We start from the raw sequence: 60,395 nt of genomic DNA on the forward strand, positions 1-60,395 counted from the left end.
GGCAGACCCCCTACCCGACCCCGGGGTAGAGTCGCCAGATTCAGCAAATGAAAATATAGGACGCCCAGTTAAATATGAATTTCAGATAAGCAGCCAATCCTTTTTAAGTCTAAGTGTATCCTGCTAAATTTGCATTTCAGATACGGGACACACTTAGATTTAGAGACAATTCGCCGCTTCTGGGAAATTCACATTGAACTGGGTGTCCTGTGTTTCATCTGGCAACCCCACCTGGAGCTTCAGAGGATCTGCCACCTGACCTTGACTTTTTAATTGGAGATTTTAACTCTTGGAAAATGTAGCAAAACATGCGTGCAAACTCAGATGTGTTAGGTGCTAAATTTTAGGACTTTTAAGTTGACCAGAGCTGATTTCTCTGCAAACCTAGGAAATAAAGGTTCACAAGACTTTTTTGCTAAGTCAACAGGAAACTTGGTTCTTAAATTACTCTTCCTAATCGTTAGGCATATCAAGATTTTCTCTGAACTGTGTGGCCAAAACAAAAAAGGAAGGAAGTGGATTCCAGAGCGATATGAGTCAGCAAGGGTCACCCTGGAAGTTCTGGAAGTTCAAATTCTTACATTCCAGGGCATGGGGAGCCCCCTCGCTCCTGTGGAGGATTAACTTTTAAATAAGTAGATGATATGATTTAAACTTAAACTAATTTACAGTACTTCCCCCATATCCGCAGAGGACGCGACCCCCAGTGGATACGTGAAACCGCGGATAGTACCTAACTCCATGTATACTGTTTTTTCCTGTACATACATACCTACGATAAAGTTTAACTTATAACTAGGCACGGGTAGAGATTAACAGCAATAATAGTAAAATAGCAATTATAACAATGTACTGTCATAAAAGTTCTGTAAATGTGGTCTCTCTAAGTAGCTTACTGTGCTGTGCTCACCTTTCTTCTTCCTGTGATGATGTGAGAAGACACAGTGCTCGTGCGAGGAGATGAAGTGAGTGAATGACTCTCGTTTTCTAACTGAGGTTGAACACAGATAACAGAAACGGCGGAAAGTGAAGGTGAGGATAAGGGGGCCTGCTGTATACCAATGCACTCTTCTCTCAAAATCTTAGATCTGCTAAGATTGTTTGAGAAGAGGGTTTTGTTGCTGATAAAAGTTAGAAAACCCTGGATCAGAGGATCCAAACCGAAGCGCCCCTGGCTGAGGCCTTGTGCCCTCCCTGTGTCCCGCCTCCCCCCATTCACTGTTCCTGCCTTCCTTCACTAACATTCACTGGACCTCTGCTCCGTGCCAAGCCCTGGAGACTAAGCAGGAGCAAAACCAAGTCCTGGTGCCACTGGGTCTGCATTCCAGGAGAGAGACCCCAAAATAAGTAAATAAGTGAGACGGAGATAAATGCTAGAAAAAGCAGTAAAGCAGGGCAGGGGGAGGGGCTGTTGTACCCAGGGCGGGTAGGGAGGCCTCTCTGAGAAGGTGACCATGGGTGGAGAAGGAGGTGAGAAAAAAGGCAAGCAGACCAGGCTGAGGAACTGCAGGTGCAAAGGTCCTGAGGTAGAAAGGGGTGAGCACATTGGAAGAACAGCTGGAACAGAACGAGCCAAGGCAAGAGAAGAAGGTAGAGAAGCAGCCAAGAGCAAGCTCAGCCCATGGAGGGCCTCACCAGCCAGGCTGCAGACTAGGGCCTTGACTCTGAATGGGATGGTGGCCACGGGAGGATTCTGAGCAGGGATATGGTTATGCCCAGCTGGCTGCCGTGTAGAAGGGGCAGAGGGGAAGCAGGAGACCCTCCAAGAGATGGTGGGACTCAGGTGAGGGGCGGATGGCAGTGCAGGTGAGGAGGATCAGACTCCAGGTACATTTTGAAGGTAGGACACGTGGTGGATCAAATCCAGGATGTGAGACAAAGGGGTCAGAGCTGCCTGCGGGTTGTGGCCAGAGCCGCTGGACACTGAAGCTGCCCTGGGCGGAGACGCAAGGCTGCAGGGAGGGCAGGAGAGCAATTTTAGGGCTGAGGGTGGAAACTGAGAGTGTGTTTTGGACCTGATGAAGTCCGGAGAGCTTTTCAACATCTGCGGGACGTGTCAGGCCACTGGTTGGCTGTGTGAGTCTGGGGCTCAGAGGGTAAGTTGGGGCTGGTCGAGCTCCCCATGGGAGGCAGCGAGGACAGGAGAAGGCCAGCCATACACTGAGCCCCGGGCCTGGGCTGAGGCAGACGAGAGGACCAGAAGGAGCAGTAGTGAGGTGAGAGGGGAACAGAGTGTGGAGAGGGGAGTCCAGGGAGAATGTGTGAGACAAGACCAAGAATCAAGCAAGAGAACCAACTGACTCCTGGATCCGGGAACGGGCTTGGCTTGCCTGGGGGACAGCAACGTCCTGGGTGGGTGCAGGAGACGCAGTGCGACTGGGAGTGTTTCAGAAAGAATGGAGGAGAGGAAGAGGAGGCAGTGGGACCTGTGACTCTTGCCAGGAGTTCTGCTGAAAAGGGAGCAAAGAGACCCGGTGGGCGATGCAGGCTCAGGGCTTGGGGGGGGGGGGCGGCGGAGGACTGCGAGAGGGGGGTTGGGGATGGCAGGAGAAAGAGGGAAGAGGAAATCCAGCCTGTGGGCAGGACCTGAGGCCGGAAAGCCTGAGGGACAGAGAGGGGCCCCCACGGCCCCACACGGGCCCAGCCCAGCCCCGCTCCATCTCTCTCCTGGGGAGCCCCCACCTCCAGCCCACCCTTCCGAACCCTACAGCATGCTGCTTCCCAATGCCCCTCCTGCCGCCCTTGGGGTGGAGGCCAGGCTCGTCTTGGTCACACGTGCCCCCTGCCCCCCCAAACCACTGACCACAGGTAGACTGTTGGCCTCAGCCTGTGGGGCACGGCCACAAAGTCACATGATGATTGTTGAGCAAACAGACCAGCATCTGGTCGTCCAGTTGGCAAAGATGGTCAAGGCCGGGCTGATGGGAAGGGTTCCTTTAGGCCAAGCACACACACCCGCTTCGCTCCTCAGGGGGACCTGCCCTTCAGAACACTGTCGCAGTCTGCTCAGGCCGCCAGGGCAAAACACCGCAGCGCCAGTGGCTTGAACAGCACATGCTTACTTCTCACGGCTCTGGAGGCTGGACAGCTGAGATCAGGGCACCAGCACGGTCGGTTTCTGGCGAGGGCCCTCTTCCTGGCCCTCTGATGGCCGGCTGCTGTCTGGCTGCCTGCTCCCACAGCCTCCCCTCCGGGCAAGCTCACAGGGAGGGGCAGAGGGAGCTCTCCGGTGTCTCTTCTCCTAAAAGTACTACTCCTGTCACGGCGCCCCATCTCATGACCTCATCAAACCCTAAGCACTCCTCAAAGGGTGATCTGAACACCATCACATCAGGGACTACGGCTTCAACATATGACTTCTGGGGACACAATTCAGTCCCCCAAGCCTCTTGGAGGGACCATGCCCCACCCCCGCAACCCCACGTTCAAGTCCCACTGTCACTCCCAGCTCATCTGGGCGTGAGGGGGTGGGAGAGGAGGTCTCTGGGACCCCTGCTCTTGAGGCAGCAGGTGAGTGTGTGTGCTGGCCCCACTGAACAGCAGGCCAATCGAGTTCTCCTGGCTCCTCCTCAGCTGTCAGGTGGCTGGTCACCTGCTCGCTGGCAATGGTCCCAGGGAGTGCTGGTTGAGTGCAAATTCCCTCCCCTCACCAGGTCTCCTCAGGGGCCAAAGGGACTGCAAGCAGTGGCACGGTGTCCCTCTTAGTCTCGGGGACCCACCCCCCCACACACACAGGCGGAAGGAAGCCCAACACGGGGTGGGGTGCATTCAGCACGGTGGGGTAATACTTCGCCCCAAACCTGCTCCGTGAAATTGAACCACCAGCAGAACCAAGCTTAGCCCAGCACGAGAGGCTGCACCCTAAAAACAATGCCACAGTTGCTCAAATCCAAATGCCACTGGCCCCACCAGACGCCATCGGTGTAATAAAAAGTTCTTAGGAAAAGCACCGATTGTAAAATGCAGCCGGTTCAGACACATTGAAACGGAAGTGGGCGCTATCTCAGAATCCGAGACACAAGGCCGCAATATTTTCTTCCATTGATCAGCCAGACCCTGCTGGAAGCCCCGTGCCCCGACCCCGGGACCTCCTTCCATCTGCTCCTCCACCCTGCCAGGGAGGTGCCTGCACTTTGTGGGCACGAAGACCTGGGCGATTGTAAGACAAACCTTCGTGTACATGCTACTGAGAAAGAAAACATGTTGCCAAAGATAATCTGCAGATTCCTCAGCTAGAAAGACATACTCTGATTCCAAAGGGATTAGAATGTGGGCGAGACCTGCATCTCAGAGCTGATGAAATGAAGCTTTGGTATTCCTGCTTTACAGAGGGGAAACTGAGGCTCTGAGGTCTGGTACTGTGGTTACTGGAGCATGGCATGTGTGTGACAGAGGGGTCTCAAACCTGGGTGCCCCTAATACCCAGGCGGCCCGTTCTCATGCCCTCTCCCAGCCCTGGGCTCCTGCCTTTTGGCATGCAGTGGTCCCTGGCCATGGCAGCTTGTGCCGGCCAGATGGACGTGCACCCTGGAGGTCAGGGCCAGCTGTCCTTTCTCTGAGGGCACCCAGATGGGGCAGGTTCTGCTGGGGAGAGGGAAGATGGGGGCAGACAAACTCGAGCTGCAGCCCTGGCTCCAGGACTGGCACTGCCTTCCATGTCACACCCTTCAGTTGGCAGTTGGCGTACCACATTCGGGCTCAGCTGCTTAAGAACCTGTCCATTCTCTGGAAGGCTAACAAGGAGGATAATTCCTGAGTGCTCACCATGTGCCAGAGACAGAGCCTGGCAGGGACAACGCTCTGTGTCCTCACAATGATTGTGACATGAGCCATGGGGACGGGGGCCCTGCCATACCCCCACTAAGAGCAGGACTTAGGATGCAGGCTCTTAGCATCGCTAAGTGCCTGTGCTGTGTCTTGTGACAACCTGGACAGACATGGCCTAAGGGAAAAGGTCCCCTACAGGTGAGCAGCAAGCAGGGGGAGGGCCACAGGGAGCCCCAGCACAGGGCCAGGGGTGCAGGGGGTATGTGCATGTGTAAGATCCAGTCCTGTTCCCGCAGCCTGCAGTCAGGTTTTGAAACACCACCCCCTGCTCCACGTGCTCATGGGGCATCGGTGGGGGGGGCCTTTGCTGGGGGTACAGGAGGCACTGGGTAGGGCACACATGCAGAGAATGGCGTTTTGGTGTTTGATGGAGAGCACAGGGTGGGTAGATAGGACAAGGGGCCACGGGGACAGATGTGCATGGGACTTGCAGCCATTCTTCTGGGACCTCGATGCTGCCTGGGGAGCCAGCGTGGAACAGGGCTGACTTCCTGAGCCTGGTTTTGTTTGGACTCTCACCGGACAGCCCTGTCCCCAGTGGCAGGAGACCCTGGGCCGGCGGGAATCCAGCTTCACCTGGAGGGCCAGCGCACCCACTCGCCTCCGCCCCACGGGAGCCAGGCGCCCCAGCATGGAGGGTGCCGTCCCAACGGATGCCGCCATGTTCCTGGGAGCGTGTGGCCGTCACCCCTCCGTAACCGTGACCGAGCCTCCTGGCCTTCATTTGTATTTTTATGAGAGTGGCTGTCAAAGGCGTCTAAGCTCGTCTGACAGTTGGGGATTTAAAGCGCTGGAGGTGCCTTCATGGGCATTCTATGCAGGATGGGGCGGTTGAGCGGAGAAGCTGAAAGAGACAGATCACAGGAAAATTAAATGTGGGGTTTAACTGAGAAATACTCATTTTCCATGAAAGATAATGACTTCTCTGGAGGCTGGTGTCAAGATTTATTGGCCCCAGAGGTTACTAGGGATTGGAGCTGAGGCAAATGTGCTGAGACCTGGGAGGGCGTCATCTTGATACTGAAGTCTGGCCCCGGGTGAACGTATCTGAACGCCGCAGCCCTCGGCTCTGCACACGAACGGCGGCTGCGATTAAACGAGTCTGACACCTTCGGTGGACGTGCTTCTTCTCCTCCAGCAGGTCATCTTACAACCTCAGCCTCGCTTGGATCCAGCTGTCATCAGAAGGTGTGGCCAGGATTTTCATTAGTTCTCGTCCACCAGCCTCCTTTCACGGGCGCCGGGCCACAGGCCGGAAAATGATTCCGGCAACCCCACGTGCCTGCCGGGCATCTGGGGAAGGTCATTTCGGGGGGCCCTCATTCCGGCTGTGAGAGCAGCCACAGCATCATGCTGAGCCATCAGCACCCAGCCCACAGCACCAGATGGAAGACTATTGAATCGGAGGCAAACCCGCAGGGTTTCGAGGTGGGAGATTTATTACTGTGCCAAACCTGTGCGTGTAAAATACATAATTCCTCTCACTCGGCCTCATAAATCCAAAAGGGTCAGCAATAAATAGAAAAAAATAAAAAATTACAGACTAATTTGTTCAGAAAACTAGAAAGGAATCAATAAGAAAACTGTAGCTCAAAATTTGTTTTGAAATTATGTGCACAGAGGATGAACACATTCTCCCCCACAGATCCAAACCTCTTCTGCACTAAAGGCGGGCTTGGGAATGGCGGGTGAATTATCTTAGCTGGTGCTTCCCTGAACCATGAAACCCATCCAAGATAAGCCAGCACGTGACCAAGTTCAGCCTGGCAAGCTGGTCCACCTGGACCTGAGTGGCTGCCGTAGGGGCTGGGGCCTGATGAAGGGCTGTCTGGAGGGGGCTCCCACCTCCGTGCAGGGGGCCCTGCAGTGTTCTAAGGGGCCTGAGGGGTCCTGCACTAGAGCTACAGGGTAGAGGGCACAGGCAGCACCTTGGGCCTTTGCCAGGCCAGCTTGGGAGACATCACCCGCTGTAAACCACAGGTGCATGGGAGTCTGTCTCCCCAAAGGGCCATCATTGCGGTTAAGTGAACGAGCTCCCCTCTTTAAGCTGGGGAGCCTGAGGCCCTGGATGGGAGAAGCAAGTCCTGGAGGGATCAGCACCAGGACACAGATGTTTCTGAGGCCAACCAGCTGCTTTGTTGATTCTGAACTCCCCATCAAGTAGGGATTTTCCAATTCAAGAAAGGAATTGGAACAAGATGGATGGATAGATATATGGTAGATGATTGATAGATTATAGAGAGAGAAATGGATGGATAGATAGATGATAGGTGGATGATGATAGATGATATAGACAGATGTTTAATAGATGGGTAGATGATAGCTAATAGATGATACAGATGACAGACAGTAGGGAGAGGCTGCGGCCGGACACGGACAGTCACTTGTGAGAGGCCCAATCACGGTGTAAGCGAGCCCATCTCCAGAAATGCTGACCATGTTAGAAGTTAGATTTGAAAGCTGCTTCCCTTTACAAAACTGACTGCTTGGCTCATTTAAAAGCCACTTCCCCAAGTGCACAGATGATACGATTCAGGACAAAAATATTGGAAATATTGAGATGAAACACTCCTCACAGGACACTGTGCTGTGCAAAGCAAGGCGCGATGAGAAGAGTGTTACGACAGCTTCTCGTGAATTCCTCTGAGCCCGAGCTCACCAGGGTTCTCATGAACACACACTCTCTGGTGTTCTGATCATACTGGGGCAGACATAGCTCAGGCCTCCACTGTGGCCCCAAGACAAAGCCCCGGGGACCTGCAGACAGGACTCGAGGCTCTGCCGTTGGCCAAAGGTGGGCACTGGTGTCCGCCCAGGTACCCACCAGGACAGTGGCTACGGCTGCAGCAGGGCCCTGGGGGAGAGTGGGCTGCAGGGACCGTCAGAGCCCATCAGTGCCTTTCAGTGCTGGCTCCTATGGGTTGAGGTCACTGCTGCGGTGGCCTGTCCTTCAGGCCCATGAAGGTCGGCTGCCTTCATCCTTATGCGTGCACCCAGGCCGTTCTACTGCGCCGGCCCCAGGGCACCCTCCTCTAGCCTGCTGAGACCCTGTCCCCAAGGGCCTGCACACTGGCAGGTCTCGTTTCCTTCTCACGGTTCATCTTCCGACTGCTTTCCCCACAGGAAACCCTCTTTATGCTTGAGTCAACATTAATTTCCTGGACTCTCGCCTGAGCAGTGGCGCTGAGAAAAGCAGACACTCTGGGGAAGAGGGAATCCTGGAGGGCCTGTGGGGTCCCCAGGACTTCCCTGCAGAAACATATCACCTCAAGAGCCCACCCACCCATGCCTCTGAAAACCACTGGGTCGAGGGGCTGGCCTGATGTCGCAGCAGTTAAGTTCACGTGCTCCGCTTCGGCCGCCCATATATAAAGTAGAGGAAGATGGCACGGATGTTAGGTCAGGGCCAGTCTTCCTCAGCAAAAAGAGGAGGATGGGAGGTGAATGTTAACTCAGGGCTAATCTTCCTCAAAAAAATAAAAATCAAAACCACTGGGTCCACACTGTCACGGGGCTCATTCAATAAAGGACAGCCCACCAGGACATGGGCTGTTCCCTCCAGGAGTCCTGAGCACATTCTGGGAGGCCTTGGCCCACCTACCCACAGAGGACAGGCCTGAAGGTGGGCTGGCCACAGGTGAAGTCACCTTTGGCCTTGAGTTGCCACTTCCTCTAATCTACAGCTCAAGCACACACACCCATCACTCAGCCACAAGTAGGGGGGCTGGACACAGGGAAGGCCTCCAGGCCCTCGGCCCTGAGAAGTCAGAAGTGGCAGATACCTCCATGAACGATCTCCTGATGAAAGCTGAGAGGTGGGCGTCAGTGGTCAGTGTGGATGCAACCCCCAGCCCACCTCAGCCCCTTGCTTCCGCATCTCCCCACAGCCGCTCTTTCTTCCACTCTTGGCCTTTGCTGATGGCGCCTGTCCTGGTACGTTGTCTCCATGGCTAGGGGCCAAGTTTGTCCTCGGGAGCCACTCCTCCTCCTGGCTCCTCTGGACTGTTCTCCTTCAAGTCCACGACCTCCACACCTTTTCCAGCCGGCCTCCGGACATGCCCCACACAACCCTCTACCTTCCTGCCTCAATCTCTTCAGGTCAGGGGCCTCTTCAGGAGCCTGATAGAAGCATGGACTCAACGTCCCGAGAAACGCAGACAGAGCCAATGTGCAGTGACATCAAGGAGTCACCGTCCCGTCTTTGGCCCTGTGTCAGATGACCATCCGCATGGCCAGCCGCGGGGTGGCTACTCTGCATGGCAGCTCCGCCCTGGGAGAGTCCAGACTTCCAGAAGCCTCCTGTACTCACAATCAGACAGCCACATCACAGGTATCCGTGCATCACTGTAGGCCCTCCCCCATCTTCTCAGAAGTCCCCTCTTCCCTAAGACTGCCCAGTGGCTGCTGTGTGAGCCTCAGGGACACGGCTGGCACCCGCCAGCTCCTCTGTCAGTGGGCTGCCCGGCGGGGCCAGCTCTGACAGCACAGCTAGTGTATCGCACAGGATCCTCCTGGTGAGCTGGGTGGAGACCAAATCCACCACCTCGGCTCTCTCCAGGCCTGGGCGATCTGTGTATCTCCAGCCCGTGCCCAAAGCAGGAGCTGGATCCCCCCGCCCAGCGCCAGACAGCCCTGTGTCACCTGCCGCCAACAGCATTGGCAGCCCCTCTCTGGCCATCCAGGCCACTCTGGACAGGGTTGAGGGCTGCGCCGACAGCCTTGGGAGCCCCACTGGGGCATCGCCTGTCTCCCCGCACAAGGGGGACCCTGGCCAGCTGACCAGCTCAGGCCACTGGCCGCCCACAGCCTGGTCCCCCGCAACAGAGCTTGAGTCACCCAGTTCATCTCCAAGGCTTCTGCCCTGTCCAGCCGCCCCCAGACAGAGCCCTGACTCCTGGGGCCCCGGGGGCAGTGCCTCAGGCAGGCCTTCCTCAGGCAAGGAGGGCAGCTCGCCAGTGTGGATGGAAGCGTCCTCCCCGGGGGTGCCCAGCGAGCCCCCTGAACACATGGCATCTTCGGGCGGCGAAGGGAAGTCTTCTGAGTGGAGGCTGGCAGTGTCGGCCTCACTCTCTGCTAGGAAGATGGGAGGTGGAGGAGGGAGATGCGAGTCCCAGTGGGTGGAGGACGACAGGTTGGCACTGCCGTAGGACAGCACCTCATCAACAGGGGACAGGATCTCAGGCAAGACACGGCTGGCCAGGAGGGGGTGGGCTTCCTCCAGGACAGGGGGTGCTCCACTCCCCCCACGCCCAGGCACCTGGCTCTTAGCTGCCGAGGCTGCTGGTCCACCGGGGTTCCCAGGAGGAGCCTGTGGGCTCACGGGGACCTCAGGCTCAGGTGAGGCCTGTTGGGGTTTCCTGCCGGTAGATGAACTCAGGTCAGCATCCGGGGGCCCCTCTGGGCAGCCAGCCGAGGCCTGTGGAGGCCCCATCTCTCCTCCTTTGCCGAAATCCACCCCTTCAGATGCCAAGGTCCCCAAGGGAAAGGAGAGGGAGGGGTCTAAGTCGCTGGAGGAAGAGGTCTGGGACGGAAATGCCGTGTAGGCAGCCTTCGGGGATGTCCATTTGGTTTCTGTATTTGATCCACTGGTCAGGCTCCCACTGGTTCCAGAAGCTTCCTGCCCCTCCCCAGGGCCCAAGGAAGGAAGTGCCCCTTCAGGTGCCTCGCCACTTTCCAGGTCAGAGGAGCCCCCTGTGGGCGCAGAGCACCCTGAGGCTGCCTGGGCACCAGTGCCAGGATCTGGGAGGTTCTCTTCGTCCCACACCTCACTGGACGCCTCTGAGAGCTCTGACCCCGACCTGGGAGAGGGGGCACTGGGGAGAGGCAGCCGCCAGCCCGCTCGCAGGAGGCCTGGCACTGGCTCTGGGCCTCCCGACACAGGGGAGGAGCCGCAGAGGGAACCAGCCTCGCTGCCCTCCGGCCTCTCCAAGGTCACCTGCTGCCCCTGGTGGAGCCCCCAGGAGTCTCCATCAGATAACTCCCCAAACCAGCCAAGGTCTGCATCTGGGGCGTCCCCGGCTTCCCAGTCCGACAGGGAGACGGAGCTCTGGGAAAGCTGGACCAGGACGGCAGAGGCTTTCTGAAACTCCTGGAGAGAGGGGCAGGACAGGTCGCTCACAGAGGACGAGGCATGGGAATGCGCTGAAGGCCCAGAGCAGGTCCCGGGAGCAGACTCGGACTCGGAGCCCGGGTCCGAGGGGGCGGTGAGCCGGGGCAGGGGGCTGCCCTCGTGCTGGCCAGGGGCCATCATATCCTCAGCTGCTGCCGGAGCTGTAGAGAGAGGGGAGTTTGGGGGTGACACCAACAGTTCTCACACTCTGCAGTCCCTGAGGATGTCCCCCCAGTGCTGGGAGGAGCAGCAGCCTAAGCCAGTGGATCAAAACCCCGGACAGCGGCAGAAGACCCACCCACGGGCCAGGGGGGACCCCTTCGATTCTACACCGGTTAGCTGGGCCCCATCCGCCCCACACAGAAGTGAATCTCGCTGGGCGGAGATTTCCGCGCCTCAGGGACCGGCCTCAGAAGTGCAGCTGTTGTTCAAAGACTGAGCGGTGGCCTGGGCCCTGCCTTCTTTTCATTAGACGTGGTGGTTCCAGGCAGGGAGTCTGCCTCTGTCATTCACCTGCTGCTGGGGACTCTGTGACATGAGGGGGCGCGGAGCAGCTGTGGGCGAAGGCTGGCCCTGATTTAGAAGCTGGTCTTGGATGACCCTTACGTGGGGACTCCATGATCCTTGTGCAAAGCAGGGGGCCCTTGAGGGAGGCAGGCATCACCTGGAGAGGTGGTCAGCTGGGCAGCTTCCTGCCAGGAGAAGGGGTCGCCGGGGTCCTCCTGCCAACAGGTCTCTATCCTGCGAACATATTCATGGTGAAGTTCGGGGGTGCTCCCAGGAGGGCCCCCCGTCCTCCCGGCCTCCTCGGCATGACTCAGGGTCTCCGCAGGGGGCCTTCAACTACTCCATAAGCTTGAAAACATGCCTGCCAGTCATCTGCTCCCAAAGGGAGGTGACCGCAGAGCACAGGGCTCCATGGGTGGGAGTGAGGGGGCCTGCCTTTAGGGGGTCCCCACTGAATCAGGTAACCTGGGGGGACCACCATCCGAGAGGCTCAGAGGCCCGTGCTCCCTGGAGGGGCCCCTCCTGCTGCCCCCACCACTGATCTTGGGCCAATTCACCAGGTGACGTCTTTGCTTCCAAAGGGGGGGCAGCCTCAGGCCAGGACGAGGGGCACCAGGAGGGAGTGAGGCTCCCACAGGGAGAGGTCAGGGTGTGCTGGTCTAACCATCTCCACGCCCCAGGGCCCCACCCCTGCCCGAGGGTCCCACCGCCCAGGTAGCTTCCCAGGCCCCACACCTCTGCTCCCCTGACCAGCTTTCCATTTCGTGGGGCTCCCCCATGGGGCTGCCAGCAAAACCCAGGCCCAAGTCCGACCCCGCTTGGCTCGTGCTGCCTTCAACCACCTGCTGGAAACACGGTGGAGAAATGTCACAGTCAGGGTGTGGCCCCCTCGGCCGGGGCATCGGTGCATGGCCCTTAGCTGTGGCTGAAGCCCCTGTGCTCCATGACCATGGTAACAAAGAGCAGCCCCGTAAAGAGGGCCATGGAGACCTCCACTCACCCACCTCCCAGGCAGCTCCCCAGGCCCATCAACAGATGAATCCAAGAGGCCCCATCCCATCAGCACCCCCATCTGATGGACGAGGGGACCTCCTACCCAGAGCCACATGGCAGGGCCAGACAAGGCAAGGCCAGGCCCCCACTCGCACTGCAGAGGGTGCAGGGCCAAGCCCACTCACACTGGCTTCCCTGGGGCCGCAGGGACCCTCTCCACCCAGGGAGGGGTGGCTCTGGCCCTGGAAGCTCCGTGCATGGCTTTCCGTCAAAACTCGGGTCTTCTCCTCTGCTGACGAGGGGCCGGGGTTGGTGTGGGGGTCTCCTGTGAAGAAAGGGGCTGTCAGAGTCAACAGGCGCAGGACACAGGACACAGAGAGGACAGCGCCCAGGAATTCTGAAGCCATGTGAAAAAAACCTTAAAATTCAAACCAGCTGCAACACTTATTTGCAGTATTTGGTTAGCGTGAGGACAGAAAAATATGTGGTTATCTGCTCCTAGAATTACCCTATCATTGGATAGTCACTGTTACGAAGTCCCAGAAAAAACTTTTAGAAAAATCATTTAAAATTTAGAGACCTCCTTATTTTAGTTTTTGGGAAAAACCACCACGTGTGACTTGCAAACCTTTTGCCACAACTGTTCTCCTCCCCCGCGGCCGCTCTCCAGGGGCTGTGCTGAGGAGCGCCAGGCCCCGCCCACTTGGATGCTGGCAGGGAGGCGAGGAAGGGGGGCAGGCGCAGGCCTTGGATATGTCAAGGTCACCCACAGCACAGCTGGAAGATCAGCAAAGCGGGGACAAGGAGGGGACAAGGGGGCGACAGCAGGGCCTCCGCTGAGAAGCGCCCGGGGACCTCCACGTCCACCTGTCATCTTCCTACCCCTTCATTGCACCCTGGGACCTGGCAGGCGTTGGGACAGCCAGACCCCGGGGTCTAGGATGGTCCTAAGGCCACTGGCCTGAGGGGATTGGAGCTATTTGGCTAAAGCCCAGATTTGTGGAACCTCTGCCAATGTGGGCTCTCGTGCACGGCCTGTAGTAGGTCACGCAGAAGGACCCCTGGCTTTCTGATGACTGTGATAGGACGTCACCCTGGGAGCCTCTGCAGGCACAGTGTCCTGAGTGGGGAGCAGCCAGTGCTGGCGAACCCTGGACCGCCCGGTCACAAGCTCTCCCGGGAGCAGCTCTAAGCCCTCATCGACACCACCGGTTGGCACCACCGAGGGCACTGAGACAAGGTGGGGGCCACGTGACCCCCTGGCTGACAGCCTGCTGTCCCCGCAGTGAATGAGTCTCCTCCCGCCCCGGAATTCAGGATGTGCAACAACCCCTCGTTAGCTAATGAAGACCCCTCTGACGACGCTGGTTCCCACGTCACTTGAAGATCCGTTCCAGATCAACAAAGTCATGACCGGAGCAGTCAAAGCAGTTACGGCCTTTCCTTTCGCCAGAAGAGCCGCCGTGTCGCCCCGTGAGACACGGAGCAGGAAGATCTGCCCCTGTGCCGGGGTCTGCAGCAGGGGTTTGTGTGGTTTTCCTCCTGGGCCTCCCTGTTCCGGTCCGGCGGCTGGCACAGCCTAGGAGGGGACCCGTAGGCGGGGGGAGCTTCTGGCAAGCCCCACACATGGGAGCCCTCTACTGTTCCCAGGGGACTCACCCGGGGATGGCTCCCTCGCCTCCTGGAGCCGGAGCTGAGCTGCAGAGACATATCCCTCTGCCTCGCCCGCATGCGTCTATGAGATGAAAGATGCCCATCCTGCAGGAGGCACCAGGGAGAGGGCGCCAAGGACAGGTGGGGACTGAAGGGGACCCCCGACCAGGGCAACAGAGGGCATGCTAGTGCTGGGGTCCCAAACAAGATCAGGCACAGATGGCAGAACAGGGGGAGGAGGCCCCCAAATGGGCAAACGGGGGAAAGGTCTTTCTGGGGGTTTGCATACAGGTGAGGCTGGGCCCAGGGGCCGTCCGGTGTCCAGGGAGGTCACCCGCTGAAGGCCGGGTCGAGGGTCAGGAGGCTGCTCCCCAGGCTCTGAAAGACACACAGACCCGAGGATTGCGGCTTCTACTGGTCCTCAGGAAGAGCACTCCAGAGCTGGAGGACAGCCTCCAGAGCTCGGGGGGGCCCCCAGAACTCAAGGAGAGGCCCCCAGAGCTCGGGGAGCCCCCAGAACTGCAGAGGAAGCAGAGCTGGTCTCTGAGGAAGGTTCTCGCAGATGCTCCTGTCCTCCTGCCACTCCTTCCTCAGAACCCAGTCCTCCGTGCACCCCAGGCCCCCCACTCCCCGGGACCCCAACGCCCCACTCCAAACCCCTCCTCTATAGCATCCTCTCCTTCCAGTCGTAAAACACACCTGTGCCCTCCCCCCAACTCTTCCGCCCCCTCTACCCTTAGATACCGGTGCCCAGAGACGCGGCTGCAGGCCCAGAGGGTCTGTCGCCACAGACCCCTCAATACGCCACCCAGTGCTTCCTAGACTGTGTTCCAGGGCACCCTTGGGTTCCGAGACATGTCCCAGGGGTGACACTGGGGGCTGGAGGAGTTCATGAGCACAGCCCTAGAGCCCCTGTGCGGCTCATCACCATGACACGTCCATTCTTATCTGCTTACAGATAAGCTGTGCAGGTGCCCTCCTGCAGGTGGGCCCAGTGCACAGTCAGACACAGGGACAGAGAGGCCAGGGACGCCCCAGTCACACAGCTCAGGCGCAGCTCACCAGGACGCAGGTCTGTCTGACCCTGAGCATGAAGCTGCCCCAAGTTGCCCCTGGCTCAGCCACGGGGCAGGGCCAGGCTGAACAGAAAGGAATGGGAGGCTTCACCTCACGCCCCTCCCCAAACCCTCCTGCACCCAGGGGCCACGGAGGGAGGGACCGTCTGTCCTCGGGCCACCACTGCCGCTGCCTTGCCTGGTTACCTTGGCCCATAGGGCTGTGGATCTCTGCCAGCAGGCCCCTGGCATCAGGCCGGCCACCGGCCTCAGGTGTGTCCTCTCCCCACACCTGCCTCGGAGGCTGTAGGTGACTGTTGGCTGCCAAAGTTGCCTGCGGGGGTGTCTCATCCTGCTGTTCAGTGAGAAGGCTGTAAGGCAGCGCAGAGGAGCAGTGACTGCCTGCCCGGGCCTTGCCCCCCAGGGTCACCAGCCCTGACTAGAACACTCAACAAGTGGAACCACACGTGTCACATCCAGGGGATGGCCGAGGTCAGCGGCCAAGCAGTCAACACACGGGCGAACGAAGACAAAGCCTGTCCCTCCCCGCCCAGCAGCTCCCCAAGAAGGGCCCAGTGCCCCCAAATCGGGCCACTGCTGCGGGGCGACTAGGCACGGGCACAGAGCTGGGGCATGGTGGGAGGGAGATGTCCGCCTGTGCCCCAGTGCAGAGCAGGGCAGAGCACGGGCTCCATCAAGACTTCCGCATGGAGACTGACCACCAGTTTGTAGGGTGGCACCTGTGTGCGTGCAGGACCCACCTGAGCTCCAGGAGGCATGTAGGTCAGACGCCTGGACACCACACACCCAGACCCGCTGCCCTGCTCTGGGCACACAGCCGAGCAGCAAGAAACCACCCCTATCGCAGCCTCAAGGCAGCGGCTAGTGGAGTAAGGCTGGCGGGTCTCCTGACTCCTTCTGGGTTTAAGGTCAACGCCTGTAGGGAGGCCTGCTCTAGCACATTCCACCACTTTCTCCCCTGCAGCTTGGCACTACTTCTGTTCCCTCCCCCCCCAGGAACTTGCTACAACTGGGCACAGCTTGCTGCTGCCCCCAGGCTGGCCGTGAGTGCCTCCCCCTAATTCACACTCACATAAGAGGTGTGGACAGGGAGTGGAGTCAGAGGACCATCCTCAGAGCCTAGAAACCTCCGAAGGAGAAGGTGACTCAGGGGCTGGAGCTCCCACCTCGCTGGGGCAGGACCTGGTAGGTGCCTTTCCGCACCAGTGGGTCCTAGATGCAGGGCCCCACCTGGCCCCTGGAGCAAGGATGTGAGGACAGAGCAAGCGGGCTGAGCCCCAAGCCTGTCACTCCCCCTGGGAGCTGCCACGGGGCAGAACCAGGCTGAACAGAAAGGAATGGGAGGCTTCACTTCACGGCCCTGGAAAGGCATTTCACCCCTCCCCAAACCCTCCTGCACCCAGGTCTCAGGCCAGGAGCCCACAGCACCCTGGGGAGCAGAGCTTGGGGAGCAGCCCACAGGCACACGTTCCGGATGCACCGGGTCCCTGACCCACTCGGAGCTCCACAGAGCTTCTCTAGAACGAATGCAAGAACGAAGTTTACCTATTTCTCTGGGTGGCATCACCTCCAGCAAAACATTACAAGTCATCCTCTCAGGGGCGGGGTTACAGGAAATCTGGGGTCTCCCCTTGTATGTACACAGCTTTTCTGTTTTCTAACTTTCCAACAGTGACTATGCACCACTGGAGTGACGAGAAAAGCAAAGGAGACCCCTCCCAGCCATGTACCCCCAGGAGGATGGCTGACCCTCCAGCCGACCATGGGGTCCAGGCCTGCCACCTGCTTGGGGCGAGGTCCCCGCCCACCCCAGCCCTATAAATAAACAAGAGGGGGAGACAGCCTGGAAGTCTTTGCAAAGACCTGGGACCGGCAATCAATAGAGACGTGAATTATGGATCGGTCCGTTGCCGAGGTTTATTGGCAAAGCACTCAAGGAGGGAAGCTGAGTGGAGCTCAGGGCCCAGTGGGCGGGTGGGCGGCGACTCCCTTTCCTCGGGGAGGCGTGAACACGGGCCCCACGCGCTGGAAGAGGGCTGCTGGATGGTGATGGAGCCCCCAGGGGCAGGCCAGGGTCCCTGAGAAGGCTGCTCCTGGGGGGGTGAGCCCCTTCCCAGGGGTGGGCGTGCCTCCCGCATCCTCACCTCCCCAGGTTCCTGCTTCTGGGGTGCTGCGATTAGAGTCTGGCAGGCAGCCCGCCCTGGGGGATGAAGCTGGCCACAGGGGTGGGGGTGGGGGCATTTATGAAGACGGAAGGGAAGGAGGCCCTCCCAGCACAAGAACGTCAGGAAGCTCTTGATGGGAAAAGCAGCGCGGCTGGTTCCCACAGTGAGGCTCCGGGTCCGGCGGTGCTGGCTGTCCTTCCACCCCCCGCCCCCAGGACTTGGCCTGGGCAGGGCCCTCATCCGCCACAAAAGGCCCCTTTTGCTGCAAACCAAGGCCAGTGGCCACGTGGCCAGGCCTGCAAGAGAAGGCCGAGCTGCCAGGGCTGGCAGAACAGCCCCATGCCAGCCTCGGAAAAGGGCACCTAAGCTGGGTGTGATGCACTGGCTGTCTCGCTGCCCTCGAGCCTGGCCCATCTACCCACTCTGTCTCATGGCACCCCACAGCAGCCCAGGGATGGTGGCACTCCTGTCCCCATTGAGCAGATGAGAAAATGGGCTCAGAGAGGGGAGGATCCCTAGCCACACGCCAGCCAGCAGCCCAGCTGGGGATGTGCCAGCACCTGCCTGTGCTCCTCCCCCTAGGCCAGGGCAGCTCTGGTCTCTGCCCATACCCCACGGGCCAGCGAGCCTGAGAAGGGTCCCCCCAGTGCCCCCAAACCCCCGCTTGGCAGGGCCAGGTGATGTAGGGCCCAGCGGCCACAGGCACCCTGGCTGCCCAGTGCAGGACAGGCTTCAAGGTGAGCACCAGCCAGGGCTGCCCCACGACCACTCACTGTGGGCCTTGTGGGCTCTCGGGGCTTCTCCAGGCGGGATGGCTGGGGTGGCTGCCAGGCCTGTGTGGCGTCGGGGGCCATGAGGAGCCCTTTGCAGGCCCCTCCAGCTGCTGGCTTGTCTCAGAGCCCTCTGTCCAGGCAGCTTTGACTTCGGGGCCGGAACCCTATGAGAAACAGCGCAGGGTGAGCAGGCGTGGGCACCTCCTGTCCATCTCCTCTCAGGAAAAGGGGGTGGCGGGCTTTACGTGGCAGCCACTGCACGGCGGTGGGTGGCAGGGTGTACAGTGTGCTCCCGCAAGTGGGCACCGGGCTGAATCAAGCGGTCCTAGTCTCACAGGAGCCTTGAACCCTGGTGCTAACAGTCCCCTGACAGGTGTAGACATGAGGCCAGAGCGGAGGAATCGCTGGCCGGCACCCAAGGCCGTGCTCTGGGACCGGGCAGTGTGGGTTCCCTCTCCTGCAGGCTGGCCTGGGGCAGGCAGCACACACCCTGGCGGTCATCCCGCAGAGCGACTGCTCACCTACAGCGGGTGCTTCATAGAACCCCGGTCATTCCCGCCAGGTGAGACTGTCGGCACCCCAACTTACAGAGGAGATGCTCAGGCTGGGGACAGCTGCCCCACCCCACGTCCACAGAGCCTCCTTCATGTGATAGCGGGCGGGACGGGGAACCGGAGCAAGGACGCCCTTGCTGCTCGGGGTCCCCCAAGGGCTGGCCTCTCTGGGAGCCCCAGGCCATGCTCTCCTTCCTGCTCCAGCCCCCACCAGCCCTGCAGGGCCCCCTCCTCCACCACTGCGCCCACCTGCTGAGTAAGGCCCTGGCCCCCCACTCTAGCCTCACTGCCCTCCTTCTTGCTGGGCTCCCCACCTCCACCTCCAGGCCCGGCGCCCCTGCCACCCCCACAGGGGTCTGGCTCCTCCCCCAGGGCCGCCTTGTCCAGGAAACCTCCTTGGCCCCCAGCAGGTGGCTGCCCCTCCATCTGCACCCCTCCAGAGTCCCTTTCCACCCTGGGTCACAGGTGTTTTTACAAGGGACTTGCACATTCCCACGAAGCAGCCAGGTGACAGTGTTGCCTGGCCGCTGCCCAAGCCTCCAGCCCATGTGGCAGTGCCCACCTGAGGCAGCCCGGTCCGGGCCAGAAGCTCCTGCTGCAGGCTGGCCACGGACCTCTGCATGGAGAGGAGGTCCCTCTGATGCTGCAGGGGCCGCTTGCTCTCCTGGTGGGAGAACGGGTGAATGGCCCACAGGTATGGGCTTTCCCACCGAAGCAGCCACAGGAGAAAACGGCAGCAGGACCCCCACCCCCGCACAGAGGCAAACGGTGGGGGTGTCTTGGGGGACAGTGGCTCTGGCACTGTGGGGGGCCTCCCTCTGTCCCTCCAGATGCCCCTGTGCTTCTCACCCTGCTCGCCCACGATGCCCCCATGCACTTTGGCTCCACTTGGGTTTGCCAACAGGAGGCTCCAGCAGGAGGGAAGGTGGGGTACTCATCCCCCAGGCCCCCTGGCACAGGCTGGCCACACCCCTGCCCTCTCCACGCAGCCCTCCCTCTCTCTGGGTTCCAGGCATGGTCCTAAGCCCCTGGAACTCGTCCCTTTGTTAAACTGTCCCCGACTGTCCTTTGTTCACTGCTGCGTCTCTGACAGCACAGCCCTTGGCAGAGCCACCTTGCCCAGAGCACACGTTCCCCTCGGGTCTTGGCCCCCCACTCTGGGAGGTGGCAGCCTTTATGGGTCAGCTGAGGACACCGAGGCTCGGCAGAGCTGCGTCTCTCACCCCTGCCCCAATCTCCACCACAGGGTCTCCACCTACAACAAAGGACCCCGGGTTCAGGCAGTCCTTCCTGCCACTGGCCGGCTCCAGACCCTCTAGCCAGGGCTGGCTGTCAGGTGGGAGCCTGGGGCAGGCCCCCGCAGAGCCTGTTTCCTTGGCCACCTTCATAGCTTTTGATAACTGGGCCTGCTTCCAAGCCCTGTTCACAGTTCACTGGTCTGGGTGTGCCCTGCAGACAGTGTCATTTGTATTTTTCTGTTTCTCCACGCCCTGGAGAACACTTGGATCTTGGCCTGGGTCTTGTCCCATTGCCCCCTCTGCCTGGAATGCCCCAGGCCCTCCACTCACCTCCTGGTCCACACAGTCCATCCAGGGCCGAGGTTAGAAGCCTGGACTTTCCGTCAACCCAGAGTCTAGCACTGCCCCTAACTCCCCGGCCGAGGGTTCCCAAGCAAGCCAAGCCCCCCATTCCCCGAGCCTCAGTTTCTTCCTCTGTACAAAGGGTGTTAACACTAGCCTCCACACTACAGCATGTTGGGAGACTGAAATGAGAGGACACCAGCACAGTGGCCCCCGACCCCCTTTTCCAGATGAGGAAATTGGGCTCAGAGAGGCTGGGAATCCCCTCCGAGGTTATGCACCCCAACCCTGGCCAGTGCTGGCTGTGCTAAATCCTCCTGCAACCCCGAGAAACACACACTGCTGTTATTCTCCCTTCAATGAAGCCCCGAGAGGCCGAACCGCTCTGCGGAAGCCACAGGAGCCAGGACGGCAGGGCCGCGCTCCATCCAACCACACTGCCCCCTTGGGCCCCAGGATGCTCCCATGTACTGCAGGGTCCTGAGCGGCCCTAAAGGGTGGTGAGGGCTCGAGCATTCTCAAGCTGTGGTGTGGGATGTTCACATTCCCAGCAAGAGGGCGGCAGGACCACCTCAGGGTCGGCTGCTCACCCACCCACCAGGGTCAAGCCAGCCCTTACCTGCTCCTGCTCAAGGGTGCTGAGGGCCTGCTGCTGCTTCTCTGCCAAGGCCACCAGCACAGCATCGTTTCCTTTGCTGCCCAGCCACCTGGGGGAGGGGGCAGGATCAAGGTCGACCCGAGTCCGGTAAGTGGATGTGAAAAACCACAGACATCTGTCTGGCTGGCCAGTGGACCCAGGATGCCCTCTCCCACAGCAGGCTCTGGGAGGAGGAGGCCACGTGTAGGCAGGCTGGGGGAGTCCAGGGGGACCAGTGGCCCCAGCCCAGACTGTCACTCTTTCTACCTGCGCCCCGCACCCCCGTCACAACCACTTTTGGGCCTGAGAGAGGAAGGGAGGGCAGTGCCCCCGACCCTGGAGCCCCAGCTGGGCCTGAGGGCCCTTTGGGGAAGGAGGCTGGGGCCATGATGGAGCAAAACACCCACAGCCCAGCATGCTGGTAAACCGCAGGTGAGGATCTTAACCAGAATCATCATTTTGGAGGCCGATGCGGGAACATCAAGCAGCTTTAAAACAATGCATTCTCACTGACACGGCAATTCCACCTCTAGGAATTACCTTAAGAAGTTAGGTCACGGAGGGTCAGGTCTAATGACACAAAGCTGGAAGCAATGGGAGGGCCCAGCTATGGGGCTGGCTAAAGGATCTGGATGGGTCTGCGCTGGGGCCCTGGATGCTGCAGCGGTGACGGAGGAACGCGGAAAGGCTCTCTTGACGTTTAAGCGAGAACTCGTTACAAACAGTTTGCGTGCGTGTCTATTTCGAACGTTGTTTAAACAGCCACATGTGTTCCTCCCTCGACACGAGCTGGCCAGACAGACTGGCAAGCGGCCGAGACTATCTCGGAGAGCTGGGACTGCAGGTGGCTTTAATGGATTTATTTTTGGTACTTCACTGCCTTATCTAACTTTCTGCAAACACCCATCATTACTTGGGTCAGTACAATGTGTTCCCAGCGATGCTGTCAGAAGCGGGATCCCGTTGCAGGACGGCCCAGGGGCGGGGCCTGAGCGGGGCGGCTCCCCCCCTCCCCGCCCCCGCCGGCGCGGTGCGCATGCGCTCACCCTCGCTGACGCTCCAGCCAGTCCAGCTGGGCCCTCATCGCCTCGAGCGCCTTCTGGCGCAGGCGCAGCTGCCTGATGTGGCGCTGCGCGCGCAGCTCCTCCTCCCGCAGGCTCTGCTGGAGCATCTGGAGTGTGAAGCGGCTGAAGGCCCCGGGCGTGGTCCTCTGGGGCCCCTCCGGGCTCCTCTGGGGCGGGGCAGACCAACCGGGCCGCGTCACCACCGCTGAGCTTCCAGGCTGCTCCTGGGACCGGCCTCCCTCCATAGGAGGAGCACCCAGTCGGAGGTGGGGGCGGCGCGGGAGGAGGCCACCGCCTCTAGGAAGCCCTCCTGGACTGCCCATCCCACTCATCCCTTTGTCGTGTCCCCCTTTCCCCCAGCGGGGTACCCCCCTCCGACTGTGAGGTCCAGAAGGCAGGGCGAGGTCCTTATCATCTTGGCCTCGTGCCCAGCCCTGGGATCCCGGCCAGGCACCTGCTTGTGCTCTAGAGGGTCCGGGAAAGGGTGGGCTACCCGCCTTGAAATGCGTAACCTGGGCGGCGGAAGCTAACCCTGCCCGAAGCAGCCTCTTGAAATGCCTGCCCTCACCTACCACCGGGGGTGGGAGGAAGGGGCTTGGGCAAATGTTAATTGGAAAAATGGGTGATGCCCATGGCAGGGAGAGCCTCCCCCAGCTCAGGACCCACAGCAGAGACCCCCTGGGTGCAGGCTCCCAGAGAGGTAGGTCCCAGCACCTGATGGCCTCCAGCAGCTGAGGGGGAATTTAGGTCTAATCTGCTGTGGGTGCCTCCCCTGGACCCCACTCCTATAGGGGACCTCTCTCTGTACCTGGTGGGTGGAGTTGTCCCAAGGGTAGAGCCTGGCGGGGGTCAGCTGGGTGGTGGCTTGGTCTGGCCTCCCTTCCTGCATGAGCTCTGAGGACAGAAAGCAGGCCATGGTTGGGGCACATAGGGGTTCTGAGCAGCCTCAGGTCACACAGGGGTTCCATGGGCCTTTTCTCCAGGAGGGCCTCACAAAGGTAGGATGTCTGGGGCGGTTTAATGCCCCCCACATACACACAGCTTCACACCAAATCTTCCCAAGGCGGAGGCAGAAGGAACCATCTGTCCTTTTCCTGGTATGAAATCCCAGGTGTGAACCCCCTGACCAGGCAAATACCAGACCCAAGGCAGAGGGACTCAGGAATGACTTAGTCCTGTTGCTTCACTTCCACAAAAGGAGAAACTGAGGCCCAGAGAGAGAGAAGGATCTGTTCAAGGTCCAGCACCAAGCAGGCGGGGTGACAGCAGAGCCCGAATTCCCAGCTTAAGCAGCTCCCTTGCCGCTGACCTCTGCTGGCCACCCTGCAGTGCTGAGTGTGATGGAAAAGGGACCCTATACTTTTAAAAATGTCATTTGAGGACTTACACTTCTCCCCAAGAGAGAGTAAAGGGATTGGATTGTGGATTTACTGTCCCACTGAAACAAAAACTTAAAAAAACAACTAAACAAAAAAGTACGAATGTATATGTATACCTACATACACAAATATTCACACAGACACATATATGAAAGAATGGTTTTCCAGACACTGGACCTCAGGCACCATAGCACAGCGATGCACAGCGATCCCTGAGAGATGGAAAACAAATGAGGTGAGACCTCTGATTTCCACAGCTTGCTGCCTGGAGAGAGTTTCTAGGCTGCAGTGCAGGGAGGGGGAGCTGAGGCAGAGGCTGGCAGACCCCCTGGGTAAAGAAGATGGAGCTGAGAGTCTGGAGAGACCAAGGCAGCTAGAGCTCGTGGGATGGAGCAGCAGAGAGGAGAGAGCCACACAGAGAGAACCCAGGAGATCTGTGGGATGTCTCCCTTAAGCCTCCGCGATCAGTGATCACATGTAGGTGATAGGGTAAAAAGCATCCAGAAGGAACAGGAGGGTGGGACTTATGCTGGTCTCCACTAGCCCGGCTGCGAAATCTCATGATTCACGGGTCTTAGGGCAGAGTGCACATAAGGTCCTGCTTTGGTCCCAGCCAGAGCCCTGCTCTGAATCCGCCTAACAGATCAAAAGCAGGACCTGGAAGGATCAGCCAGCTTCCGAGTAACTGCTTCCCAGAACAAAGCTTCTGACTGTGCATGTGGGAACCTGCACATCTAGCGCCCAACAAGGGGAGCTTCGCAGCATCCAGCAGGTGTGTGGAAAGCAGGAAACATGACCCACAGTGAGAATAATCGATCAACTAGCAGAGAAAGACATTTAGAGTTTTTATAGCGTATTCCATATGTTTGAAAAGTTAAGCAGAATCATGGAGGATATAAAAAATGTCCAAATGGAACTTTTAGAGATGAAAACTAAAACATCTGAGATGAAAGACACTTGATGGGATTAACAGCAGATTAGACGTTGCAGAAGAAAAGATTAATGAACTTGAAGACATAGCAATAGAAACTATGTGAAAGAAACACAGAGACGGAAAAAGCATCCCCCCCAAAAAAGGTCAGAGCTTTTTGAGTTCACAGCTGCAAGTGGCCCAATGTTCAGGCCTAACATACATATATGTATGTGTCTCCATATGTGTGTGTATACATACAGTTAAAAGATCTTTGAGTCTTTAACAACAATGTATCGTGGAATTTATAAAATACAAAAAGTAAAATGCATGACAACAGCATGGAAGTCCAGAAAAGGAGAAACTGGGGTGTTGGAAGAGCCGTCTGGAGGCGAAGTGGCAGACCGTCCCTGGAAGGTAGACCGCATGTACCATGAATCCAGGCGACCACCAGATACCAGTTACGGCACAGAAGCCAACCACAGAGATAGAATCATAAAAGAAAACTTGTTTAACAAAAGGAGGCAGAAAAAGAGAAAGAAGGGAACAAAAGACAGATGAGACAAAGGAAAACACAGAGCAAGATGATCGACTCAAACCTGCCCATCGGGATAATCGTGTTAAACGCACACGGCGCAAGGCTCCGATGGAAACGCAGAGATCGCCAGATCGGATAAGGGAAAACATAGCCAGACCCAGCTCTCCGCCGCCTACAGGAGCGCGTTTGAAATACGAAGACACAACTAAGTTAGGAGGAGGAGAGGGGAGGACACGCCACATGAACACCAGTTACAAGAAAGCTGGAGCAGCCAGATTAGTGTCACACAGTGGATTTCAGAGCAGAGCGTATTGCCGGGGTAGAGAGGGTTATTCATAATGACATATGAGAAAGGGGCAACGCATCAGCACAGAATAATCCTGAATGTTTATGTGCTGATGTCAGAGCCTCAGAAGAAGGAAGAAGAGCTAAGAACTGCAAGGGGAAATAGACAAATCCACAGTTACGGTGGCTGCTTCAGCACCCTGTCTCAAGAATTGACAGGAAAATCCAGAGGATACGGTAGGTTTGAACAACACTCCATCCAACGGCAGCAGCAAACCCAGCAAACCCATTCTTTTTAAGAGCACCTGGAACATCCACCAAGATAGGCCAGATTCTGGGAAAAACCCCAGTTTCACGCAGAGTCATATGAAAATGCTTTATGAGCATGATGAAATTAAACTAGGAGTTCATGACAGGAGCAGCTCACAGCCTGCCAACACCAGCTCTGCCGAGGGCTGGAGGCTCTGGGAGGGTTTAAGGCCATCCCTGCAGGGCCCCTATTTGCCAACACGGGACACACAATCAGGGGAGTTGGCCCGGATATTTACGGGCCAGGCACTTGAGAGGCCTCAGGGAAAACCACTCAGGGAGGGAGCAGGCCCACTGGTGGGCCTGGAAGAGCGGAGGATCCCCTGCTCCAGGAAGGGGCTGAGACAGGCTGTAACCAGAGCTTCAGGGAGATGGGGACGGCCACCCTGGGGGTCTGCTAGGAGCAGGGCTGGAGGCGCTGAGGCCGCCTCTGCCCCAGACTGGGGTGCGCAGGGCTGGAGGACACCCCCATGCTCTTCTCTACTCGGCCACGGCCCCTGGGATTGGGCTGTTACACGGAGCATGTCACTGAAAGCTTTCTTGCTGAGATCCAGGCTCACTGTCCCCCAGGTCAGTGTGGGTGGGGACGGTGGCTGTGTGTCCACTTGCTGGCTCAGTGGGTGCCCACCCTGCCCTTACAAGCAGGAGGCAGTGTTCCCGAAGGTCAGTCACACGGTTCTGGCATCAGATAGACTTAGTTTCAAATCCCGGTTCTGCCCTCACCGTGTGGCCTTGGGCAAGTCACCCCTCACTGGGGGCCTCTCTGTTGTGAGCCTGACTCAGGTACCCCCTCGGGGTCCGTGCAGGGAGGTGCTCCAGGCACAGGTGAAGCGCCTGGGGTGGCGTGAGGACGCTCACCTGCAGAAGCTGACTTGCCTGCGGGACTCTCCCGCCCTTCCTCGGGGCCCCGGGAGGGCACAGCGTCGTCTCCGCCCAGGGGGGGGTGTGATCTGCCGGGTGAGAAAGCGCCGAAGACTCCCAGCTCCCGCCGCACCAGCCCTGACGCCTGTCCGAGACCCCCACCGGCTCCCTTCTACGTTGGGAGGGGCCGTGGGCCCCCGCCCTGGACCCAACCTGGGTCTAGCTGTCATGCTGCTCCGAGGGGTCGTCAGCTCCGGGTCCCCAGACTCCCGTGGCCGCTCAGGCTCTGACGCCGTTTCCAGCCGGGCCTGGGTGGAGTGTTTCTCCATCAGCGGCTGTGAGCACAGGAAGGCGGCATGCTTGTGGAGGACGAACGAGGCAGCCTCACAACCAGGGGGCCAGGCCGGGTCCCTGGGAGGAGCCCGAGGCCAGGCAGGTCTCCAACTTAAGGGACCTCGTTTGTCCAACCTCCACGGGGGGCCAACAGCCCCCTCCCCGGCCACCAGAGAGAGCCAAGCATGGCAGTGGGGGGAGAGTGGCAGGTGCCCAGCAGATCAAGGACACAAAACAGAGTCACTTCTCAGAAGGCTTGTCACATCCAAGCAGACCACAGACAGCGGCCTCCTGGTCCTCACCCACTAGCCCTAGGCTTGGTGCTGTCTTCCCCTTTGTGGAGCGGTGCTGCCCCACTGCCTGACCAGCAAGTGCTGCCTATCTGATGGACTCAACGATGCCAGCACAAGGGGCTGGGCAGAGGCGGGCTCAGACGTGGGTCCCCTTCCCTTCCGATCAGCACCCACACACCTTGGCTGTGAGCTCCAGTGGAGAGCCTGCAGCTCAGATGCCAACAGCCCGGGACACGGGACACTCAGACAGTCATCTGTGCCCCCAGCCAGGTGCCCCCAGGACATAAGCAGGCCAAAACATCCTGTTTCTGCTTTGAAATGAGTGTCCTTGCGTAGCCTGTTGAGACGGCCCCTAGCAGGCAGAGCACTCTGCTCTTCGGCGGGGGGTGGGGGGAGGCAGAGCCCCCCTTCAGTCGGCGGCACATCTGCAGCCTCCCCAGCTTCACCCTCCTCAAAGGCAGGCGGCCCCCATGCCGCGAGGCGGGCCTTAGGCTCAGCGGGCGGGAGGGGCTGCGCTGGCCCTTGGCGGGGAGCGGCGCCTGCTCGGGAGGGCCCTCGGAGGGCCTCTGACCTGCAGCCGGTGTTTGAAGAGCAGCTCATCCAGGGCCTTCTGCGTCTCTTGGACTTCCAGCTTCGCCCGCTGCCGCAGCAGGGCCAGTGCCCGCTCCTGCTTCTGCTGCTCCAGCTGCAGGGGGGGCCTGAGCCTCAGGATTCTTGGAGGCCCAGGCGGGCTGCCCCCCATGACTCCCCGGCAAGCCCTCAGCTGGAGAGGGCAGGTGGGTGCCCTCCCAAGGACCCCACACATGGCGGGCCCTCCCTCCAGCCCGCCGACTTGCTCCCCGCTCTCGCCAGCCTCCCCCACCTCTAATTCGACAACTCCCTGCGTTGGAGCCTCTTCTGCTCAGCCTCAGGGGGACAAGGGCTGCTCCCAGCTCACCCAAAACAGAAGAGGCCTAAAGGGACACAGCTGTCATCAGCCGGACAGGACAGGGGTGGACACACCTTCAGTGACTCGAGAAAGTGCAGGAACTTCTGCTGGATGTCGGCAAGGTGACCGGAACGCAGCCCGCCAGGCTCCCACTCTCCTGCAGAAACCATGGAGAAGCGGGCAGTGAGCGGCCTGGGGCCCCCTCGGGCCCCCCTTGCTGGGCACAGAGGGAGGAGTCCAGGGGCTGGGGCTGGGCTGGCCTCCAACCACAGCCAGCCCTCTGTGGAGGGGCCGCAGAGGCAGAAGGAGACAGATGGCTGCGGCATCACCTCGACCTCCCCCAGGGGCTCGTTCTGCCAGACCCTTGGCCACACTCCCCCCCAGGAGCCACGGCCGAGTGTGCAGAGACGACGGCGGCTGAGAACAAGGACTTTGCCACCAGACAGACCTCAGCTAGGCCTGCATTCACTGGGTGGGCTAGGCCTGCGTTTACTGGGTGGCCTGGAGCAGGTCACTAGCTCACCGGAGCCTCGGCGGGGGGTCATTGGGGGGGAGCTAGGGGTAACATGCGCAGAGAGGTGCAGGCTGAGGGCTCCTTGGGGTCTCTGGGATTGTTCCAGAGAGTCACTGTGGAAACCTCACCCCCCAGGATGGGGAAGTCCCCAAGGGCAGCCCAGAGACTTCTTCCCTTTGGTGGCCCCGAGGGCCCAGCTTGCACTCTGCACACAGCTGATGCTCCTTGGCCCCATGGAGGCTGCCTCTAGGGGTGACGCCATGGTGGGGGCGGGGGGGGGGTGGCCAGTGTGCTCCTGCTCCTTTCTCACCCCACCCTCCAGCTTCTCTGCCTGGGTCCTGGTGAGAGCAGGCAGAGGAGGGCACGGAGCATGGTGGGCTCACTCTCAGGGCCCAGCTCCCAGTCTGAATGGCGAAGCCCTCTTGAGGACCCCTTGGATAGGCTGGTGAGTATGCAGAGAGAACAGCGTTCTCTCCCTGCACTCTCCTTCCCAGAACAGAGCAGTTCAGCTCTCCATGCTAAAGCAGTTAAAGAGCTGTGAACAACAGCTAAACCAGTTCCTGGGCACTTCCCTGGCAGCTGAGAGAACACTAGCACCGAGCCAGGGGAGAAGCCAGGCTCCGGATGCCTGGGGTGTACTGAACGCTCAGTGATGTGAGCAGTGCTCCCTCCCTCCCTCCTCCCAGCTACCTGGCCCCCACAGGAAATGACAGCACTTTTAGGAACTGGTTTCAAGTGTCTGTTCTGAGCTGAAGTTTCCTCGAGAAGGGAAAAACCCTCCCTTGCTTTTGTTTTGTGGCCCTCGAGAGAGGCTGGAGCCAGAGAAGGTGCCCAGTCCGCCACCAGCCCCGCCAGCCTGAGTTCCCACTCATTAGGCTCTCAAGAGCTCCAGAGGCCCGAGGCCCCAGCCCTCGGCTGAGGAAGGGCATTCCTGGTCATCTCTGGCCGTGCCAGCACCCCGACAGGTCTCCAGGGAGACACAGCTGCGTGCCTCTGAGCACTGACCGTGACCCAGGAGAAAGCAGGCTGACCCCAAGATAGGCCCGGCCCTGGCCTGCCAAGCTGCTGGCAGCCCCCAGAGACTGCCGGAGTCACCCGCTGAGCAGAGGACAGCACTGGTCTCGCTCCAAACTCCTCTAATGACAACTGGGGAGGAGCCCCAAGAATCCAGCACCATAGCCGCCCGAAAGCACCCAGCAGCTCAGGAGCCAATGGGGTGAGGTAATGAGTGCTCAGCAGGTGGAAGTTGTTATTGTTGCCAATGCTGCTGCTGCTGCTGCTGAGGATGATGATGACAACCGCGTACGTTCTCAGTTATAGGGCTGAGGCCGGAAGAATCACGGCCTCAAGTCCGAATGAAGCTGACAGACACCCGCCCTGGCAGGAGAGCCTTGTCTCAGGCGAGGGCTTCGCCATCCCACACGGCAGCCGGCAGACACACGTCCCGTTTACGTCTAAGCTTACAAGGAGAGGAAATGTAAAATTCCACTCTTCGGTCACATCAGCCATGTTTCAATGGCTAGACAGCCACGTGTAGTTGGTGCTACCATACTGGATAGCCCGGAATTTAGAACATCCCTCTCATCACAGAAAGTCCAGTTAGACAATAATGCTAGATGTTGGAGTCTAGAAAGTTCTATCGGACAACTCTGTGCGAGATGTTGGAGTCTAGAAGATTCTGTTGGACAGCACTGGTCTAGGTGTTTGAGTCTAGAAAGTTCTATTAGACAATCTTGTGCTACATGTTTGAGACTAGAAAGTTCTATAGGACAGCGCTGGTCTAGATGTTTGAGTCTAAAAAGTAAGTTCTGTAGGACAGCGCTGGTCTAGATGTTTCAGCCTAGAAAGCTCTACTGGACAGCAGACCCAAGCACAGGGAAGGCGGGTGGAGGGACTTGGCACAGCCAGCCAGCAGTGGTAGCAGTTAATGGCACCACAGAGGCTGTCCTCACAGCCGACTGGCTCTGTCTTAACTCCCTGGGTCCTCACATCACCCCATTTGACAGATGGGGGAAGCCAATGGTCAAGAGGGGCTGGGGCTGCCTGGGCTCTCCCAGCTTTCAGGAACATACAGCTGTGCCCAGGTTCCTGGCAGCTGCTCCAGCTGCCATCAGACCAGCCCTGGAGAAGGTCTTCAGGCAGCCAAGGGCCCAGGTGTGGACACAGTGGAGAGAGGGGCTGTCCCCACTGTCCCCTGAAGCTGCCAAAGCAGGTGGCTCCCGGGACCGCACCCCTACCTTGCTGCAGGGTGCCCCTGGCGGAGCCTCCACGGGGGCTCTGGCATCGTGGCCCCCACAGTAGGCAGGCCACCCAAGATGGAGGAGCCACCGCTGCTGCTCGTCTCCGCAGGGATGTCGGTGGGGTTGCAGGTAGGGAGAGGGCTGCCCCCTGCGAGGGGAGGGCCAGAGCCTGACCCCTCTGCAGGATCCTGGCCAGGAGGCGGCCACCCAGCTGTGGTCAGCAATTGCCCTGGACCCTCCCAGCGGCTGGCTGGCCCCCTGCTCAGGCAGCCTTCCAGAAGCACAGAGTTGGGGGGGACAGAGCACTGGCATCCAGGTCTGAGCCCTGGTCCCAGCCCGTCCCTGGGTGCCCCCAGGCACATCACTGCCCATCTCTGGGCCGCACTTCCTCAGGCGAGGGGGAGCTGGAAGCTCCAGCTGGGCATCTACCCGCTTCCGGTGGATTCTCTTCCTTGGCACTGATCGCTGTGGACCTGAGGTGCTGTGCATTGTCACTTGTGCATCTTCTGACCACCCGCCCCACCCCCCCATAAAGGCAGGCACCTTGAGGGTGGGGTCTGGTCTCGGGTTAGTGCCAGGCACAACAGGTGCCCGGCAAGTATGTGTCAAATGAGGGAGGGAGGAGTGAGTGTCCTGGGGGGCTGCTGAGGCTCCTGGCCCCTTGGGAGACTGGGAGAGGCAGAGCCCAGGCCGGGCTCCCACTGCAGCCCCACCGCAGGCTGGGAGAGTCCCCCAGAGTGAGAGGCAAGGGAGGGAGAGAGACTAGGTGTGGGATGGGGGTGACTCAGACCCCTCCTCCCTCAGAGGCCTGGGTGAGCCCGACAGGCCCCTTCCACACACGCACACACATGCACGTATGTCCACAGCTCACCCACACCCCCGGGGTGGACTCAAGGAGGCCTGCGGGAGTGTTTTTGCAGCCCACAGAGGGCTCTTGCCGCCAGCCCTGAAACAGGCCCCTCTGCCCTGCCTGGCCTGGGGCCCTGCGTCTGCCAGGGAAGCCTCTCCTCCGGGAAGGGCCCGCCATACTCCAGCTGCCCCGTGGTGGAACGGCTATGAACCCAGGTCTGTGGCACTCCAGAGCCCAGGGCTGAAATTCCCACCTGCCCTCCTCCGCGGGCACCAGGGTAAAACTGGGGCTGCTAACTCCCCCTGGGCTTTCACAGCCCACAGGCCCCACAGGCCTCGCTGCCCCTGGGGGATGGGCAGCCCCCACCTGGCCCATAAGGAAGTACAGGTTTTATGTGGGGCTGCCCCACGGGGTGGGGCAGGGTCAGTGGTTCACTCAGAACGCACCTGCACTGCTCGATTCTCTTACAGCAAGACATGAGCATGTTTTACTCCCATTTTTAAAACTTCAGAAGAAACTCAACCGAAAAACAGCAATTAACCAGCAAACGCGCATCCCAGGCCTTTCAGAGTCAGTGCTCAGTTCCCAGCTGCTGTGACTGCCCCTCCAGCCACGCCTCGCTGAGCCCGCACTGGGCGGAAATGTCCCCACATCCAGCCCACATCCCACTGAGCAGGCCCTGGGGCCCCGGGCCCAGCCTGCTGACAGGACGAAGCCCCAAACCCAGGAAGGAGTGGATGCCGGGCAGGGGCACCACTCCCATGCCCCCTGCCATGCTCCAGCTCTGTGGCCCTGAGCAAGTCCCCTCAGCTGTAACCCAGGAACACACATCCTTCAGCAGCACAGAAGGCAGAAGCCTTGCCGACGGGGTCTGAGAAGGCGTCTGCAGGGTGGCGTCTGCAGAGTGGCCCCAGGAGCCGCTGGTAAGGAGAGAAGCTATTGGCCCCCTCGGAGGAACTATCAATCAAGGCAGAGGCGTGGCAACAGCACAGAGCAAACAGCTGGGTACCACAAGCCTCCCAAAAACTTTAATACTGATGCGTAGACGCTTTCCACATAGAAAAGTCTCTTTCTACATCCACAGGACGTCACTGCAGCGTCGGGCGGTGGAGGGGGTCCCTGGTGGACCACTCTGGCCACCCTACCAGCCAGCCCAGGCCCTGTCTGCAGGCTCGCCCTTACCACAGCTCCGGATGGTCCAGGGCATGACCAAGCCCGCCCCTCTGGCCGATGGCATCTCCTCCAGCCGCAGGGAGCCGCAGGTGGGGTCCGGTGTGGTTGGCACCCCTCGTGAGCTGGGGACACACAAACACACATGTGAGCAGGGTCGGGCAATGAACATCCATGAGGTGGGAGGCAGCCAGGGGACTCGGGGGCAGGAATCTGATCTGGGCTCCTGTGGCCTGAAGCAGCTCTCAGACCCCCATAGTGTCCAGGGTGGGACCCAAGAGCCAGAGACCTATGGGGGATGGGCCTGTGGGCAGAGGGACAGGAGGGCAGCCGTGAGCAGCTGGCACCTCCAGATGCCGACACCTGCATGTCCACCAGCTCAGCAGGGCCTCATCTGTGAAGTGGTGGCTTGGGGCTGTGCACTGGCAGCCTGGGGGACCAGCTCCCGGCAGGACAGAGGGCAGCCTAGGTCTGACTTCCATGGTCACTGTTGGGCGCTGGACTGGGATCAGGGTGCCCGTTGCCCAGAAGCCCACACCTGCCCTGGGTCTGCTCCTGGGCAGGGCCCTTTGGGGGAAGCTGCCAAGCGGCTGCTCTGGGAGTAACCGGCCTGGGGCATGCTCTTCCCCTCTGTCAGCCCCTCTGCCGTCTGCTAAGGAGCACTGGCCACCAGGCCCAGAGCGCAGCAGGGTTCACAGACCAGCTCTAACCCTCTCCACCATCTTCTCGTGGCTGGCACTGCCGCCTTGTCCATAGAGGGGCCTGAGCCAGCCGGGTGACAGAGGAGGCAGGAGTCAAAGCAGGCTGGCAGGACTCAGAAACCTGCCATCCCTCGGGGCGAGCTCGTTCCACAAACAGGATTAGGAGGAAGGCGTGACGGTGGGCCTTTCCTGAGAGGGCCCCAGCCCAGGTGGGGCGGGAGAGCCATCGAGTGCAGGCTGGCAGCAGCTGCCCAGATTAGGGGTATTAGGGGCACAGAAAATGAACGTGTGAACGGGTGCACACCTCCCTGCCTCGCTTCGTTTCTTAGGATAGACGGTGACCCAGGGCCTGCTTGAGCGACTGAAAACACCACAACACTTGTGGGCCATGGAGACCGGGGCGGGGACTTGGCCCCCTCCAGCAGCCCTCGGGGACCACAGGCCACAGGTGTTTGTGGAGCACCTGCTGTGTGCCCGGTGCTGTGGGAGCGGGGAATGGGGTGACTCACCACCCCGCCCTGCCCCCACAGCTCACAGTCTTGCAGGGGAGATGGCGTGGAAAAGAGTGTTCCAGAAAGAGGAAGCAGCCCTGGGCCTGAGAAGAGAGATGCCGACGGGCTCAGGGGCTGAATCTGGGATGACCCCAGGGATGCTGGGGCTGGGGCTGCTCCAGGGATGCGTGCCCATGGAGGGAGAAGGGGGACAAGGTCGCTGCAGGGTCTTCTCCAGGCTCAGGCTCGCTCCCTCCTTCCCAATCCTGAACTGAGGATGCCAACCCCCAACGAGCAGATCAACAAACGGCAGGAAGGAGCTACCTCCTGCAAGGGAACGCCCTCAGTTGCCATCAATTGATCAGCTTCTCTATCAGTTACCTAGAGCGGGGTCAGCAAACATCTCCCGTAAAGGGCCAAACAGTAAAGATCACACTTTGTGGGCCACACGGTGCCTGTCTCTGGGGAAATGACTCAGCTCTGCCGTTGCAGCATGAAAGCAGCCATGCTCATTACATCAGTGATGAGCGGGGCTGTGTGCCAATAAAACTTTATTTACAAAGACAGGTGGTGGGCCTCGGGGTCTGTGGCTTGCTGACCACTCGTCTGGACTTTCTAGGGTGACGGTTCTCAAACTTCAGTGTGCACCAGAATCACCTGGAGGACTTGGGAAAACACTGATCCCTGGGCCCACCCCAGGTGTATCAGATTCAGGAGGGCCAATGTGGGAAGAGGACTCTGCATTTCTAAGGAGTTCCCAGGGAACAGTTTGAGAACTGCTGGACTAGGGGATGGGCATCATGGAAAAACTGCGGCCTCTTGAGTCTAAGCCCTGGGTCTGAAGCTTGGCTCGCCCACACACAAGCTATGTGATCCTGGGCAAAGTCACTTCTCCTCTCCAAGCCTCAGTTTCCCCACCTGTAAAATGGGGCTGAGAACACATCTCACGGGGCTGCTGAAAGCAGCGCATGAGGTGTGGGAAGGCCTGCGGGGAGGCACACGCTCCACCCGTCTTCCTTCCAGAGATGCCGAGGTGGCCGGCCATCCTGGGGCCCAAGCCCCTCAGAGGGCGGGAAGCCCCCAGATCCTCACCGCACACAGGGCTGGTGGCAGGCTGGGCCCCTACCCGGCCACTGAGTGCCGTGGTCCCAGCAGAGAAAGGACGGGGTGGAGTAGATTGTCCCACCCCAACTCAGAAACTGGCCTGAGAGGCAGCAGGACAGGACCAGGCCCTGGAGACGGGAGCTGTGACCCTCATCCTCGGACCCAGGCAGCAGGTGAGGTGACCAGAGGCAGCGCCACAAAGCCACAGCCCCACAAAGTGGTCAGCAGTGCCTGCTCTTTTAGAAGGGACCTCTCCTGGACGCCCCGAGAGGCCCAGCAAGCCCCTGGGCCCTGATCCCTGAAACAAGGGTGCTGGGTCATCAGGGCACCAAGATCAACCTCTGGAAGATTTTCCCATCCCTCTGCCCGTTCTCCAGGCCCAGAGGGGAAGCAGCGTATGTGTGTGTGTGTGCATGTGCTGAGAACAGAAGTCCAGCCCAATGCTGCCCCCTACTGGTGGCAACAATTCAGTTCCACCAACTGCACTGAGGCCGGGCCCTGGGTGGAGAGAGGCGAGGGTGGTTGAGGGAGTGTAGGGGGAACAGCCCCTCCCCTTCAAGGTAGATGACCACTCCCCATTTCCTGGGGAGGACTCTGAGGCTCTTGGGGCGTGTGACTTTGCTCAAGGTCAACAGCTTCAAGCACTGACCCCAGAGTGCCCTGGGGCAGCTCCACGTGATGGGGTGTCAGGCTCCCTCTCCCCAGAGACGCAACCCACCTCCATCTGGATCCCTCACTCCACAGCTACCCTGTGACCTGCCTGCGGTCTCCACCTTCTGTTTTAGCTGTTAAGCACTATACCCTCCGGCTGGCCCCCAAAGTCCCCTAACTGGGGCACCAAGCCAGGAACAGACTGGGCAAGGTGGATGAGGAGGCGCCCCTGGGGTGGGCCCCAGGTGTTCCAGGTGGGCTCTGGTTGATATTGACAATGGCCAAGCCCAGACCCCTGAGACCGCCCACTGGCCTGACACCCCCTACCCTCAGCTCAGATGTGTCAAGCCTGGGGTCCGGGAGGACACGTGACTGCACAAGGGGAGAGGGCTGCGTGGGCAAGTGCTGCTTGGGGCCAGGCTGGGGACCGCTGCCCCAGGGCACATCAGACCCAGGACAGAGCTGAGAGGGACGGGAGTGGTCCCAGAACCTCTGGGGGGAGATGGCGTGCCATGAAGCCATGGGAAGGAGGACTGGGTGGCACTGGGGACCAGGAGGGCACTGCTGGCCACTGAGGAAGACTGGACAGGGACCCATGCCTGCTCTGGCACGGGAAGGAGATGCCAGGCCTGCGGGTGGGCAGTGGGGCTGAAGGAATAGTTCTTGGGGCAGCAGAGGGGGTCCTTGCAGGAGGAAACCCGAGCGTGTTCATGAACTGGGGAGACTCGGGGCCACAGATGCTCAATGAAGGTTAGGGGTCAGCCGGAAGAAGCTCCCCTGCATAGACCGACCTGTGGAGCCCCCCGTGGACCAGAGCTGCCCAGGGATCAGAGGGGCCCGGGGGCCGAAGGACGCCCCTCCTGAGTGGGAAGCCAGAGCTGCAAAAGGCTGGGACACAGCAGAGGACAGGAAGTGACAGCAAAGGGATGGCTGGGAGAGGATGGCCGAGGCTCTGGGGTCTTGGGGTGAGGGTGGGGAGAGCAGAAAGTCCCAACGAAAGCAGTTGCTCGTGCCACATCCCAGGCCCAGGCTGGGCTGGCTGGGCGGACGGTGGGGTAACCGAGGGCCCCCAGCACCCTAGCCCCAGGCCAGTCATCTGTCTGCAACTGGACCCATGCCTCCTGGACCCATGCAAAGGGACCCATGTGAAGTGGTCCCCAGAGAAGGCCACAGCCAGCGCAGGGGATGCAAGGGATGCAAGTCACAAGAAGCAAGGGAGGATGACAGGATGACCGCCTGTACCAGTGTCCCCTACATGCAATCAGCCTGTCAACCCCACAGGAAAGCCTGGCCGGCAGTGTCTCCCCAAGGCCCCGAGCCAGTGCAGAGGAGCACGGGGAGGAGAGGATGTCTGGGGCTGCTCACTCTTCAGCGGGGGCCTCGGGTCAAGGGCTCATGGCACACGGCCCAGCCAGGGAGGTCTCCAGGAGCCACCGTGTGAATGGAGCTTGCCCACCCTGCCCTGGCCAGCGTTGGGTCAGAGCCAGCAGGACCTGGACCAGGTCGGGGGCTTCTTCCTGGATGGGTGAGGAGCTGTGTCTCCCCTATGCCAGGCCTGGCTGCACCCAGACTCCTGGCCTTGGCCAGCACAGGCTGTGCACTGAGGGCCATGAGAGGCAGGCCCCAATGCACGGCATGGCCAGGGCGCATGGAGGTGCTCGCAGGCTTACCTGCCCGTGAAGGGGCCGAGGGTCTGGAAGGAAGCCGCACTCCTCGCCAGCCTCTTGTCCAGCTCCGAACGCCCGTCCTCCATGAAGCCTTTGGAGAGATGGGCACCAGGACCTGACCTCCCACATGTCGGCAGGAGGGGAGGGGCTGCTGGTGGGCCAGGAGCGAGGGAGGGGCACCTGCCCCACAGCAGGAGGGCCCTGGGTGCCCCATCCACTTCCCTGCCCCTCCACGGGAGGCAGGGCAGGGAGGCGGTGGGCACACCAGCCTCAGGACCAGGCCTCACCCCTCCTCCAGCCTGAGCCAAGACAGTGACAGCGGCTGAGGCTGAGGCAAAATTTAGTATGTGCTGTGTGCTGGGCCAGGACTGTCACCTACGTCCTCCCTCAAATGGCCTGGACAACTGCTGTGGTATTGTCATTGTATCCTCCCTTTCGGGAGAAGAAACCAAAGGGCAGGGAGAAAGTGAGGTCCCCTCAGGCACCAACAGGGCTGGCGGTCATCCGTGGCCCAGGCGCCGGCCCTACCTTGGGACTTGCTGGCGTGGTGGCCCCTCGGTCTCACGCTCTGCCACCACTCCCAGCCGGGGCTCCACGGCAGCATTTCATCATCCGGGAAGCAGGAGGGAGAGCGAAGTGGCTTGGCCGGCACGTCTACCCAGTCATGGGGTGCCCCTCTGCCCCCGCTGGGCACCAAGTCTCCAGGGCAGGCCAGGGCTGCAGGCGCGAGGGCAGCAGGCATGCTGCTGGGGCAAGAGGGTGGCAGGTCTGAGACCAGATCCCCGAGAGTGTCCACTGCCTCAGACTCGTGCAGCTTGGCGGTCAGGATGTCGATCCGCTGCTTCAGGACGTTGGCCATGGTCTCCAGGGCTTGCAGCCGGGCCTGCTTGTACTGGAAGTGCAGGGGGCCCGGCATGCCCAGGCGCTCGGCCTCCTCGGGGTCCAGGTAGATGCACAGCCCTGGGCGCAGGTAGCGGGTGGTCAGGTCCTGGAGCTTCAGGGGGCCCAGAGCAGAGCTGGCAGACAGCAGGGGGGCACCATCCCAGCCGTCTTGGGGGCCTCCCGTCTCTGGAGTCTCAGCGTGGTTCAGGGCTCTGTTCAAACACAGGCAGAAGCTGCAGGGACAGGGCAAGGGTCAGGCCTGGCGCAGCCGTCTCCAGCAGTGTGTGCAAAACACGAGTGTGCAGGGATGAGCATTGAGGCAGCTTCTGTGACAGGCCCGGTGCCTGTTTACAGTGTCTGTTTACTGTCAGAGGGATGGTTACGGGGCATCCACACAGTGGACCGCACACAGCTGGTAGAAAGAATGAGCACAAGGGGCAACTCCTACAGCTCAACAACAAAAAGACCAAATAACTCCATCAAAAGACAGGCAAAGGAGAGCCAGCCCTGATGGCCTGGTGGTTAAAGTTTGGTGAGCTCTGCTTCGGCGGCCCAGGTTCCCTTCCCGGTCGTGGAACCACACCACCCATCTGTCAGGTGCCATGCTGTGGGGGCAGCTCACACAGAAGAACTAGAACAACGTACCTCTAGAATATACAGCTGCGTACTGGGGTTTTGTGGAGAAAAAGGAAAAAAAGAGGAAGATTTGCAACAGATGTTAGCTCAGGGCAAATCAGGGTTGGCGCGGAGCACGGCGGGGCTCAGCCCGAAGCCCCCTCCCAGGACCCCGGCTGCCAAGGCTGCGCCCAGGAGCCAGGTCCGGAGCGAGCCCAGGACAGGAGACTCTTGCTGGGCGTATCTTGAGGAGGACCCCCTCCTCAGCCTCTGGGCCAGCTCCTCCCTCCTGCTGTGAGCAGATGGTGCGCAGGGAGCCTGGCCGTGAGCTCCTGTCACGCCGTCCTCCCCCCTTCATTGGGCAGGTGGCCAGGGAGAGCTGGCACTGGCCTGAGGCCCACGTGGCACCCCACGGAGCCCTTCCAGGGGAGGGCAGGCACTGGGAACACCAGCCTCCAGTGGGAGGTGATGCTCGATCTCCCCAAGGAAAGTGGGGGAAGGCCCCTGACCCCGTGCTTTAAGATGCTGCCCTGGGGAGGGGCCTTCTGGACTGCTGCCTCGGCAAAATTAAAATACATGATAATGAAAATAAGACAAAAGCCAAGGAAGGGAAAAACCAGAAAATACGTGTTGGCAAAAACACGGAGAAACTGGAATCCTCCTACACCACTGGTGAGGATGCAAAATGGTGCAGTTGAGGTGGAAAACAGTCCAGAGGTCCTCAAAAGATAACCACAGAGTTACGATACAACCTGGTAATTCCCCTCCCAGGGAGGGACCCCAGAAAGACGAAAACAGGTATTCAAGCAATCCATTCCTAGCAGCATGATTCACAGGAGCCAAGAGGGGGAAACAGCCCGGCGTCCATCACTGACCCGTGTATAAACAAAACGTGCAACAGCACACAGTGGAATATTACTCAGCCATGAAAAAGGAATTCAGTCCTGACATACACATCCCTACAACAGGGATAAACCTAGAAAACATTATGCTCAATGAAAGGAGCCCAACGCAAGGCCACATGCTGTGGACTCCATTTACATGAAATGTCCACGACAGATGGATCCCCAGAGACAGAAAGCAGATCGGAGGCTGCTGGCAGTGGGAGAGCAATGGGGAATGACTGCTAATGGGGACAGCGTTCTCATTGGGGGTGATGAAATGTTCTGGAACTAGGTGGAGGTGGCAGTGGCACGATATTGTGAATGTGCTAAATCACTGTATTGTTCGCTTTCAAACAGCTAACTTTCTGATGGGAACCTCACCTCAGTGAAACAAGATGCCACATGATCCTGCTCTGCAGCACGGGGTGGAGGACGCCCACCCCTGCCCGAGGACCCTGGCCAGGAAGGGCAGCCCCTCACCCGCAGACCCACCTGCCCGGGACCTCCTGGTTGCCCAGCACCATGCCAGATGTCACCTTGCTCCACTCCAGCACAGGCGACCCTGGGCTCCCAGCGGCTTCCAGGGCCTAAAGCAGAGGGGACGCAGTCAGAGCCCCATCCCAGACCAGGAGACCCCGAGATCCTGTCTCTTGGCCTCAGAGCTGGCCCTGGCCTCCACGGGGGTCTCAGGCTGGACCCCTTGGGGGTGCCCTCTTTAGGGGCCGGGTCAGAGGCAATGGGGTCCCTCCAGAGCCCCATTGTACCCAGGGAGGCAGGTGTGTGGGGCCCCCGGGGAGCTCAGTGGCTGAGCTGGACAGCACCCATCCTTACCCGCACCCCGGCGCCTACCCTGGACCGTGCAGCGTGCGGGACAAAGGTCACGATGCCAGGGGTGGCCTGGGACACCACAGGGATGGCTTTGCCGAGGACAGCCTCCCTCTGTTTCCTGTAGACCTCCTGCAGCCTCTGGTTCCTCAGCTCCAGGGCGCGCACGGCCGACGCCTTCTCCTGCAGGGCCTGCCGCCTCCGGGCCAGCGCCTTCTGGCGCATGAACTCCCGCAAGGACTCGGAGCTGTAGGGGCGGCCCAGGGGCCCCCGGGGCTGCGGGCAGGGTGGCGGCGGCCGCACCCCGTTCTCCTTGCCAGGGGCGCCCCGAGGGGGGCTCCGGGCTGGCCTCGGCCAGGCGGGCTTCGCTCCCCAGGGCGGCAGGAGGGAGCCTCGGGCCTTGCACGCCGGGGCACCAGGCCTCTGCGGGAAGGAGGCGCTCCAGGGCCGGGGGGCGGGAGGGCTTGGCCTCCCCAGAGGGCCCCGTGGTCCTCGGGCAGGGGCCTCCCAGTCCTCACAAGTGGCCCAGGTCCTCTGCGGACGGAAGGCCTGCCGGGCCGAGGTGCTCCAGGGCCACTGCGGGAAGGGGCCCGAGCTTGCGGTGGGGCTGCAGGGCCTCGGGAAGGGGAGGTCCCGTCCCCGGGCCGCCCAGGCGCTCTGCGGACAGGAGGCCCCCCCAGCTGAGGTGCTCCAGCACCGTTCCCTGGGGAAACTCCCAGCACTCCCTAAGCAGGAGCGCTGCCCCTCCATCGTGGCCCAAGGACTCTTCGAGAAGGAGCCCTGCACATCTGGGTTGCTCCAGCGACCCTGCTGCCTCCTCCCTGCCAGGTCCCGCAGCCACGGCCTTGATGACCCCAGCTCCGGCCCTGCCCTGGCACCACGGTCTCGGGCCAAGTCCAGCCCGACCTGGACCTGCTGGCGCAGGTCTTGAAGGATGGCCATAGCATTTTGCAGGGTCACTGGCGGATCGCAGGAAGCCAGGTTGGGCGTGTTGACAGATGCCTGTGGGTCACTGCAGACTGGGCTGGGCGTCCGGGGGCGGACAGGCGAGTGCTCAGCAGCTCTACCTTTCTTGCTGCCTCCTGCAAAGACAGGGAGCCACAGAGGCAGCAGGCAAGGGGCCAGCTCCTCCACCCAGAGGCACACTCCGCCTGGCCCCCAGGGCGCTCCCCTCTGGACTTCTGCTCCTAGTTACTTGCAGAAGCCTTGGCGGGGGAGAGGGGGCATTGGCGTGACTCGAAGCTGTGCCTGGGCACCTGGCACAGAGCCATCTGCTCTGGACGGGGTGAAAACTGGGTGCAAATCGGGGGTGATGGATGTCTGCGGGAGGAGCCCTCGCGGCTCCCCTCCTGTGTCCCTAAGTCAAGGAAGCCTCGACGGTGGCTCTTGGGGACAGAAATCCTTTCCTTTCACTTTTAAATGTGATGATTTCCCAAAGTCCGCCTCTGATGGGGGTTCGGAGGGCATCTGACAGGTCGTGGGGACAGTGGTGCCACTCCTGCACCCGACACCACCTCCTTCTCAGGCAGTGAGGGGACCGGGCGTGTCTCCCTCTGTGCCACCCCCCCAGATGCCACAGCAGAACAGGGGCAGCCCCAGGTGGAGGCACAAGGTACCTAGTTTCGTGGCCAGGCCGGGTCTCCCGAGGCTGCCTTGCTCTGGAGCCTGGGGACGGCGGGCGGGCCCGAGCAGCACCCTTGCCAGGGCTTGTCCTTTTCTCCAGGCGGAAACACCGACCAACTCAGAGTCTTAAACAGAGAACACACACGGCCAGGGCTCTCCAAACACGGGCCCGGACGGGGAGGGTGGTGGCTCATGGAGCCGCAGGACACCAAGTCACATGCTCCTGCAGGGGCTTGCAGTGACATCCCTGGTGTCCAGGCCCCCTGGGGCAGAGCCGCACCCCCAGCCACTAGCTAGCAAGAGGCGGGACCGAGTCCTGGAATAACCTTGAAAGGTGATCTGACTTTTCTGACTTTCCATCTTCTCTTCAGTGAACAGGGGTAATAAAACCCGCTCCCTACATTTTTGTAAAACGCTCCACATGCACCCAGACACACTGCACGTTATCAGTATATGCCAGATGATAGAATAAGAGTAATGTGGAAATTAGTAACACAAACCTCACCTACGCTATACAGGGAGGCCCGCAGGGGAGCCCCGGCCCCAGCACATCCTCAATCACTCCAAACAGGAAGTACAACCACTTTACCTCTGAGGGAAGACTTCTCTCCCACCCGGCAACAGCCCAGCCAATCAGAAACACCGCAGCCCAGCCAATCAGAAATGCTGCAGCTGAGCCAATCAGAAATGCCACAGCTCAGCCAATCAGAAACACCATAGCTCAGCCAATCAGTAACACCACAGCCCAGCCAATGAAGAGACGTTCCTGCCCTCCCTCTCCCCCTTTTCTCTATAAAGGCAGCTCCCTCCTGTGTTCTCCAGATGTGCCCATGGGTCCCAGTAGCAGGCTCATCCTGAATTGCTATTCTTTTGGCTATTTCCAAATAAACTCATTTTGAGGATAAAATAGGTGAATGTGCTTTTCAAGTCGACAGTAATAATAACAATCCATCAGCACATGCAGAGCTCACCTCAAGGCAAGTGGGAGGGTAACGTTACAGCTGATCATTTGCACTAAGATGGAGGAAATTAATTTGTTTTTAGGCTGGTGAGACTCAGTGGCAACAGGGGGTGGAGGTCAAGGAAGATGCCCAGGCTGGTGTCCCAGAGAGTGCGGAAATAAATGCCCACCACACCCCAAACACACACAAGCTTTCTTTAATAGATGTCGTCACATAATAAACATCATTTATTGAGGTGTTGCTTCATAATCCCAGATTATACTCACCAAATGCCACTATCAGCCCCACAGCATTACGAACCCATTCACAAGGGCCCTGGCAGAGGCAGGAGGTGGTGGCTGACCTTTAGCTCACACACATGCTTGCACACACAGAGACATATGCACATGCACACACACACTGCACCTCTCTCGGGGGGCCAGCCCAGGGCAGCGCCACAGGGAAACAAGACTGCTCAGGCCAAGATTTGTCTGGCCCCCCAAGGAGGGGCCATTCCTGCCCAGTGAGGGTGCCTTACAGCAAAGACCATCCAGAAAGCTGACCACTGGAGGAGGGGGGCAGGCGACAGGGTCAGGGGCCTCCCTAGCACACACTGCTCCCCAGACATGGCACCCTCCCCGACACCCAGACCCAGAGACATCAGCCACAGGCCTGAAGCTGTGGCTCCAGGAAGTAGAAGGGGGGACACAGAGCCACGCCCTCCAGAGGCCACACCCCTAGGAAGGACCCCTGAGGCCACGTCCTCTGTGGGACAGGACACAAGGCCACACCCTCTTTAGGCCACGGCCTCCAGCGCCATCCTCTGGGGACCCCTTAGGTTAAGAGCTTGGTTTCAGGAGCCCCAGACCTGGGTTTAAATGCTGACTCTGCTGATCACTAGCTAGGGGCCTTGGGCAAGGGACCTAACTTCTCTGTACCTCAGTTTTCCCCATTTGTAAGCACCTCCCCACAGGGTCACAAGGATGAAAAAGCGGTCACTATCACTATAGGAATTGGGCCTGGAAGGGTCAGGATTCTGCTGGCTCAGGGCAGAGTCAAAGGTCAGGGCTGAGGCTGGGGCTGCCCACCTGGCCACATCTGGGTTTTGAGCGGCCCAGTGGGGTTGGGCTCCCCAGCGAGGGTCCTCCGTCCTGGTCCCTACAGATGCTGTATTGCACAAAACTGGTCTCTGCTGCGGCACTGGGCAGGGACCTCGCAGGTGGGGAGGGGGCGGCCCGCTGGCCAGACCCCCTCAGCGCCCCCACCCCACAGGCCCCTCCATCACTGGCCGCTCAGCTTCCCCATTAGCCCGCCAGAGGGGTCCAGGTCAATAAATGGGTCCTGGTGGGCACATTTTTTTCTTCCGCTGAGCAGTTTAATGGCAATTAATTTTTTTACGAGAGGATTTTTAATCTGTGGAAATGGATGAAGTCCCCAAGTGCTCTGTCACAGTTCCAGGGCCGACCTAATCTATGATAAAAAATGCAAAGTGAGGTGACATAATCTGAAATTAAATATTGGGTTTCATTTTCCTTCAGCCCGGATGGATGAATATTTTATAACTATTGTGATTTAATTTTTTGTTAACTACAGCAAATTTCTAATTCATCCAATTCCCAAGTCCTGTGGCTCTGACCTCTGAACCCAAACTCATCTCTCCTTAGCCCAGCTGTGACTTCGTCACTGACAGAAACTAATGGTCAACTCCGTCAGGGTGACACAGTGGTTACGATGATGAATGCGGCCTGTGGCACGCCCTTTTGACCCAGTGTCAGGCAGAAAGCAGGTCATTTTTCAAGTGAGCCCTTAAAATAAAACAAACCAAAAAGCTGAGGAAGGGAGGAGATAATGATACAGAAAATTGTTATATTTTGTGCATGTTTGGTGGATCTTCCGGAACCTTCTCTGTGTCTCCCAGCATCCCTCACTCTCTGGTTCCAGTGAAGGTTTCCCCTCCTCTTCTGGGTCACCTCCTGCCCAGCTGAATAAAGACAGCTGCCCCGGCGCCCCACGGCCCTGACTGAGCTCCCCCCATCACTCAGGGCCACCTCACGGAGCAAGGAGAACGAAGGCACTCATTCACTCCACTGGACCTCAGGCTTTGCCGAGAGCAGGGCAGGTGGGTCTGATGACGTGGGGGCAGAGCACACACCACTCACTCCCGGTCCAGGATTGTGATCTCATGCCATGGGGGAAAACTGAGGCACAGAGGGGCACAGGAGCAGCTCGAAAGTTGCACCCCAGTGCTGCACACTCTTAGACCAAGGGTCCCACAGAGCTGACCTTGGCCCCAGTGGATAGGGTTCTCCTAACCTGGGGGGGGGGTCTTGGTGGTGTCCCTAGACCCCATGGTGTGGTGGTCCCAGAGCCCAGGTGCCACAGGTGGGCCTCAAGAAGGTGCTCAGGCGTGGTCCCAGGGACACACAGCTGGGCTTTCTCAGGAGAGAGGCACGGGCCTGGGCAGGATGGGTCAGGGCCCGACCAGGGCTCACCTGTGTGGCCCTGGGGAGGCTGTAGAACTCGGAGCCTCAGTTTCCTCATCTACGAAATGGGAGAAAGCTGTGAGAGGAGAGCTGCGAGGATCACATGAATAATGTCCGTAGAGTGCACGGCACACACGGAGCTGGGCGCTGAGCACAGCCGCTCCACGCTGACCGCCCAGAACGTTCTCAAGGAGAGCCCCAGAGGAATGCTGGCCCCTCGTTCCCCACACGCCCACATCCGACCCTTCCGGCGGTGACAGGTCCAGCCCCAGGGCAGGGACATCTCTCGGGTTCATCCCAGAAGGTCCACAGAAGCATGCAGGGTGCTGGGGGCCACACCCCGCCAGGCCCTCAGGGAACAGACGCCCGACTAGAAATTCCTCTGTGACCGCGGCCAGCACCCCTTAACGGAACTCTCCTGGGACACGTTTACGAAACTGTCCTCACAAAAGTGGTCGGCTGACTTGTACCCCTGCCTGAAGTCCCCAGAGGGGCTGGAGAGAGTGGACACTACCCAAGGCTTTCCCGCCACCCCGTGCTGGGGTGAAGGGACACAGCCGGCGTGCTGCCTGGAATTCTCCACCCCGCGCCAGGCGGGCCGGGGCCTGTTCCCTCCGCCCGACATCCCGCTGCTGAAGGCAGCAAAGAGCAAGTGACGCCAAGTGACAGAAAAGCAGACACGTCCCCACTCAGGCGCGTCCTGGCTGCCTCCATGCGAAGACACAGCCACACTCTGACAGCGGCCACCGCGAACACGCAACAGAGTATCATCCAGGGGCCCTTCGAGGCCGCCAGCCGTGTTGGGGTTGCGGACTTGCACTCCACTGCTAGGGGCAGCCCCCTGCCGGCGACGGCCAGACTCTACAGCCACCCCGAATGCAGACGCCAACGCAGGCCTCCTCCTCGCGGCCCCGCCCATCCCAGATGCCCCCAACCCTGTGCCCACGTGCTCCAGGCACCGCTGGGAGCCGCCAGCCCCGGCACCGGGACCAAAAGCCATCGGCCACCTGGTGAGCAGGCGGTGAAGCCCCCACGGGGCCGAGTGAGTGATCCTTACCCCTGTCTTTGGTGGCTCTTCCAGGGGTGGGCACCTTGGCGGCCTTCTTTCTCTTGCAAGCACTACTTTTCATCCTTCTGGTTTTCTCCCAAGGATCTTCAGCGAGAAGGGAGAAGGGGAAGGAAGGAGAGAGGGTGAGCAATGACACAGCACACAGAACGGCCGGCTGGCGCCCGGGTCCTACAGAGCAACGTGGCCGTCCTGTCTGCTCCCTCGTCCTGCTTGCCGGTGTGGGCGGCCGAGCACAGTGCCGGCGGCCCACCTGACTGTCCATCCCCTCAAGGCGTTCTGCGTGGGGCATGACACACTCCCCCTCACTACTCACCCTGACGGCACAAATTCCCGAGTGTCTGGAGGCCAAGACACCCAAGGACAGGAACAGCCTCCCATCTTGGTCTCCTGCACCCAGCTCAGGGCTGGCCCATGGCACTCATGTTTGTTGAGTGAATAAATGTCTGAATGGGCCCACAAGTGAGCCCATGGGGCAGTGCCCAGCCAGACTGAAAATCAACTTGGCAGAGAGAGGAAGGAGTGAGAGCTGGAGCTGAGGGGCCTTCCCATGGTGGGGTCCACCCCTGGATGGACAGGTGGGGACACAGAGACCCCCAAAAGGGGAGAAGGTCGTGCAAGTCCCACGGCAAGCACAGTGGCTGACCCAAATGGACCGGCTTCCTGAGGGCTGGTGTGGTCACCTTTCCCTGCACCACTTGGCCTCATGTGTCTCTGTCCCAGCCTGGGGTGGGGGCTGCGTCTGTGAAGCACCAAAAAGCCAACCAGCCAGGGAGTGTGTGCGAGCAGGGCCGAGGGCGCGACGTCCCTGCAGGGCCAAGGTGATGGGCGAAGGCTGGCTCAAGGGCTCCCCAGGCCCCCAGTGCGGCTGGGTCCTGGCCTTGGCCTGGCCCTGCCTCCTCAGTGCCCGACCCTGCCGGCAGGAGGGGCCTCAAGACGCAGCCCGCACAGAAGGACAGATCCTATAGGACTCCATGTGAGGGCCGAGAGGGTCAACCCAGAGGCAGGAGGTGGGGCGGTGGTGCCAGAGCTGGGGACGGGAGGGGGTGAGTGTCCAGTGGGGACAGTTTCAGTTTGGGAAGATGAGAGTCCTGGAGAGGGATGGTGGGGACGGCTGCACAATGTTGTGAATGTGCTTAACGCCATTGATGTGTGCAGTTAAAAATGGTAAATTTTAGTGTGGAGATTTCTCAAAAAACTGAAAATAGAAACACCACATGACCCAGCTCTCCCACTACTGGGTATTCAGCCAAAGAACTTGAAATAACAATTCAAAGAGACTCATGCACCCCCATGTTCATTGGAGCATTATTCACAATAGCCAAGACATGGAAGCAACCCAAGTGCCCATCCACTGAGGACTCGATAAAGAAGATGTGGTGTATACATACAATGGAATACTACTCAGCCATAAAGAGAGACAAAATCTTGGTTCCCCTTTGCAACAACATGGATGGACCTTGAGGGTATTGTGTTAAGCGAAATAAGCCAGACAGAGAAAGAGAAACACCATGTGATTTCACTCATATGTGGAAGATAAACTAGCATGTGGACAAAGAGAACAGATTAGTGGTTACCAGAGGGGAAGGGGGTTGGGGGGTGGGCAAAAGGGCACATTTATATGGTGACTGACCAATAATAAAGTACAAGGAAAATTTAACAATGTTATAAGCTATTATGACATCAATAAAATTTTTTTTAAAAGATAAATTTTATGTTATGTGTATTTTACCATAATTTAAAGAAAAAAAGACCCGGGCCCTGTCCCCACACCCTGCTTCCAGAGGGTTCCAAAACTAGGATGAAATGTGACCGCCAAGAGCTGTGACCGATGACGCTGGGTACTGAGGTCCCCGACTGACCCCCGGCCAAGTCCTGAATTTGGCTGATGGGCCCCAGCAGCCTCCGTGAGGTGGGAACACAGAGAGTGACCAGTTGGACGAGCTGAGGCCTTCAGGGTGCTCGAGGACGGAGGAGGAGGAAGACAGGAGCGCTCGCCGGGAGCCACAGCAGGGATGGGCCGGGCCAGGAGCACCCCAGGTTCTGTGGGGAGCTGCTGGTGGCCGTGGTGAGGCCAGAGATGGGATCAGGGAGAGGATGCTGCCCCTCGGACCTCACCCGCATCAGCACTAGGCTCACCCATCCCACTGGGGCTGGACACACGTTGGAAAACGTGCCTGTGGCTGCTGCCCAGTGGGGTCCGACCCAAGTGTCAACCATCTTCACTCCACCCAGGCCACCAGGACAACACTGGGATGGGCAACGACTGTTCCCCGGGCACTCAACTCTCACCTCATCCTCCCCCACCGCCCCATGGAAAACCCACACTGTTCCCCAGGGCTGAGACCCCAGCAGCCTCAGGCATCCGGGGCGGCCTAACCTCTGCTCCTGAGTCCTTCCCCCACCCTGGTCTGGGGTCTCCAAAGTCCCCTCCTCCCCGCCTTCCCCATCCTGCAGACAGAGCGAGCCTGCCAAAGCCCAGACTCACCGGGCTCCTGCTTAAAACCTGCCCACGGGTCCCACTGCAGGGGATGCCCTCCAGGCTCCTTGAAGCTGCTGCCCTCCAGCCCCTGGGATGTTCCCGGCTGCCTCTCCATTCTCACCCCTGCTATATGTCAAGGGAATGAGTGAGCCAAAACCTAGCGGTTCCCTAGGCCCCTGGACCCTTCTGCCGACCCACTGCCGACCCTTCAGCACCTCCCTGGCAAGGCGGGGCCATCGGTGGGACAGGCGGGCAGTGCCTCTTGCCTGCAAGATGGAACAGGGAGCCCAGGAGCTGGCAGGACCTGGAGGGCCTCGGGCCCAGCCGCTATGGCTGGCATGTGACCATGCAGGAAAGACCTCACCTATTCCATGAAGGAGATCTCAGCAAGGAGACGCCCCTGCCCAGCGCCCCCCACTTTGAGCCCCAGCCTGCCCTGCAGGCCCTGCCTGGATTCCCTCCCCGCTAGGGAAGCGGGGGGTTAGAAATCTGGCTCCAGAGAATGGCAGGCTGGGTCCAAATCTCTGCTTGGCCCCTTCATGGCTGGGGTCCTCTGTGACCCTCAATGTCCTCATCTGTGAGTGGGGAATGTAACAGAGCCAATCTCACAGCAGGAGAGAGAAACCGCGCAGAGAGTGTTGGGTCCAGAACCGTGCTGCCCTCACCGTGGCCTAAGCATCCGACCAGGGGTACCAGCACGGCCGGCCACAGAGCCACTCACCTGAGGCCTGGCTCTGGGAGACCGCAGAGGGCTCCTGATCCTGGCCAGGGATGGCCTTGTCTTCAACTCTGCGCTCAGCGGCACTCAGGACGCCTAAGCCTGGAGCAGAGTGATAAGAAGGAAGCATCGTAAGGAAAGAGATTCTGTGAAGACTTTCCAGGAAAAGGTCCTGGTTCAAAAGTCTTTAAACACAGCGCCTTTGACCAACGCCTCAGGCCCGAGCACATTCCGCAGGGCCAATCCCGACAGGTGCGGGCACTTGGCTGGGAAGCGGGCTGGCGGCGCCATGGCTTTCCCACCAGAACTGGCACAGCTGTCTCCCAGCAGGGCTCCCCGTGCCCTCGAGCTGGGCCCACGCTGTCGGATCCCGCAGCACAGGAAGGGGATGTCACAGCAGGTGCCTAAGGTCTTGTTTTGCGAAGAGAAGTAATGACTTAGAGGGACGCACCCCGAAGTGCTGACCGGGGCAGTTTGGGGGAGCGAGGCACACAGGGAGGAGTGCCCACTTTGTGTCATTCTTCATGCTTTCCAGATGCGCTACAAGAAAGCGGCAGTGCCACCTCCTCTAAGAAAGAGTCTCAGAAGGACGGGTCCTGTGGGACTCCACTCCTGTGAGGGCCCTCGAGGAGCCAACCCACAGAGACAGGAGGTGGGGTGCTGGCGCCGGGGCTGGGGGAGGGGAGGGGGTGAGTGTTCAGTGGGCACAGAGCTTCAGTCTGAGATGAGAAAGTCCTGGAGATGATGGTGGTGACGGCTGCACAACAATGAGAACGTGCTTAATGCCACTGAGCTGTGCAGTTAAAAGTGGTTAAAATGGTAAAATTTATGTGATGTGTGTTTGCCACAATTTAAAAAAACAGAAGAGTGTATCTTAAGAATAATAAAAAACGAAACCCCTCTCCTGTCCCATGGAGAAAGCTAGGCAGCCGCACGGAGATAAAGCCACACGGCTGCACCTCAACCGCATCCAGCACGGAGATGGTGGCCATGTCTTTAAATCTCCACCCTCGCCGGGGCCTGGCAGCCACGCCCCAGGGCCGGGCCACGCCTGGTCCTGAGGACCTTGCAAATCCCCTGCGGGTTTTACAGGGTTCCTGAGCCAAGTCCTCACACACCTGATCGCACCACTTGCCCCCCCGAGCCCCCTCCCCCAGGGCTGCGGACTCCAGGCCCAGGGGACCGGGTCCCTTCCACGCCTCCAGGCACGCCCTGTGGACACCCTGCCTCCATCCCAGCATCCCTCTTCTTTCCATCAGCCTCCCCAGCCTGTCTCTGTGTCCATCCGTGAATCAATTCTTCCTCGTGCTTAAGCCCAGCTGGGACACACCTCCCGGGAGGACCCTAAGCCCCATGCGGCTTCCAGGCTGTGAGCCCCTCTTGGGGCCTCGGGGGCACACTGCGCTCACCTACCCAGTTGGCCACCAGCCCGGGCGGGTCCACTCAGGCGCCCAGCACGGCCTGGCCTGCAGCAGCCCAATCCTACCGGCTCTCCACCCTCCCCGCGGCATCACCGCCCGCCTGCCCCTCACTGGGGAAACCTGCCACTGACCTGGGTAGGCCGGGGCTGGAGGGGCGTTCGTCAGTTTTCGAACTTTCCTCCGGGGGGCTGGCGTGGAGCTTTTGCAGAGGTGTGAGGTGCTGGAGAGTGTCCAGGTGCCAAGGGAGGCACAGCTCGCCTGCCCCCGCACCTGGGCCCGGATCTTGTCCCTCAGCTGCTCTAGCCGTGGGTTGCTCTCCCTGGGCTGCCGCCGGGGCCCCAGCACCTGGGGGGGCCTCTCCTTCCAGTGCCTGTGGGGAGGTGTGCAGGACCCATGGCCCCCAGAGGAGCCAGAGAGACGGCCGGATGACACTGAGCTGTCCCCATCGTTGTCTCCCTCGCCAGCTGACCACACCAGGTGGCTACAGGCCTTTCCCTGGGGGCCCAGCTCCTCGATGTAGTCAGACCAGGTCAAGTGGGGAGCTCCCCACAGGGCGCTTGGCTGCTGGGAAGGCCTGGGCCACCTCAGGGCAGCCATGAAGTGGTCCTTGGCCGCAGGTGGACAGAGCCTGCCTTCCCTTGGGAGAGAGAAGCAGATACAGCTGGTCAGGGGTGGAGAACGGGCAGTGCTGAGCAGAACGCCTCACACTGTGTCCCCACTGTCCCCGGCACCCCCTGCTCCCGGTCCTTCCTGTCTCGGAACACCCACAGACTGAGAAAGGCCTGGGGGACCGACACATGCCCCCGAGCGTGACAGTGCCAGGACATTCTCTCTTGGATCCCAACCTCACCCCTTCCACGATCAGCCCGATTTACAGATGGGGAAACTGAGGCTGAGGAAGGCCCACAGCAGAAGCACCCTGGCCCCAAGTCCTGCTTCTTCACACTCACTCGGTGCCCTCCAGGGGAGACGTGCCATCTCCCAGCATGCTGACAAGCCCCTAAGTCACAAACAGTACCTGGGCCTGGCGCTGGCCTTCCTGATGGTCGGTTTCCCTGGGCCCCCGAGGGAGAAGGGGCACTGCCTCTGGCTATCTTTAGGGAGGGGCCGGATCATTTCGCGAAGGCCGGACGGGTTGACATGGCCACAGGCCGGGGAGCAAGGGCGGAGCCAGGGGAGCTCCCAGTCCCCCCGTGCCCTGGGGTCAGATGGAGCTTTCACAGGGCAGCCTTGTGGTCTGCAGCCCAGCGCCCATCCCTGCCCACGTGGGCAGGCAGGCTGCTGCCCGGCTACAGATGCCAGCCTGTCCCGGTCCCCGGCCTGCAGTGGACGCCCTCAGGACATTCATGGGAACTGGGTGGGTACGGTGGGCTGCCCGGCCCTGGGCTGATGGCCTGGGGGGCCTTCCTAATGAGCTGCCTCTCAGCGGGGTGGGACAGAGTTCCGGGTGGCCCCATGACAGCATAATAACCCTGTGTCACTCAGCGACAGAGAGCCGAGGCCTTCAATTCCTGCTGGGGCTCTAGGTCGTGAGCCATCCCAGTCCTCCCAGGGTGCCAGGGCCAGCGGCTGCTGTGCACGGTGAGTGAGCTGGCCAGGGTGGGGGTCAGGCTCGGGCTGGGGCCAGAGTAGGGTTGCAGTGAGGGAGGGGCTGGGAGTGAGGGGTGGGGCTCCCAGGGTCAGCGTTAGAGGCAGGGGCAGGGGCAGCCTGGGAGCCTGGGTGCAGGAGAGAGGCGCCAGCACGAGGCATGTCCCCAGCAGCTGGACGAGGGGCTGAGTGCTCCAGCCTTGAGGCCAACATGAAAACATCAGCCACCTCTCTTGAGGCCCCGGCCCTCTGGCCTCTTGGGGCTCGTCAGGGGAAGCGCACTGGCTTCCCAGCTCTCGCTGGCACATGCTCAGGACCCCTCTTGCACATGGAAATAGTTCTATAGATGCCCGAGTGCCTGGACCCCAGGCCTGCTTCTCCACCCCTGCACTCCTGGGAGAGCACCCCAGCCCCATCCGCCCCCAGTGGGCTTCCTGTCACCCCGACGATCCTGACAGGGCAGCGTGGAGGGGAGGACGTGGGCTCTGTGGTCAGCTGGCCCTGGGCTCTGCATGGTCCCCCCAGGTGAGAGCTGGACCCCAGCTGCAGCATATCCTTGGGCAGCCAGAGACCCTGCCCCACCCGCCTCTGGGTAACGTGAGCATCCGCTGAGTTCACTCCGCGGTCGGGGAGCGGCCTAGCTGGTCAGGGACACTCGCTGGTTTTAGCAACTGCCCTGAAGGCATTCCACCAGAGCGGCCCCAGAGAAAAGGGGCTCTGCAGCAGAAGACCCTAATTCCAGGCAGCACGGAGAACAGAGGGCCACCCTCGAGGCCACTCGGAAGAACCTGTCCTGGGAACCAGGACGCCTGGAGACGCTGCTGTCTCCGTGGGGCAGGGCACAGGGCACACAGCCCCATGACGAGCCACCAGCAGGAGGAAGGAGTCACCCTGGGGACAGGCCCTGCCTGGAATATGAGGTGCCGTCCCCTCCACCCCACCCAACCTCCCCTATAGTCGGGATGAGAGGAAGCACACGTGTGCCTCAGAGAATAGGGCAGCAGGACCCCAAATCCAGGCTCCAGCCCCAGGGCCCAGGACCACACCTGCCAGTCCAGACAGATGATATACCTACGCGGGCAGGTCCCCCCTCCAGCAGCACCATGGTGGCCATCTGGCTCTGCCTCATCAGCCTGGCCAGGAGTCCCACGCTGCCCAGCTCGACTGCAACACTGAGGACATGGCGCGGCAAGGCTGCAATGGAGCAGCTCCCACCCGTGTGTTTGCGTGTGGTCGGCCGTCCCAGAGAGCTGGCCTGGGGCCACACAGGGGAGCCCCAGGGGCCCTTCCCGTGGCTGCGGGGCACAGCATGTTCCTGTGACGTGCTGGGTGTACACGTGGCCTGCAGACGGCTTCTGCTACACGGGGCGGGGGGAACAGCTCTTGGGGTGCTGCAGCAAGCCAGGGCGCATGTCATAAGGTGGTGACCATGGCATCTCCCACACCACCCGTAGAGACTGGACAACCGAGGGTACGCCCACAGACAGCCTGACCTCCTTCTGTTCCCAAAGAGCCTCCTTGCCCCGGGCAGGGTCCCCCAGCAGCCTTGATAAGAACAAAAGCCCACAGCCGCCACCTGGCCGAAGAACGGCCCTCGCTGTGGCCCCACCGCCCCCGGCCAGCCCCCGGCCCTTCGCATCAGTTGCGGTCCAGGGGACATTCTCCCAGCATCCTCCTGGACTCTCTGGCCCTGCTCCCGAAAGAGCAGAGGGAAAGGGTCATTCTGAGCAGAAGCAGGGGGAGCTGAGCGCTGAGAAGTTTCTCCCAGGGGAGGGGCGGCCTGGGGACCCTTTTCTGCCATTAGCAGGAATCAAGCTGTCCCCGGCGGTCAGTGGAGACTCTGACCTCTCCAGAAAGAAGGCCTGGAAATACGGCGGGCAGTCAGTTTAAATGCTCGACTGTTGATAAAAGCAAAGCCATGAAAACAAATGCGCGGTGAACTAGGAAACAAACCCGACAGGGCCCATGTCACCCTGTGAGTGTGACAAACTGCCAACTTCCTCCCTCTCCTCCCTGCCCTGCGGGGCCTTCCCGCAGTCCCTTCACGACTGAGGCTCCAGATGCAGCTCACACGGCCTCCCCCTGCCCAGACCCTGGCTGATGTCGCCCACAACTGCATGCCCTGCAGTAGCCCGTGCCTGCCCCAGGCTCTCGCACCCGCTGGGGCGACTGAGGCTCTGAGCTGGGCTGCAGCCCGGAGGCCGCGAGCAACAGCGTCAGCTCTCTCCCTGGGTCACAAACCGTCAGGCTCCAACAACGCCGCCACTGGGCAGAGGCACAGCCTGGGGTCGAGGAGCGTCCCCCCAGGTCAGGCCTGCGCTCGGCCCCAGCAGCATCTCAGCTCAGCCTGAGCCCCACGCAGGTCCAGCTGGAGGCTTGCCCCAGCTGGGGAAGCACATGCGGCTCCCGTCCTGACCCCTCCCTGGCTCGCGCCTGCCTGATGCCAGGTCCCCTCCCCTTGCTGTGTGAGTGGGGCCCCAGGGCCACTCCCAGCCATCTGCCTCCCCCCTGGGCCGGGACTGCTGGGGCAGGGGTGGCCTGGCATGCGGATGCTCATGGCTGTAAGAGCCCCCAGCGAGGCCGGACCTATGCAGAGCAGGGAAGGATTCATGTCACACCGTCCGGCTCCGTTCCACAGGCGCAGCACGGTCTCACGTCCAGGGTCCTGGCAGGGTCAGAAGCCGGAGAGTCTCCACAATAGGTGCCACCTCCAGGGCCCCAGGAAAGACAGTGGCCCCTATGGGTCCCCGGGGCCATGCTGAGCCACTGATGGGGTAGGAGGGTCACAGGGCTTCTTGGTGGGGGAAGGGCGGGTGTGAAGAGCCAACGGAGCAGCCCACGGCCCACTGTGGGCACACAGTGGACACAGTGATGGAGAGCCCCGGCTCCCAGACACACAGATGCCCGCTGGTGACCTCGGGTAGGTCACTGAGCCCTTGGGCATCAGTTTGCTCCTCAAGAAAGCTGGCAGAACACTAGCCCTCGCCTGGCAGGGTTCTTATAAGGGTCCAAAGACAACATAGAGTGCCCCCTGGGGGCCGGGCACACACTAGGTAAAGAAAACCAGGCACCTCTGTCCTCACGCAGCCCACTCAAGAGCCAAGACCGCCAGCCCAGGCCCTCATCTGCCGCCTGGGGCCGAGATGCACCTGCCAGTACAGCCCGAAACTGATGACTCACCAGGGCGGCAGTTTCTGGCCCTCACTGCCACCAGGGGCTGCCCCTGGCCTGGGGGCCAACTGTGCCCACACACCACACCACAGCCTGCTGCACTGTGAGGAGCACGCTGACGTTGCGGCCCGGGCTGGCGGGCGGCCTCGGGGCGGGGAGGGCTGCCTTCTGGAAGCTGGCAGGCTCTGCTCTAAGTGCCCACACTGTTTACCCCTCTCCGCCTCGTCACTAGCAGAGCCAGCCCTGAGCAGGCCTGGACAGGCTCAGGGACGGAGTCCGCAGACGGCAAGGAGAAAGGCCCGCCACCTCGCCACTGCCTCCAGGCCCCAGGGATGGAGACCACAGAGAACTCGGCAGCAACAACAGCTGGCACAGGCCTGGATGTTAGCATGGCTCCCAACGGCCACCTGCGCAGACCCAGCCCTGGGGAAGCAGCGGTCCCCATCGTGGACAGACCCAAACTGGCCCTGGACCCTGATCAGAGTCTCAGTTGCAACAGGCTGTGCCCGGCAGCCCCAGGCAGCAGGGCCAGAGAAAGGGCAGGGGCTGAAGGGTCCAAACGGAAGGCCTCCCGAGGCTGACCCAGGCTCTGTCACATCTGGGGAAATGACTGGCAGGTGGCAAGAGCACCTGCGCACAGTGGGTCCTACTGCACAAAGCACACGCATCCCCTCTGATACACACTGTGCACAGAGACACACACAACAAACACACAGACACACACAACAAACACACAGACACACACAACATACACAGACACACACAACATACACACACAACATACGCAGACACACAACCTACAGAGACACAACAGACACGGACAGACACACCCACACACAACCCACATGTAAAGATACACAACACACACACTAACAGACAACACATACACAACGCACATGCACAGACACACAACGTACACAGACACACAGACACACAACACACACATGGATACACAACAGACACATAACATATACACAGACATACAACATACATACACAAAATAGACACAAATACACACTGCCCTTCGCATGGGGGTCTGGTCAGGGCGGCACCCCAGTCTCTGCCGCCCGGCTGTGCTCCAGCAGACACAGCGTCTCCACCAGCTGCTCCCCAGGGAGGCCAACTGACACCCCGGGGCTGGTCGGGCCCCAAGGGGACTCAGGGCCACACAGAGGTGGCAGACGGAAGGGCAGGAACCAGGTGACACAACAGGTAGTGATTTGGGAGGACAGGTGGAGGTCAGGAGGAGGGTGCGGTTGAGGAAACCAGATGGAGGCGCTGACGGGGTGCTGAGGCAGAGATTAACACTGTGCACAGACGTGGACAAATGGCAGGGCGCGGAGCAGAGGGCTGCCCGCATCCCGCAGCCTCTGGGCCCCAGCGCTCACACAGCCCTCAGCTCAGCCACCAAGAACCAGAGGCAGTAGCCAAGTCAACCCACCAGCCCGCAGCCCCCCAGGGAGCCCTCAGACACTGTCCCCTCGTGCCAAGGAGAGACTCACAGCCACGCCAACAGAGAGGTCAGCAGGGAGCTCCCCCACCCCCAGGCCCACCCAAGCACAAGGCCCCAGGCCCCGCCACCTCCCTGTTCTCCCGGCCCCGCACCCCACACCCCTAGACCTGGTTGGCCTCCTCCAAGGCCAAGGTCAGCTTCGGCCACCAGAGCAGCCACTCAGCATTCTGGCCATGGAGAGCACCATCTCCTGAGCCGGCCACCCCTTGGGACACCTTGCCAGGGCCAGGTCTGTGCCCAGTGCGTTCCCCAGGCAACCTGGGGCTCCTGACCAAGCCCATGAGGAAGGCGCTGTCACCTTGCCCACGGTCACAACAACCAGAGCAGAGACCTGCCCTCGGCACCGGCTCCCCCAAGCCAGGAGCGCCCAGGATAGCACAGCAGCTATGGAGCCCGGCAACTCCAGGACAGGAACCTGCAGACATGGACAACCCCACCCTGGGGACCAAAACCATTCCCAAAGGCTCAGAACAGTCAATATGGGCCACGGCTTCTGGCGGGCACGGCTGTGGGTCTCCTTCCACCTGCCCTAGCTCACACTCCTCAACAGGAGCCTTCCAGCAGGATGGGACAGCCGAGGGGCCCAGGCCCTTTGCCCAAGGAGAGTTAGCTAGAGGGGGTCCATGCTGCGCTGGCCCCACTGTTGGACAACAGACTTGCCAGGTGTAACCAAACACAGAGTCAGCCATCAGCACCAATCAGGGCCTGGGACTGTGTTTATCACCATTTTACAGCAAGTGCGGGGAACTGAGCTCATTAGGTGACAATCTAGTGCCGCCCCACAGCAGGACCTAAGCCCAGGGGCAGGGCAGCCCAGTGGGTCTCACTCCCAGGGGCAGCCTAGCTTTGCCCTTAAGCAGGCCCCAAGCCCTCAGAGGGAGCCCCCAGACAGGAAGACCTCTCCCCAAGGAAGGAGAACAGAGGAGGGGTGGCTGGTCCTCACCTGGCCAGGTCCATGGAAGAAGGAAAGGCTGAGCCCCCTGCCTGCCCTGCGTGTACCCAACCCCCCCCATCCACCGGCCCTGTCCGCCTCCTGACCCCCCCTCTTCCCCTTCCCAGCCCCTCCCCCAGGTGCCTGGGGCAGATGGAACAGCGCTCAGCTAAAGCCCCTCCAGGGTACTCACCAGCTAGAAGGCTCCAGGCCTTTCCACCTGCCGAAAGGTGCCAGGCAGCAGCCATGGCTCAAAGGACACCTGCAAGCAGAACCCGGGGACCCGGGCACCCAGCTTCCAAGTACGCGGTTAGATCAGGCGGGAGGCCCGCCCTGACGTTGCCACAGAAACCTGGGCGTCCATCCGTGCGGGCTCCTCCTCCAGGCCGGCTCTGCGGAGCCTGAGGCACCAGCGCTACGCGCCAGGGGCCTCCCCTGCGCGCCCGGCGCCACCTGGGCGGGGGTGCACACACCTGGGGCTCTCCTCTCCGCTGAGCCCTAGGGCGCGGGCGCAGGGCAGCTAAGGGTCTCGGGGCACTGCCTAGACCCCGCCCCAGCTGGGGAGGGGGCAGTACGCGCCCGGCAAGCGAGGGGCGAGAGAAGGTCTCCAAGGGCTCGGTCCAGAGCCCCGCCCCACGAGTCACCGCGGCCGCCTCCCGCCCCCAGCCCGCTGCCCCTACTTTCTCTCTCCTTCCCAGGGAGCCCCCAGCAGCCCCCCGGGTCTCTGGCAGCGCAGCCTGGCGGCTAGGAACCAGGGTCCTGGAGGCGGACGGGGCCATCCGGTCCTTCTGAAACACGGTGCTGTTGGGGAGGGACACTAGGACAGTCCAGGTGGGCGGCGGCGGGAGGAGGCAGGAGGCAGAGCGGCGGCGAGGTCCGGAAGCGCCAAACTCAAAAGCCGCGAAGCCCCTCGCGTCCTGGGAACCCGCGTGGCAGCCTTGGCAGGGGACCGACCGGAGGGGCGCGGGGCATGTGGCGGCCGTCTGTGCCTGGACGCGCGCGCGGATCCTCGGGGCCCGGGTCGCTCGGCTTAGGATCTGTGCTCTTTCCCGTGGGCCTTGGACTAGTGTTTCAACTAGGGGAGCCGGTCAGTGTGTAGGGAGGGCGAGCTGCCCCCACCCCGCGCCCAGCTCCAAACGCGCGCCTGCAGGCGGGGGCGGGGCCCTGGGAGTCCTGGGGGCGGCTGCCGGCTGACGAAAATCGGGGGTCCTCCCAGCGCGATTTAGGTGGGCTGTGGGGCCCATGCCGGCAGGTGGCGCTCCGTCCCTGTCGTGGGCGGGGAGCCAGGGCCACCCCCCAACCCCCACCACCACGGGGTGCTGCGGAGAGGGGGAATCTTCCAAGACTTTGCTGTCCCTGCCACCACCCCACCCCCAGAAGTTGTGCCTTTCCCCCTTAAGAAACACTCTAGAAAGATTCTTTTGCCAAGAAACTCCTCTTGGAATTCATGAAATTAGATTTGAAAGCAGACTCAGATCAGCCTGGGCTGTTGAATACTCAGGAGCTTGTCCCGACCCTCCTGGAGATGGCAGTGGGGGGGCAGCAGCCCCTCCCCCCCTGGGGAGTTGCTGGACACTGTCCCAGGAGAGCTGGTGACCTGGCAAGGCTACCTCAGACCAGAGCCGGGCCCTCCAAGCAAGACCCTGCTGGAGGGGGCCTCCTCTCTGGGCCAGAGAGTCCGGAGAGAGGTGACCCCTGGAGTTGACAGGCATGATGCTGGAGCTCTGTACTCTGCGCACCTTCCTGGACCTGCCTCCGCCACCACGGCCAGGAGACATCCCAGACTAGGGCTATGTCTGGAGGCCAGGTGTCCAGCGTCCGAAAGTGGATGAGGTCAGGTGTGTGCTGGGCCTGGGGCACAGGTTGACTCTGTCCGTGGACGTCAGAGAAATGGGGAAGTTGTCCAGGCCCAAGGGCTGAGCACGAGGGCTGGAGCCTGGAAGAAGGAGCCAAAATTCCTCCCTGAGAGTTTCTGGAACATCCTTCCCAACCCCAAATCAGCGAAAAAAGGCCCCAGCACCCCCAGGGGGCAGCAGCACGTCCACTGTCCAGAATCAGCCATCCGGTCCCCACGCCTCCGGGCGGACACA

The 60,395-nt window shown here is 60.5% G+C and overlaps 1 protein-coding gene across 5 annotated transcripts; it reads right to left on the reverse strand.

Moving 5' to 3' along the window:
- Positions 1 to 5,103: 5,103 nt before the first annotated feature.
- On the reverse strand, positions 5,104 to 59,493 carry CCDC187 (coiled-coil domain containing 187). 5 transcript variants are annotated; one of them, XM_070518348.1, is made up of 26 exons: positions 58,499 to 59,493; positions 51,234 to 51,739; positions 49,685 to 49,783; positions 46,473 to 46,568; positions 41,985 to 42,116; positions 40,393 to 41,450; positions 40,036 to 40,130; positions 37,691 to 38,256; positions 37,166 to 37,253; positions 32,561 to 32,673; positions 27,849 to 27,931; positions 27,418 to 27,531; positions 26,434 to 26,555; positions 26,218 to 26,309; positions 22,747 to 22,832; positions 21,921 to 22,105; positions 20,857 to 20,944; positions 19,220 to 19,321; positions 18,104 to 18,267; positions 15,352 to 15,515; positions 14,379 to 14,467; positions 14,096 to 14,171; positions 12,622 to 12,761; positions 12,179 to 12,288; positions 11,601 to 11,677; positions 5,104 to 11,097 (listed from the first exon to the last, which is right to left on the reverse strand). In XM_070518348.1, exons 2-26 carry the CDS (start codon positions 51,697 to 51,699, stop codon positions 9,212 to 9,214), a joined length of 6,291 nt encoding a protein of 2,096 aa, XP_070374449.1. In that variant the 5' UTR covers positions 51,700 to 51,739; positions 58,499 to 59,493; the 3' UTR covers positions 5,104 to 9,211. The 5 variants fall into 5 exon arrangements, with proteins under 5 accessions (XP_070374449.1, XP_070374447.1, XP_070374446.1 ...); XM_070518346.1 differs by lacking the exon at positions 58,499 to 59,493 and adding an exon at positions 57,482 to 58,313 and having other exon boundaries at positions 37,691 to 38,277; XM_070518345.1 differs by having other exon boundaries at positions 5,105 to 11,097; positions 37,691 to 38,277.
- Between the last annotated feature and the right edge of the window lie 902 nt (positions 59,494 to 60,395).

Source organism: Equus asinus, chromosome 10 (assembly GCF_041296235.1).
Source record: "Equus asinus isolate D_3611 breed Donkey chromosome 10, EquAss-T2T_v2, whole genome shotgun sequence".
NCBI classification, from domain to species: Eukaryota; Metazoa; Chordata; class Mammalia; order Perissodactyla; family Equidae; genus Equus; species Equus asinus.

Bases quoted from the DNA above. Each gene is read 5' to 3' on its own strand.
- CCDC187 (XM_070518346.1), bottom strand. From the start codon at position 51,699: ATGGCTGCCCTGAGGTGGCCCAGGCCTTCCCAGCAGCCAAGCGCCCTG. The intron at 27,532-27,848 runs GTGTGTCCACCC...CCCCCCCTGCAG, and splicing joins ACTTTCTCGAGTCACTGAAG to CTGGAGCAGCAGAAGCAGGA. The intron at 19,322-20,856 runs GTAAGGGCTGGC...TTCTCCCACCAG, and splicing joins GCACCCTTGAGCAGGAGCAG to GAGAGCAAGCGGCCCCTGCA.